The sequence below is a fragment of the Meleagris gallopavo genome, chromosome 3 (genome assembly GCF_000146605.3).
Source record: "Meleagris gallopavo isolate NT-WF06-2002-E0010 breed Aviagen turkey brand Nicholas breeding stock chromosome 3, Turkey_5.1, whole genome shotgun sequence".
Classification (NCBI taxonomy): Eukaryota; Metazoa; Chordata; class Aves; order Galliformes; family Phasianidae; genus Meleagris; species Meleagris gallopavo.
The window spans coordinates 76,874,858-76,939,028 of NC_015013.2; the positions used below are offsets into that span (position 1 = coordinate 76,874,858).

Below are 64,171 nucleotides of genomic sequence, written 5' to 3' on the forward strand. Positions count from 1 at the left end.
GTACAATCGCAAAGGAGTGTTCCATTACCCTCGGCCTATTAATAGGAAGCTCACTACACAGATTACTATTTATTGCCTATATCTGTTATTGTGTAAAAAAAAAATTGCACATTATTCTTCCTTATAGTATTTTTATGTACTGGCTCTGTTCTGTGTAGAAGGCAAATAACGTTTTATCCAAGTTGAAGATGATTAACAAAGTTTTGTGTGACTTTGTGTGAAAGGGTCTTGCACTAGTAAAAGTCTTTGAGAGCGTAATAAAGGAAGGTTCAGTTGCATTGCCTGACTTGTGAGTGCCTTACAGAGGATGATGATTCTTCCTGTGAAGCTGCACTGTTTTTAATAAACCTCAGAAAGTGGATAGGGTTTGTGTTTCAGGCATCCAAACCTATGGAATCACAGAATACCCTCGGTTGGAAGGGACCCAAGGATCATCAAATCCAACCACATGGTAGAATGTCACAGCCCTGTATTCTCTGATGAGCTACTGGTTTCAATAACAATACCAGATTTACCTGTTCCTCTTGTTCTGAAGTAGAAAGTAGAACTTTTATAAAATAAAAATACTTCTCCTAAGGTACTTTTTTCCATTCCCCTTGTTTAACTCCCACTTTATGTCATAGACATTCTGTGGTGATTTGTTTCCATGAAACACAGCTTTTTACATGGAGAAAATCTATAGATACTTTTCAGAAAAGTCTCTGGATGATTTAGTTACAAAGTATATGTTCCATACCTGTCTCTATAATTCCTAATTGTTTTACATTGTTTTTCACAGATCTCTGTGCAATTCTCTGTATGCATCTGAAGCCTTTAAGTAATTTAGAGGAGGTGTAGATTCACATGGCTTTACAATCCTTCCTTAAACTTCCTTAGGATTTAAGAAACACAGCTTGTAGTATGTCATAAGCCAACCACAAACACTGCTTTGCTGCAGGAGCTATTAAGAAGACCCAATGCTTATTTTTATGGACCGCTTATAGCCAGTATTGAAACTTTTACATGAGTCTGTCTCATTGGTGGCAAATAAGCTGTTGTGTTTTGTGATCCATTGCTTATGTTTCCTCAAATACAGATAAATACATCACTAAGCCCTGGGACTACATCCAGTGCAGAAATACAGTTCATCAGAACTGATCTTGATATCAAACAATGATAACAGTCGCTCTAGACAAACAATAATCCCATGTATATGTTGGGCAGGCTTTAATATAACATATTCTAATGTGTCTTTTTCTTGAGTTTTATAACATGAGAAATTTTGAGAAATTTCTCAGTTACCAGCAGTGTTGCTTTGTTTCCCATGGACTCAGTATTTAGAAATATTTTCCCAAGCACCCCTTGTAGGAAGCTAAATAATAATTTAGTGACTGTGATGAGTAGAATAAATATCTGTTCTGGTTGCTTAACTTAGCATTTAGAAAAAATTATACTGATTAGAAATGTGTGTGTAACATCAAAGTCAGGATTTACTTCCACAAAATCCTATTACATTCTAGTAGAGCATCCGTTGTCCTCCATGATTTTTTTTTTCTTCATGCGATCCATATACAAGTAGTGGAGGCATTAGGAAAGCAGGCATATATATGCAGATAATCTCGCAGATGCACAGACCCTAGCAGCTGTTAGCTCCAGATTGTTAATTTTAGTTAAGGTGTTCTTTTCATTCTTGTTTTCCTTCTTCCTGCCTATTTCCCTCTGCTCTCCTTCCCTCTCCCAAATAGCTAACTTTTAACTTCATGTTTCTTTATAGAGGAGGAAAATCCATGGAATATTCTACATTGAAAATCAAGTAAGAGAATTACAAAAATTATCTTCCTAGAAAGGTGTCTGATCTTCTTGCTTCTCCCAGTGTTAAATTTCTCCAGATTACCAGACCAAAAAAAACCAAAAAACAAACAAACAAAAAAACCTGCTTAGCACACAGAGCTGCAGTCACTCGCATCACACCTTTTTGGGATGTAACTGCTGACAAACTTCCCCATCAACAAAGAAAGTAAATCATCCTCCGTCAGGAGCAGTCAAATCAATCAGCAGATAGGTGCCATGGCTCTGTGTTCCTCTCTTTCCCAGTGATAAACAAACACAGAGACTAAGATATATATTGATGTCCTTTGTAGGATATAAATATATACATTCATGACTTGATAACAAAATGCAGTTATCTCAGGGTGGATGTGAATTCCTAATGTACAGCCTTTGTGTTTGGGCACTGGACACGAATATGCTTTTGAAGGGAGTAAAGAGCTCTCTCTCATAAACCTACTGCAGGAATGTATTAACTTGTACCCTCCTAAGATATTGAGCTGAAGAAGGAAAGAAAATTAATAGCTGCCTGACCCAATTTTTTTCCATTATTCCCATGCAAAAGGAATTATTTACTTGTACCTATTTCTAAACAGAAATTAAATCACTTTTCCTAAATGACTTAAATGTGTTTCTATACTCCTAACAACTTTAATAAAAATTTTTAACGTGTTGTTTAAAATCTATTTAAAGATTATTATTTTGATTATTTGCCACTAATGGTACAATTCTTAGTGAAATCAGTGTAAAGTGACTTTGTTCACCAGTCGTCGCAGAAGAGCATGTAAACAATGTAAAATTACATTGCAGGGAATACCATCTGTTTGTTATGCTGTTGCATATATTTGATCTTTCTTTTCTGGCAACTCTTTCATACCTTCTGAAGAGCCTGTGCTGCAGCAGCGAGTGCCCTTGGGAGGATGCCCAACCAAGTTACTCACTTGGGCTCCCTTTGCATACCCTGACCTGAGCATCAGGGAGCTCTGTGTGTCCCAGGCCTTGCTGTCATGAGCAGCAGCCAGTGAGCATTTTACCCTTCTGTGGTATCCCTTGACAGTCTGCAGCCTGTGCTGAGGGCTGGAAAGGATGTGAGAAAGCTTAAGCTGTTTTGGGGCATACAGATGACCTGTAGCGCTGTCATACCATCAGCCCTAACCCCAGGCAGGAGTACAGCTGCTGTCTGAGAGGGCTTACTGTCCTTGGCACCCTGCAAGGAGCCTGAATCTGTCTGCCTGGAAGTTCTGCATGACCACACCATACTTGGTGGTGCAGCTGTAAGAGAGCTCCCACCTGGTCAGAAGTGGTTCACATCTCTGCAGTCAATTCCTTCTTGTTCTGAGGGTGTTCCTAAGAGGCAGAAGAGCACCAATGAAGCTTTTCATTCCAAAATAGCCCTTCCCAGTTAGTACAAGCTGTTGTCACACCTGGTCCAGCCTGCTGTTGTGTTACGAGAGTTGTGTGCCTTGCTGGTGCTGCTGATTTCTTTTATGGCATGTAATGTATGAACACCAGTGAATGCAGTGTGATGATGCAAGCTAGGTTGGCTGGACATATTTTGAGGGACTTGGAGTGATTTATACAGAGATATTAAGGATTCTTGGTGGCAGCAGTCAGGAAGGCCCTCTTTTCTCTGTTCTGAGGAGATCCCAGAGGCTGTTACAGAACTTAGACATTGTGCAGCGGAAGGATGAAGACTCAGTGACACTTGGGAAGGCACAACAACAGGTTGATAAAGATGCAAAACTGAAAGATTTTGTGCTTGTACAGTCTTCCTGACATATCTGGAATACGATTCATGCAAACTGCTGTCTACAGAGCCCTGATAGCTTCTGTGCACTCCAAAGAACTCTTCCAAACACAGTAAGTAATGGATTGCTCTTTCAATTTACTGCTGTCTCACTGCTTTCCTCAGCTATTTCTCTGTTATTCTGAGTTTGGTTGGTTGTGCTGTTTGCATAGAAGTACCTGCTTCAAAAGGATGAGCATGAAAGTACAATTAAGATCTATGCTTCTTGTTCGTTTATGCCTGCCCAAAAGATCAAAACCACCACAAGATCAAAAGGAGAATGAATCTGAAGTTACTGAGCCCCTTAATATTAGCAGAATTAAGTTCTCTGTGTGAGTTCGTTGAGACTAAAAATTCAGAAAAATATTTGTAGGAAAAAAATTGTCACTAAAGTGCTCATTCAAGTTTCACTTCTGTAGGTTGCATTTGTGCTGTTAAAATGAGAGTTCTAACCTTATACCCTATTTATTCCAGATCTTTTACTTGGGGACCTAGCGGTTCCCTTACTAGGTTTATCCAGGCATTTTTCACCTAACAGGCACTCTGTTAGCAGGGGTGCCCTAGGCACTGGCAGCTTCTCGCTCATTCCTGTTGGCTGTTTATCTTCCAATTTTTCTTTTAATGTCTTAGACTGGGATATTTGAATTGAATAATATCAAGCCTATAAGTGGAGAACTGTGATGAAAAATACAAGAACTTGGTCTATATGGTCTAATATTCTTTTGCTTAGTAGCTAAAGTCTGGGGCTCCTTCCCTTGAAGACAGATGATAGGAAGAAGAAGAGGGCCCTCTTTGTTGCACGCAAGTTTTTTCAGTGCAGCTTGCTTTTCTTTTAAATCTGTAGATGTTCTTTCAGAGGCTAATTCTATCACTTTATATTCCATTGCATCTCGTTTCAAGATTTATTCTTCAAATGGCCAAGGATGTAGACTGACTCCAGAGGAGCCTGGATGAAGCACTGTCCATGCTGCAAAATGCCACATATTCTAGCAATCAAGCTCTTTTTTCATGTCATATGGGCATATGGGGATGTGTGTCTTTTCTACGTGTGAACAGAGCTATTTAGTTCACAGTTGTCTGAAAGTACTCAATTTGTTTGAAATGAAGTTTGTTAACTCTCATCTGGACCATATATTCCTTTTGGGTAGAGTAGTAAGAAGTGCTGGAAGAGAAGCTGTAGGGTTTGTTGGGCCCTGCATTACAGCTTTTAGCCATTACTGGCAAATTTGATGCTGAATATGATGACTGCTTCTGGACTAAGTGGTTACTGTGCGTCGCTTCTGAGTTTGTTGTTGTCCCTGTTGAGGACCTGAGTCCTACCACTGTCCCTTCTCACCTACTTGGCCTTGTGTCCTTCTCAAAGAAATAACCACGGTCTGGGTGAAGGCATTGCTGTATGGCTTGGCTTCCAACCAGAGGGCACCGTGGAGCTTTGAAATCCTCCTCGACCCACTTGTTTAGACAGAGCGACAGGGTTTGTGTTAATTTAGACTTCAAAACAAATTGGGTGGATGTTTCTTAGAGGTCATGGAAGGAAAGGGTGGTGGTGGAAGAGCTTCTTAAAGTCCAGAAGCTCTCTGAAGATTTTGTTTGGTTTTCAGTTTGTTGGTGGCATGTCATACATTTTTTTGGTGGTTTTTATTTTCCTTTGCTATATCCAGAAACACTGAGAAATAGCAGCAATAAGTAAGATGGTGGTCTGTCATTCTCCTCATAGTTGGAAAATGAGCAATCTGGATGTCCATTTGCTAACCAGCTGAAGGGAAAGCTCTATACTGTATCCTAGAAAAGGCAAATCATTTTTTTCCGTGGTGACAGAAATGGCTCTTTCAAGCAGAAAATGTAAGCCTTCAGGCACTCTTATACTGTGTAAATTCAGCTGTAGTGGTTTGTCACCAGCAGACAGATTCACCCTGTGGTTCTGCTTAAATGCTGTAGAAGGCTCCAGAATGTATAATTGTTAATAATGCTGCAACTCAAAGTCTTAATAATATTTACCATGTCACTCAAATGTAATACCTTTATTTTAAATGATGCTTTCCAAGGGTAGCTTGATGTTCAAAGTATTGAATTAATTTGTACTGTTGTAATTTATCATGCTTTCATTAAAGGAGTATTCTAATGCTGTGCTTCCGCAGATAGACAACATGTAGAAATTTTAAAGCAAGTAAAGTGAAATTACTTTGACTTGCTTTCCTGATAATTTCAGATATACCTGCAACTCAGCAAAGATAAAAACCTGACAAGTTACTGCAGTGCCAGTTTCATCTGTCTGTGCTTGTGGGGAAAATTTCTGAGCACTTCTTTCATGTTTGCTTTGACAAGCGATTACCAATGGAGATGGATGATGCTGAATGTTGCACAATTTTGACATTAGATGAGTTTTGTTTGTTTATTTTTTATTTCCCAGAGACAGTCAGAGAAGGGAAGCAAAGATGCTCAGTGATGTGGCACAGTCTCCTTACAAGGAGAGGGTAAGGAGGGGCCCAGCAGTTTGAGAGACAGCTGAACGGGTAAAGTGCAGAAGTGAACAAAACCCTGAATGACATGGAAAATGGAAACTGGTAATAGCTCTCAAGATTTAATGTCTGTAGAGCACCCATTAAATTTAGCTGTTTAACTTCGAAACAGAGAAAAATATTTTTCACCCAAGCTGAATTAATTTGTGGAATTCATTGTTGCAGGTTCCCATACAACCAAAAGCACAACTGGCTTGAAAAAGGGATTAAAAACAGTAGACCAGATATAATCCCTTTGATCTATTCAGCAAGTCCTTAAACTACGAGTTTTCAGAAAGGTAAATGCAGGGAGATAATGTGTTTGCCCTTTTTCTTATGCTCTTTGAAGTTGAAGTTTTTGGCTACCCCTGGGGGTACAAAGAGGAGAGTTGTAGAGTTGTTCTGGCCAGTGTGGCAGCTCTGGTACTGTTACAGTTAGGCTGGGTATATAACCTGCAGGGGAAATAATACTGAGAGGGGAAAAAAAAAAAGAAAAGAAAATGCACCTGTTCTGATATTACATATAGACACATCTGCTTAGCTGCGCTGTGTCTGCCTACACTTTTCTAAGGCTCTGCTTGAAATTAGAAAGGTCCGTGTCATACTGATGAAATTGTGCACTGTTTGTGATGAGAAGCCCAGGACTGCTGTTGGTACTCCTTTACATCCTGATTTACAGAGGCTTCCCAGAGAGTGAGATTGGCATTTTTGTAGCCATTACAAATGCTGTTGGTGTTTTGACTGTTCAGTTGCAAATGCTTGATCAAAAATATGAATGTAATAGCAAATGCCTATTGATATGCTGTTGGACGTATAGAGTAGCAAACTGACAATTAATGTTCCATTTTAATATCTGGAGATGCCAATCTGGTGAAGAAGCCACTGTGTTTAAACATTCTGCAAGTGGACAGTAAATTAGACACATGCTCCTCTCTCACAGCAATGTGCATGTGATGTGTGCAGTTGGCATAATTCCTGGCAGCAAGGTGATAACTGGGCTGATAAAAACCCGTGTAAAAAGCAGGGATTTGGGAATTCAGGAAGCTGTGAGTATATGTGGAGTATCCAAAAGGTTTCATGTGTACTAGCTTCATGTTTAGTTTGAAATCAAGACAGACGCAGAACTTCTAGAATGATTTAAGATAATTTTAAAGAGATTCATGGTAGCTGCCTGTTAATGTCTTTCACATCAAGATTCGTAATTATTCATGTGGTTTCATAATGCTGGAAATTCCTTTTGTTCTGAATCTTGTTTCCTACGCATTTTAGTATTTTCTTAGAAAATTACATCCCACGGAGATAGTAGCAGTAAATCAGGTGCAATGTGCTCTTGTACATGTTTGGAATTAACAGTGCTTTGCATCCCCAAAATGTCAGCAGTCGAGGGAGCTGAAGTCATTGCTCCTTCTGAAGTTACTAATGCCAGTTAGCCTCTGATTTAGTGTGGAGAGAACTACCCACACTGAAAACTGTATGAAAACGTCTCATGCTTCTGAATGACTGAAAGTATTGCTGTCCTAAACTGGTGACCCAGATGTGTTAGGTTTTTTTTTTAAAGTTCAGTTTTTTCAGAACTACAACAACAACAACAAGAACACTATGAGTGAAGAAATATTTTGAAAATCGTTTTATTTCTAAAACAGACTGTCCAAGACTTCCATTGCACAACTGAAGAGAAGGGCCAAGAGAAAAGCATGACTCTGAGCCTTTTGTGTACTATTTTACCATTGGATGGGCTATTTAAATCAGCTGTGGTCAAGGGAGCTGAGTGCCAGCAGGTTTTGGAACAGACCCCTGTTGGAGATGAAGGCTGTTTGTTTTTTTGTTTTTTCTTTTTGCTGCTCGTAGGATAGTATGTGCATTGTAATCTCTGTAATGATCTGTTTGTAAAATTGCACAGAAATGCATGGCCAGGCAGCAGGTTGCCCAGAGGCTGTGGGATCTCCTCCTTGGGGATGTTCAGAAGCTGCCTGGCCATGGGCCTGGGCCCCCTGCTCTGGGTGTCCCTGCTGGAGCAGAGGTGGGCCGGAGGGGTGTAGAAGGCCCTGCCAGCCTCAGCTGTCCTTAGGGTTCTGGGGTATCAGTGTAACATATGAAGGACACAGTTTCCTGCTAGTGAACAGTTACTTTGTTTTCATCCCACCACTTTTATAAAGTGCTTACATAAGGTGTTACAAGTCATAGAAAATGTTAGCAAGCCCGTGCCCTGTTTAGTAATGTGAAATATATTGTGCAGATCCAACCAGTAACTGAGCAAAGGGTGAAACGGAGCAGATAAAGCAGTAGGAGCTGAACACCTATTTTATTGCTCTGGATTCAGCTATTTAAACAAGGCTGATTTTATCAAATGCATGACTGTGTGAAAATCAGCACAGAGCATTAATGAGAAGGGATCCTATAGCTTGGAGACAGGGATAAATTCCCAGATATAATAGGAGAGAGAGCTCAATATATTTTGCCACTTAAAAATTTTAATAAGAAATTAATGATTCCTTTTTCCCCACAGCTCCCCAGAGCTCAGGAGGTGACACATTTTCTAAAGCCAGATTTTCTGATGGTGACCAGAATGTACTGCAGCACTGCTGCTTGCTTTTGCTGCTGTACAGAGCTTTTTATAGGCAGCCATAGACTTGTGATTTTGAGTAACATGTTGGTGTGAGACAGTCTGCTGACTGCAGACAGAGAAGTATTCAAGCTGATCTGAGTGTCTGTGCTTTGCATAGATTGAAGAAGTGTCTCAGCGTACAACATAAAGTATGGACTTTCAGTTCTGTGCAGGAGAGGCTGTGTTTAACTCCTTTTCTGTAGGAACGAGGAAGAGTTGCCTGTGCCCGCAAGGAGGACGCAAAGGAAGTGTCTTGTGATCAGCGAGATGCAAAGATTGGATTAAAGCAGAATGGGAGAAATGCTTGACCTTGCTTCCCAGCCAACTCCCCACCCTTTTCTACTTTTTTTTGTTGTTGTTGTTGTTTTGGTCATGATGTCACATGGCATAGATATCCCTTTGGCCAGTGTAGGTCAGCTGTTCTGGTTCTGTTCTCTCCCAGCTCCTGGAGCCGCTTCAGCCCCCTTCACTGGCAGAGCTGTATGAGAAGCTAAAATTGCCTTGGCTCTGTACAGCACTGCTCAGCAACAGCTAGGACATTGGTTTATTATCAATGTTGTTTTCTCCTAAAGCCAAAACATAGCATCATACCACACACTGTGAAGATAATCAACTCTGTCCCAGCTAAAACCAGAACATCACAACAGAGCAGCTTTGCCTGCATATTACAAACGTCGCTGAGCAGACATGATCCTGGCCAGGCTCTTTGCATCCATGTCTAGATGAGCAGCAGCCAATCTCTCACATCTTCTCACTTTTCTCTTCTGAAGCTTACACAGAGCCTGTGGTTGTGTGAACTTGTGTCAGTGGAGTTCAGATGTCAGACAGGAGAGGGCTCAAGCAAAGACTGTATTGCATTTCAAGCTCAGATTGCTCAGATCTCAGCTTTGAGTTCTGAGGTGGGGAGAAAAATAGAAGCCTTTACTTCTGATAAGGCTGTCTAGAAGGCAGTTTATTGCTAATTTTTCTAAGATTTGATGTGTACATTATTGAAAACGATGTTAAGGACCAGGTATGTGTGTGTTAATTATACCACAGCTGTGATAGGACATTAACCCCATGGAACAAAAAAAAGACACCTCACTGGATTTCTTTGTGTGGAAGTAAATTACCTATAATAATTTGTAAGAATGGAGGAACTCTCAGCTGACATGATTTAGAGGAGGGCTGACTGTAATGAGACATGCTGCAGTGAATTAACTAGTGTGTCCAAGCTAAATGAGTTCATAGCTGAGTGTTAGGGAGAGATTCTTTGCTATGATATTACTTGGAGAGTAGTTCTGGAAAATACAGATGTTAGCAGTGAATTTTTTAATAGAATGGATGTTACATTCACACATCTGCTACAGATAAAGTGCAAGTAGTTAACATATAAATGCAAAGACTGGGGTATTTATATGTAAAATGTTGCTAGATCTGGTTTACTTTTAAACACTGGATTAGATTTTGTCAGATATCCAGATTCAGCCCCATTTCTGTTGGTAGCAGCAGGTTGTAGTTAGTTGTCCTATTACAGGCACAAAAAGCCTTCTCCATTTTTTCTATCTTTAAATAGCATTACTTTTCAAAGGCATCGTCTGACTTAGGCTCATCTTAGTGTACACTGTTCCTTTACTTTGACATTTGCCAATAGCACTGTCAGATTTGTGCCCATTAAAATGGACCCTTCTTTGAAATGTCTTGGTCTCAGATGTCAGTAGATTTATGGAGTAAACAGTTCCCACGTGGAAGAATTTTTGGATTGAGAAGTTTTGATGTGGTAAGACTCGCTGTGAGCTTCTTGGCTTGTTTTTTTAATGTGTGGTTTTGACCGTACTTTAAAGGTGAAACTTTAGAAATACCAAGTCAAGAAATGCATTAATACAGTGTTACAGTAGAGCATTTTTTCACAGCAGAACAAGAAGCATACTGAGCAGTCAGCAAAATATCCTGATCCACAGCCGTGTGATAACTGAGATTTCAGGTCAGTCTTCCTGAAGGAAAAGATTTGCCAAATTTGCAGTAATACAGGTATCTCGTGCTCCAAATGCAGGGTATGAGCACCACTTATATTGCTGTAGTACTGAAATACTCCGGAAAGAATAAAATAATAATCTAAGACCCCTCAGGCAATCCTGGCTCCTCCTGACTGTGGTATGTGACAAGCAAGCACTGCCACTGCAGGTATTTCTTTTTTAAGAAGTGTATTGGTTGTCATGCAGCGCTTCGGTGTGTGCTGTTTGGAATTCAGAGCAAAGCAAAACGATTTTTGTGTGTAATTCTCCATGATGGAGAATCAGAGAATATTTTTAACCCTGTCTCTTGATCCTAAGTAAAATTGGTGTTGGGAGAGTGTGTGCCTCTGCCACCTCAGCCTCAGGCACAGTGTTTAGGAATGCTAATCAGTCTTGCAATTTTTTGTTTTGATGGACGGTTCAAATGGTGAGCTCACTGTATGATGCAGCAGGAATTGGCTACTGGCTGGATTGGCATGGAGCCTGGTGGTTTCTGTCTTAGAACAATGTTTCCTTATGAGGCAGTTACTATGACTTAAGATATTGCTGTTCCCTCTGCTGAAGGAAATGAATGTTCATGGTCTTTTTTTTGAGGGAAGGAAGACAAATTAGTTTATCACATTAAGAAATCTCTGTGCTGAATTACTGCATCTCCGCAGCGGAGGAACAACTCCTTTAAATCACTGCTGCTGCTTGCTAGGTGAGCTTTGGAATGCATCCTTGAGCATGACGAAGATTGCTTGCTGAGTACGTGCTCTTTAGACCTCTAGATTGAAGTAAGCACATACATTCTTAGCTGCTTTTGTGGAGGAGACTGGAATCAGTTCTGCAATTACTCATCCTCCAAGGACGTGTAGTCCCATTTAAATCAGTGGGTGTTGAGTTCAGTGCCCCAAATTACAGCTCAAATGTTACGTGTTCCTGTAGAAGGTTTGATGAAATTAAAGTAGCTTAAATATTCATGTGACTCAGCTTTTTAGACAAATTATAGGAAAAATGAATTAAAATACATAATCAGATCCTTGCATGAAGCACTGAAAGAAAGCCTTGCAAAAATTCTCCCAAGAAGAAGAATTCAAGAAAGGTTCGGCATAGTGCTTTCCAGTCCCTTTAATCTTGAGGAAAAATTATTTAATTTATAGTGACAAAATTGTGCAAATTGTAACTAGTTGTCATCTAATTAGTTCGCCTTTACTCAACTTTTATGGAGCAGTGCGGGGAGGAGCTTTAGGTCAATGTGTGTTGTGCATTTGCTTTGCTTTTCCTCCTTTGGTTGGGGACAGAAAGGGAAAATTTGCAGTCAGCCTCAGGGAGACAACTCAGAATATGCAGAAAACAAGCCAAGAGCCAGGGTGCAAAAGCTGTGGCATGTGGACACTGCCACTTGGCATAAAAGATCTGTCTTCTATATTTTCTTCTGTTGGTTGCTTGGACCATGCTGAGCTCAGACCACCACAGAGCAGCAGAGACCAAGAGCAGCTGTTACTGGTGGTGTGATGCAGCCTTCTTTGCTGCCTTTGGTACCCAACTATGTTAAGCAGTGGAACCAGAGACATTAATGAATGTATCGCTCTGTGTGGTAGATAAATGTGCTCCTTTAATTATTCTGTCAGGACTAAGAAACAACCTTCCTACAAGTGTTGTTGGCCTGATTACGGTAATTGTGTAGTCCTCTCAACCACAGCTCTATGTTGGCTATAAAATAGCAGTGTGGAGGGGCCTTTTTGGAGGAATGTAATGTCAAGACAATCCTTACTGTGTTGTTTATTTGTTTAAACAATGCAAGTTTCTTTATAAAACTCCCTGCCTTAGATTTAAAAGATCCTTGTTAGCAAGTGGTGTACACTGATAAAATGATGAAGGGCAAAGCCAAGTCACTTTGATTTGAATGCTCAACTAGCTGCTCTCAGAAATTAAAACATTAGCTCTCACTTCACTGCACCTTCAAAGAACAGGATTTAAACCTTCTTGACATTTTTTCTAACGTCATCCATAACTGCAGATAATTTATAAACCTCTAAACAAGTGTGAGTCATCCTGCTTCTAAACCCAGTGACTTCTCTACTGAATAAATTGTGCTAGCTGAGAAAGGAAATTTCTCTTCAAAGAGAGGCTGAAACATTTTTAGATTTATTCTGTCATCCACTACCTCAGCAAAGCTCAGCTTACGTATGTTGTACTTGTCCCAGTGTTTGAGACATACGTATGTAGTGTTAAGCAGCTGCCATAACAAAGATGCACGTACCTCTGATAAGTAGTGCTGGATCAAGGTTACAGCTTGGTGCAGCCATCCAGAAGGAGCAGATAGCCCTAAGCTTTGTGCCCCCAGCTGGGACTTGTGGCAGAGCTGACCTCCTGACAGAGGAAAGGTAAGGAGGAAGAGAGAAGTCTTGGATGGATCCCTTAGCCCTCAGCCCTTACCTGAGGTGGTTGAGTTACAATCTCTGGATGTGTTTAAAAACCATTTGGATGTAGTGCTCAGGGACATGATTTAGTGTTAGGTTGTTAGGGTAGTATGGTTAGGTTGTGGTTGGACTTGATGATTTTAAAGGTCTTTTCCAACCTGAGCAATTCTATGATTCTATGATTTATATCAGCTTCTCTTCAGCTTTGAAGTCACTGACATTAGGTGATGCAACAGACTCCAAAAGCCTACCACTGAGCACAATGGAAAATTGTATCATAGTTCTTAAACAGACTCCTCTGTCCAACTGTGCTGCTGGGTTTTCAGATACTACATTTAGGTATCCTGTATTTAGCCAAGCCAGCCAGAGAAGGAGTTAATGATGCTGAGCAACAAGAAAACAAAAAAATGGCAGCCAGTCTGCCTCTGCCTTCTCTCCCACAGCTGCCCTGGGGCAGTTTGGCTTTGAAACACCCTGCAGGGAGCAACACAGGAGCAGACTCCAGTGGAGGGATTCACTGGGTCTAAGAGCATCCTGGTTTATATCCAAGACGTGTTTTGCAGTAGTGCATTCTCAGCATCTCCTTCAGGATTGAGATGAATTGTTTGATTTAGACATGTGTAGGAAAGCTAAGCAGCAGGTATTGATTAAGGTTTTGTCTTTATGGAAGTCACTACTTGCAAGGTTGTAAGAACGTAAATCACCTGACCACTGACATTCTCTAGTCTTTGCTTTATTGCTCATTCAATACCTGAACTCTTCTCTTGCCATTTTTGAACAATGCTTTGTAGTTTTAACACAATTGCTTTCATGCCATTACTGTTAAACACAATGTAACTTGAACATATGAGACTAATTGAATGGTCCAGTTAGTACAGGAATAGTTTCTCACAACTGTTCCTTGCTTTACTTGTAGCAAATATCAAGAAGAGTTTCAAAGTCAGTGCATTTTGCTGTACTTTGATCATCTGGAAAACAACACCATGTGTTGTATGCAAATACTGTAAGCAACACATATGGCCTTTGAAATCAGCAAGAAGGCATTAAAATAAGCTGAAAAAGTACCCTGATGAGCCTAAAGGTTTGTGGCCAATCCAGCTCATGTGGGTATGCAGGCAAAAGAATAACAAAATCTTTGTGGGGCTTTTCCCTTCCTTCTAGGTGAGTTTAGGAAGCTGCAAGAATAAAATAGGAACAGTGAAGGGCAAATAAGAATCCCTGATGGGCAAGGCTATGAGAAGCTGTTTCTCAGAACTTCCAGTTTTCTAAACAGATATTGGGAAACACATGGCCATCAACTTTATTTGTCCATTTCAGTGTTCTTTTTCTGCTATCAATTATGTGTATTCAACAAAAGAGGTATAAAGCTAAAGTTAAGACATAGCAGTGTATTAGAAAGGCTTTAATGGTGGAATAACAAATAAAATCTTATTCTCTTTTTAACAAGTTTTATCAATAGAAATCTTCTTTTCAGTGAAAAATTGTGTGATCCTTCTCTCTAAATATCAGTACAATAAGATTTTAGATTCGTGATATCTCCTAAGAAATTGTAATATCGTAGGAGTATACTGCTCCGATTAATTAACAATTAATAAACAATTAATTACAAGTTAATAACTTCCTATTTGGAAGTGTTCCAGAGTCTATGAGATGCTGTATTTTTTTGAGTGCTTTTTCTGAAAAAACTTTGGTGCTGCTAGTGCAAGTTTCCCACCTTTGCTTTTCTCTAAATACCGAAGACACAGTTTTACTGTTTAAGAAAGGGAAAAAGTATATAGAGAAGGACCAGAGAGGAGCCAAACGGAAGAACAAGGCCAGAGCAGGAGATGCTCTATGGCGCAGGCACTACTTCCCATGCATGAGCCCATGCTGGGGCAGATACACTGCTCTTAAAAAAAGAAAGTGTGACACTGACCGCCAAGGGAAATGCCTAACTTAAACATCACTGAATTAGGTTTGTGTTGAAATTTGTATGATTTTTTTTTTTGTTTTTAAGGATAGAGTCTGTCTTGACGAGGTATATACAGAGATACTTATCTCTCTTGAAAAGCTGAACTGTGGTGATTATTCTTATGATGATGAGATTCTGGCCTTAGGCCACTTGTTTGTGCAGAGATAATTTGTCACCTTCAGTTGGCAGTGAGATCCACGCAGGCAGACTTTCTTACATATGCAGAATTTATTTAAACTTGGGTCTGAATTTAACCCTTGCTCACACTTAGGCCTGTCAATGATATGTGACAAGAAGACTAACAGGATTTTGAAGGGGGGCTGTTATTTCAGCAACTGACTTTGCCTTGTGAAATGCATCAAGCAAGCTGCCATCAGCTCTTCTGCTCATCCCTTGTACGCCATGGGGATCCAGGACCAAAGCAGCAGAAAAAGGACTTAGGAATTACACAAAACAGGAAAGAATTTTTCAGAGGAAATAGGGCTCTAGTGCAGCATATTGCTGCTGTGTGATTACACAGCTGAGTGCTGGATTTCCAGTAGCAAGAAAAGCAAAGTATTACACTTTCCTCTCTCACAGTAGCCATATGTTTCAAGTTTGAAAGTTGTATGAGAACTTCTGGAAGAGTCTTGAGATATTATACAGAGTGGGAAATGCTATACGTGCTGAAGCTACTGAAACAGGATGTTTTTTTTTCCCAGATAATCATTTTATTGCAGCATATTTTGTGTTTTTCATTAGAATTGAGGAAAATAATATATATAGAAAAAATAAATCTCACACAGTGGTAATTGTAAAAAGAAAATGGGTAGTGTTTATTATCAACTTCTAAAACCAAGAAATTCAGACTTTTTCAACAATTGCTGACTGTCAGTGGATGCTTAATGCTTCTGTTAGCTGCCTTGAAGACCATGGTAGGGAGTGCCACATTCTACACACCTGGTCACCTGCAGGTCAGCAGGGTAAAGTGGCCCTTCAGCAGTGTAATTAAACCAATTAGACTGCAGACAAAGATCTTTCTCACTCTTGTGGTTTCCTTGTTCCAACAGAGCTGTTTCTGTGACAAACCACTGTTCCCTCTGCTGCTGAATGCAGTTGTCATCTTAAGCTTCTGCTTTGGGGCTGCACTAATAGGCTGCCAGGTCCAGTTCTAGTTAGCATTACTGCTTCATTTGGAATGGAGCAAATTGGGAAGCAAGCAATCAGTGCAGGACATGGAGAGGAAGGCAATGTGCTCTGAGAAGAAAACCTCTTTGTCTGTATGTGTTATAAATTGTTGCCTTTCCTTTTATTTGACCTTCTCCAATTTTTTATCAAGGAATGTTCCAGTTATGACATCAACTATAACCTGTTTCTGTGGGAAAGTATATTTCCACATGATACTTCCAGACAGTCCTGCAGGGAGGATGCACAATGAGTGCTGTAACAGCCTGAGCCCTCCGTGCAGCCCACGGCCGCAGGCAGTATTCCTCTTCATCCGTGTTCTCTTCCCTAACTGCTGCTTATGCAATGTTATGATGACAGGACATAAAAATGTTCCACTGTGAGAACTGAGGTTCACAAAACATTTCATCAGTTCAGTGTTTTTTTCTAAAACATCCCTAAAATAGCACTAGTACTCTGTAAAACAGAAGTTCTTGCAAGCTTTGTTTCAGTTTACCGCAAAGAGAAATGGAAAGAGAAATAATGTGATAACGTAAAAGAGACACAAGAAAGGGAAAAACAAAGACAACAGTTGTGAAAAAGTAGTCTAAACTATGTTGGAAACAAAGGAGGTGATAACATATTCTTCTGTAGAGGACCAGTATGATAATTGTCATCACTTAAGATGCAAAAAATAGGGAATAACTTAAAAAGGAAAAAGGAAGGAAAAAATAGTAGCAAAAACCATAGATATTTATAACTGGAAGTATAAATTTCATATAACCTTACATTTGACTATAACTGTGACTTTTTCTCACACTTGCAATGGAGTACAGAAGTCTTGTGTTCTTATGAAACAAAGATGTTTTGATAATTTACAGTCCACGCCAGATAGTATTCTTAACCAAAAGTAAATATTCTGTTAAATAACTGACCTGGCAGATTATATAGGAGAGCAGAAGGGACCAGTGAGCCTGAAGAAAATCCAAAGTTTGTTTGTTGTAGACTGATTTGTCCTTACTATGCAAATCTTAGATTTAAATCTAGATTTCAAATTTTAGAGTTCTTCAAAATAATGTGACTCGTTATCAGGGGACACAATATATCTACCAGTGTTGAAGCATAATGGCTCTGTCAACCTTCACATATCAAAAGGTGATGAATAACTAAACTACAAGACGTCAGAGTATTTCATTTTATTTCTCATTTTGAACAGGTAGATATTGCAGTGCACATTTCTGTGTTCCCATAGAGCAGTCAGAACAGTCATGGCAGCAGGGGAAGCATGTCACAGTCACTGCTAGCACCACTGGCATGCAGCTCTGAGCTTCTCTAGCTGAAGCTAGAGTCTCACAGTCTTCATGTGCTTATAGAAATGCAAGTCTCAGTTCTAGTCTGTGCTGGATCAGGAAAATGGCCTTGCCTCTTTTTACGCTTGTACAACAGTTTAGCATTAATGTATCTTAAATTGTGATTGACTGTATCCTAAAGTGAATCAAAGTGGTCTTCATGTCATCATCCCTTAGCTTTTTTTATTGCTGCTGGTCATTATTTCTTATTAAGCTTTTTTGAAATGGGAGATGGCTGCTGTTATTTGGGACCAATTCTTTTACAGTCACCTTGAGAATAAGAAAGAACTTTTTATCATTTGCCCTGAGGATTTGGAAAATACATTAGTGGTGGTACGTGACTTTGGGAGCATTTAGCAAGGCTCACAAGGATGTATAGAGACAGAACATGGAAAGTGAGCAAAAAATTAGATGTACGTCAGCCATCATTGGTAGAAGGATGGGGTACTTCTGTGGTATTCCCGTGCACTCAGTGGAATGAAAGAATCATGGAATCACCGAATCACAGAATTGTAGGGGTTGGAAGGGACCTCCAGAGATCATCGAGTCCAACTCCCTGCCAAAACAGGTTTCCTACACCAGGTCGCACAGGTAGGTGTCCAGGCCGGTCTTGAATATCTCCAGAGAAGGAGACTCCACAACCTCCCTGGGCAGCCTGTTCCAGTGCTCCGTCACCCTCACCGTGAAGAAGTTCTTGTGCACATTTGTGAGATGTACTGACAGGAGGGGCGTGCTCTTTTCTTGAAGGCTTTTAGGATGCAGCATTAGTAGTGTATCACTGCTGCCTTTATTCAGCAGCAGTTGTGGAAGCTCCAGAGGCTTCAAAGTCCTGAGTCCTCCTCCATGGCATGGTGCTGGTTCTCATTATCACTGCCAGTGACCTGTCCTTTTTTGAGTTGGATTTTCTGGAGAGTTGTTGGTGAGATATGGATTACAGTTCCTCTGGAGTATGCAGATACTGCTTCTAGGTAACAAAAAAGAGAGCAGTGAGGACTGACAGGAAGATATAGCCCTGAAGAAGAGGGAATCAGTTAGTGTCACACTAACTTTCTGGATCCACAGAGTGGACAGGCTTGAGATACCTTCTGACTGGGATTGGTTTCTCTCTAATGAGCTGCTGCTGTTTCGACAAGTTGTGGGTTGTGTTAGATTGAGAACGTGGGAAGAGAGAAGGCTGAAGAACAGTAACAGGAAACACAGCTTTGTGGAAATGGCTGTGCAGAGGCGGTGGCAGATCCTGAGTAGCAGCAGCTGTCTGATAAATAGAGCCATTTCAGCTCAGCTCTGCTACAGGCGTGGTTTGGGAGCAACGAGGAGGGGCCCAGTTTCCCAAAAGAAGCTTGGGGACCGCATGCCCATGTACCACAAGCCAGCTTCTGTGTGAGATCAGCCCGTGTCCTGGACTCCCAGCTCAATCTGTGTTAATTAGAGATACTGAACACTGTGTGACTGGAGGTCCTTATTTAATTTCACAGATTTATAGTGGTAAAAATGAATTTGTCCCATTAGCCATTAAGCTTCAGTGAGAGAGAGACAGTGTTTTTGCCGATTGTTCCAGTGTCACAGTCCCGAGCAGCTTGGTGTCCTGCTTTGCTGCCTTCATGTTGTGTGCCTGGCAACTCCTCTTTCATACTGGCTTGCTTTGGTTTTCTCCCTTTGTATTTGATGGCGATTGTGACTGTGGAAGATGAATGGCACTGGCAGATGCCGTAGGTCTGTAGTGCGGGTAGATTTTGCACAGGAACCCTCCTGAGCTCTGCTGGACTTATTTCTGATTTCCAGGAACCCTGCTACGTTAGCCCTGAAGCCTGCCCAGCAGGCTGTCATTTGGAGATGTCAGCAGCTGCTTCATAAAAATGGGGATAATGTCATTTGCTTTGTTTATGAAGAAATTTGAATCCCAAAGTTTGGAGGTTAATACTGGATTAAATAACCTGAATGCTGAAATTAGACTCCTCATTCAACGCAGAAATTTGAAAGTAAATACTGTTTAGCTTTGGTTCTGAGCAGTAAGTAGCTTTAGTTTCAGTAGGTGCTACTGAGTGTTCGGTAGCTTTGAACATCAGGAGGTTCCTCTAAACAGGAATACGGTTGTTTAACTGTGAGCTCCTGTGGAAGACCACATGGCCCCAAATAATAATTACTTTTTACCACTCAGCATCTAAATGCAGAGAAATCTGCTGACAACAAACGTTGATGCTGCAGAGAACAGAGGATAACTTGTACTTTCTCGGCAGTCTGATTCTCAGTGTTCCTCCTGAACAACAGAAAACACGTCAATGTAAATAAGAACAAAGAAGTATTGTGCTTTTCTATGTAACTACTTTTTATATACAGAAGTAAAAAAATAGTCACCATGCTGATACACTTGACAAAGCTTTCTCTCTTGCTTACTTGTAAAGTACTACCTAATGTCCTAGCACACTTGTATCTGGAGCTGGAAGGTCTGAGATTGAGCATGGTGGGTTCACTGTTTCAGACTTGTGGAACTTGGTGGGTATAGAACAATTATTAGTTATAAGCATAAAGAAATGAACTCACAGCTGTTCAGATACATGTTAATACTATGGGCTGCATAATGTGTTTTAGTTTGTTTTGAAGGTGAGCGTATTAATGAACAATGATGATTTAGAAAAGGAAAACAGTGAAGCGTAAGATCATCAGTGGTACAAGTTCTTCAACTTACAGTCCACCTTTTAAAAGCCAGTTGAAAGACAATATATGTCCCTCACATGCCATTTCTAGATGGAAATTTAGACCTCCAGTCAGTCTGTTCTCAACTGAAAATTTTATTGCAGTGTGCAGATAAAAGGCCAAAATGATTAAACCCATCACTGAATATCACTGTTATGGTCTTTGTAACATTCATTTTATTACAGGAGCTGGGAATAAAACAGAAAAATAAATGCTGCCTTTTGTGTGAGTGTGTGTGTGTTGTGAAGCTTTCTTTTATGACTGCTGTCACAAGGATGGATTACTCTTACAAGATTTAACCATAACAAGTTTAGGTGCTGTCAATGATACGTCATTTTTGTGGGGTAAATAACCACAATTAGTTTGTACTTTTATTTTCTCTCTTCCTGTAAATGGCAGTTAAATGAGACTAAATTGCCTATCTGTTTCCAAACGTCACTTATAGGCAGCTGCTTTCTGAACTTCAGAGATGCTCACTAACAGCCCAGGTATTGCTTTACCTCCCAGTTCTATTTATAGTTAATGTCAATGCAAGAAGTTCTTTATTTCTCTGTCTGGTTTTCTTCTGGGAAATTAGAGATATATGTCTCATTTCAGAATGGACCTTCAATTTTTCTAAGATGAGAAAAGGAGGCATATTGCAGTTCCCCAATTTCCAAACAGTTTTTAAACATACTGTTCTCTAAAACTGCTGAGTATCTACCCATTCCTAAAGCACAGTTTCATAGCAAGCAGGCAGTGCTAGATATTTGAGATTGAACCAAACGCTCTCCTGATTGGGCAGCTGTGAAGGCACCAGTAATTCCTGAGTGACAAGAGAGAAGCTGTCGTGGTGAAAAGCAGGCACTGACCTGAGCAGCAGCTGATGTTGGTTGCTGAGAGAGTCGTTTGGAAAAACAGATTGCTTTTGCAGAGAGTTACTTGGATAACAGTGATCTTGCAGATAAATTATTTTTGAAAGCTGCAGTAATTTCTTACTTAATGCAGGCCTTTGTTGTGCTGAGTACAGGAATATGGTAAAAACAGCTTTTCCTTTTGGTATCTGAAAGTACTCCCAGCTTCTGAATGAAGTGAGCTTTTTGCTGTAAGATTGATGACAGCATCCTGACTGACAAAGACACTTCTAGCTTTATACTTTGTCTGTAGAGCTCTCTCCCCTTCTCAGAGGGTAAAAAAAGGTCCAATTGGCTTACAGAATTGCTTGCACATTATTGCACAAGCAGAGGGGATACAGAGGGGCAATGACCCTGTAAGATGTTGCACACAGCCTGGTGTGTTGACTTGTTTGGAGATCTGCAGAGGCCAGGGATATTACTGTAGTGAGGGGGCTGAAGGACTGGTACTCAGTAATGTCTGGCATGAACTTTCTGATTTTCAGTAAAGTGCAGCATCTTTCAGGCTGAAGTCATGGGGATACTTCTTAGGAACCACCCTTAGGAAAACTGGGACAGGAAGAAGTGTGCTTTTTGCCTTATTAACTGTGTCTCTTGTATTCCGCTGCTGTCCAACAGCTGTTCACTTTTAAGAATACCCTGTATAATTGTCAGTCTTTCAAAGTTGCAATGGATAGTCTTCCCCATACAGAATTATTTTTTTCTATCCTGATTTTTCAAGAAGCCTGAATAGGGCAATCGTACTGTAGAAACTAAGGCGTACAGACACATAAAGAGTCCGTTGCTATTTTGTGTGTGTAAATAATGCCTTGGTCTCCATAGAGATTGAATCTATCCATTGGTCCTGTTCCACTGTGTGCACAGATAACACCTTGTCTCTTTTTACTTCCTGTTGCTCTATCAGAATGAAGCAGATGTAGGTGAGGGTGCTTCAATTAGAGCTACCAGAGATGTAACCAGCAAAACGCTCCTAAATTTCAAGAGGGACGGACAGGGTATCCATGTCCTACAGGTTATTATTGCCTTACAAGAGAAGGAGTAATAAGGGGAGGGGGAAAACAAAGAGGAGAGAAGGGAAACTGAGTATACACAAATCGTAGGATCCACAGAATGTAGCTGTGGAGCAGGAAACAAATTTGGGTGTGCTCTTGTTCAACACCTCCATCAGTGACCTGGATGAAGGGATAGAATGCATCCTCAGCAAGTTTGCTGATGATACAAAGTTGGGAGGAGCCTCTGACACACCAGAAGGCTGTGCTGCCAGTGAGACCTGGACAGACTGAAGAGGTGGGCGGGAGAGGAATCTTAAGAGGTTTAACAATGGCAAATGTAGAGTCCTGCACCTGGGGAGGAATGGCCACACGTATCAATCAGTGCAGGTTAAGAGCTGACCTGCTGGAAAAGAGCTCTGTGGTGAGGGATCTGGGGGTCCTGGTGGACAACAGCTTGGTCACAAGCCAGCAGTGTGCCCTGTTGGCTCAAAAGGCCAGTGGTATCCTGGGATTCATTAAGAAGAGTGTGGCAGCAGGTCAAGGGTGGTTATCCTCTTCCTCTACTCTTTCTTCATGAGGCCACTTCTGGAATACTAGTTCTAGTTCTGGGCTCCTCACTTCAGGAGGACAGGGAGCTTCTAGAGACAGTCCAGTGGAGGGCCGCAAAGATGATGAGGGGCCTGGAGCATCTCCCTTATGAGGAAAGGCCAAGAACCTGAGAAGGGAGCTAGAGAAGAGAAAACTGAGAGAACTCATCAATGTCTATAAATATCTTAAAGATGAGAGTCAAGTGGATGGGGCCAGGCTCTTTTCAGTGGCAGCCAGCAACAAGATAAGGAGCAATGGGTACAAAACAGGACACAGGAAGTTCCATACAGATAAGAGAAAAAACTACTGTGAGGGTGATGGAGCACTAGAACAGGCTGCACACAGAGGTTGTGAAGTCTCCTTTGGAGATATTCAAAATCTGCCTTTCCTGTGAGACCTGCTGCAGGAAACTGCTGTAGCAGGGGGTTGGACTTGATGGTGTCCAGAGGTCCCCTCCAACCCCTACAATTTTGTAGTTCTTTGAATGTTAAGGTAGGAATGTTCCAGCTCTCTAGGGTACATCTGTGGCTCTGACCTCCTTAGGAAAACCCTCTATCTGAGGGGCAAAATTTCAAGCTGCTGCCAGGGTAGAAGTCTAAGGAATACAAAAGAAGTGATGTGTTATCCAAAAGAGTTGTGGGCAACCGATTTAAATGGATTTTGTATCCACTGTTTGTTTTCCTGATTGAAATGCACAGGCTGCTACATCTGCAGTAGTTCTCCTGACATTTCTGCTCTTGGAAGCTTTCCAAATTCTGATTGTTTATGCTATTTGTCCATCCATCTAAAAAAAAAATATATATATACAAAAACAACAACACAACAAAAAGCCTCTTTCAGAGAAGAGTCCACATAAAAATAGCTCTAACCCATGAATTTGCTTATCTAAATTTTACTTGTGTGCTCCTTCTGTCCTGTATTCATGGTGGGAGTGGAGCAATATTAATGGAGAAATATGAGACAGAAACAAGGAGATTAAGACAGGCAAATCTCTGGGGTGCTGCTGTCTGCTTGGCAGCAGGTGGAAGAGCAGTTAGGCACGGGGAGCTGGAGACTTGCTGTGCTTTTACTGAATGGCTGCATGTGGGAACAAAATTCAAGAGAGATGGCAAGATTTGGTCGGAAGAAAGGCACAGTTTATTGTCTGCTGAGCTTAATTTCAGATCCCTAATTGTGCATTGTTTGTATGGATGTGGGGATAGAGGAATGAAAAGGTCTGTATCGGTTCAATGGTGTCTTTGTTTTGAAACCTGTTAGGTATTCAGTGGTGCAGAGATGTGATAAAAGGAAGAATTGTGGTTGTTCTTTTTTTTAATTTTTGGTTTGGTTTTCTGCAATTCTGAAGTGCTCTGTCTAAACCTTGGAGCTGCACCTTGACTTCTTAGCTTAGTTCTAGTGGGGCATGGTTTTATCAGTGACTGCTTGTGGAGCAATAGTGAGTGGCTAAATAGTCCTGTCTGTGTGAGTGATGAACTGAAACACTGATGAATTAGCTAGAATGTCAACTATAGAAAGGGAAGGATGAATGAAGTCATCCTTCAGTCTACTGCAAGAAGCCTTAGGGTGCAGATGGGAGAATTAGTCTTAAAGAATGCTAAATCCCACTGTATTTATGAACGGAGAACAAAATGAGGGGAGAAAGGAAATAATTGGACCAGTGTGACTTCAGTGTGCCTACAAATCTAGCATCCAATATACAGGTATAAGTTTAAAATCTTACAATTTGACTGATGATCTCATCCGCAGTATATTATGTACTGCATCTTAAAGCCTTGAAATCCCTTCTTTGACAACCTTGGAAGCTTTATTTGTGCAAGAAGCCACTCAGAAGTATGAGGGGTCCTGCAATGCATATTGAGTGCATCTGTGCAAACGTGTTTTGGTGTAAAATTGATTTGTGTTATCTTACTCCCTGCAGCAACTTAAAAAGACATGAAACTTCCCTTCTAACGTCTTGAAGATCTGAATTATCCATTTAATTGCTACCCACAAGGCGTCTTTGAGAGGAGGATACAGTGAACACATGGCTATTTTAAAATGCAAAAACATGTTAGTTAAAAGGAGGGAAATAAGGAAAGAAGTATCATCAGATAGCAGGGGGAGCTATTTGGGAATTCTGCTTTGGTTAGTTCTTTCGCAGGTATTACAGCTGTAGAACTTGCCTGAAAATCTCAAGCTTTTTTTTTTTTTAAATAGTTATATCTCTGCTAGAAGCTGTATTTTAAAGAAATATGTACTCACATTGTAGATGTAAAATGTTATAATTACAGTGCAGGAAACCAACAGAAGTAGCAATTTGCTGCTTTACAATTTTCTCTTATGGTACTGCTGCAATTTCCCAGACATTGAAATTCTGCTGCTGATGTTTGATTAGTGGGAAATCCTGAAATGGCTGACCAAAATGCAACAAAATGATTTCTTTATGCTTCTAAAATGTATTAAACATAATACTTAGTGTTAAAAATACTCCATGCAGTACAACAGCTCTCTGGTTTGTTTATAGGATTAGATCCAGTAACTGAATTTCAGTGTATGAGTACACGAAGACCTTGGTCTGGTGGTGTCTTCAGTAGTTTTCTTAATGTCTCACAAAAGCACAGTGCATGAGTCTCTCTATAAAAGCTGGTAAGAGAGATATGGTTTCCCCAGCTGTAGCGGTTGGAGGATTCGTTGGAGTCACAGACCGGTTTCTGATGCAGACAGTACGTATAACTGTGGCTGTGTTACAGTAGAGTTAGATCTCCTGGATTAGAACCCAGGCTAGTTTCTGATATCTAAATCCCAAACTGCCCCCTTGAGAATCCCTGTAATACAGTTCTGAATGTATTCAACTCCATAACATGGTTCTTTGTAAGCTCCCTCAAGATCTTAGATTTTTCTCTCTTTGGTACTTCCCTGACCTGGTGAAAAAATGATACTCTGTTGGGAAGAATTTAAGCTTGATCAGACCATGGAAGAGTTGTAGCTGATGCACCTATGTGGTCAATGCCCTGCTCACTTCTGAATTTCTTCTCTCAGCAATTTCCTGTATTATATATCTCCAGTTATTTTCTTCTTACAAAATATGTCAACCATTTGGAATTTCTGATTGTGTAACATTGTTGTTTTCATTTGGCTTAGGTTCAGTGAATTCTTTTTTCGTGTGCTTTGGGCATATTTTACATTTGCTCTTTTCTCTGCCATTGTACCCATTTTACAAAAAGTGTCTTTTTTTGCTTTCTTCATCTAAAATTTCACTTCCTCTATCTGAATAAAATGAGAATTACTAGATCTTTTTTTCTAGGTGGCCTATGCTTGAGTGGAAAAGAAATTAGGTTGGTCAATGCAGGAATTAAAAACCATCTAATTTTGTGGATTGTATATGTTTGGCTCCTGAGACAGCAGGATTGTTCCATTTTGCTTGCTGAGAAAACCTGATATTAAAATAGATCTGTTGACTTTGCCCAACCTACCTCCAATCAAAGACAGCTTTAATTTAATATATATATATTTTTAAAAGGACTGTTTTCCCTTAGAAAAATGGAGACTAGCCAGAGTAGGGCTGTGTTTCTAACTTAAATGGTATATACTTTTGAAAGAAAATGTTTAGCTTTCTTATTGTTTAGCTTTCCAATTAAAGTTATAAGTCACTATTACTTTACCATTTACTATTTAGCATGAAAAGAATGAAAACGACAAATCATCGAAAGGATTTGTCTTTTTACTTCATCATTAAAGTACCTTGAAATGATCTGAAATTATTCTGTTCCTTCTCTGCTCTGCCTGTCCCTCTGCTTCCCTCCCACACGTTCTTTTACTTTAAAGTTTTATTGCTCGTTCTTACTTAAAAATATACATATATGTATGCTATATTATGGGATGGAGATTTTGGATCCTGAAAAGGCTTTTTTTCTTCTTTTTTTTTCTTTCACATCCTGTAATTGATTTTCACACAAGGGAATATAAAATGACACTGACCTTATCAGCTTTTTACCGAGTTATATAACATCTTGGTTTCTGGAAGATTTCATCTCTAAAAAGGTGAAGTCACTGCAGCACAGATGAAGAAGTCAGTTCTGGCACATAAAATACTGTCTAGTCTTTTTCTACCTGCCCCATGGGTTTATTTACAGGAACAGATGGTTAATTCCTACCTCTTTAAATTTAAAGGCTTAGTATTATATGAATATGTATACCTTTATAAATTATTGAATTCCAATTTTTTTTTTTTTTTTCAGTATACACTGTAGAATAAATTGAATGGAAGCTGAAGGAACTCGGTATTTTGTTTACATAAATTGAGTACTATGATGTTATAAATGTATGTCATTTGTCACCAAGTGATCTTGGAAAAGCTGTGGGGCTGGATCTGTGGGGGGGTCATTGTAATGATCAGAACTGAGACAGACACTGCAGATTGCTTCATGTAATGCAGATTTCTGATGCAGAGTAGGAACGGGCTTTTTCTCTGATTTCAGATATCTCCAAACAAAACTTTTGTTGCTCTAAAATATTTCTATAAAAATATAAACCCAGCATTAATCTTACAGCCAAACTAAGCCAGTTCCATCTGTTTTTATTTACCAAAACCTGAAGTATTATCTTGTAGAAAATTATGAAAATAGAAAAATTGCATAATCCAAAAGTATTCTTCTAGGTTTTGACTTCAGGTGAAAGCTTAATTTTTAAGCCTAAATCATCTGAAAGTGGAAAGCAGCCAACTGCAGTCAACTATGAAGGACCAGAGCTTTCAGACTAAATGGGGAAGGACCTACTGGTCGCTATAGCTAGATCCTTTGCCTGCACCTTGCTACGGTACCGACAGGTATTCATGGAAATGCAGGTATTCATGCAGCTGGCATTTCAAGGAGAGGACCCTGCTTGGCACATGGAGCTGGAGCAGAGCCACTCGTATACCCCTGCAATAGGCAGGAGGGTTCGGTGCCAGCTGGCCCTCTCCCATCTGCATTCAGGGAGAGCCGGCTCCGAGCAGTGCCTACTTCCAGTTTGGATGGACAAAGGGGTGAGGTGCTCTGCAGTCTTTTGCCTTTTCTATTTTTCTGTTTGCTATAAAAACTTAGCAGGGTTTAGTAATGTTGTTTGTGAGCTCCTAATGTGGCAAGAACTTAGTCCCAAATTTACTGGGATCTGAACAGAAACATGCGCATGGCAGTTGAAATACATGAAGAGAATAGGATATAGTCTTTTCCTTTTTATCATCTTGATTTATGTTCCTAAATTCCTCCTCTTCCTCTTACTTTTCACAGGTGAGAGATTTTACCTTTTTGTTCAAAAGAGCAGCTAGCAAGGTTTAGCCATAATTTTGACTTCTTAATGGTTACTTTTCATAGAAGATTAGCCAAGAAAAAGAATCCCATGTTGTGAGATTACTTAAAATACATCTTGAAATCCTGTCAATACTTCATGGACAGAAAACGCAATTTACTGATTCTTATTTTGTGTTTAGACTAAAAGTCACTGATTTATATGTAGGATTTCTAAAATCCTGACAGTTTTACGGCATACATCTAAATTGAGCTGCTGTGTTTCAGCTTACACTCTGTTTCCTTACAAATGCTGATCAGGTGGTTGTTTAACAGCTCTGCCTTGGAGCTGAGCTCTAGTTAGGAACTAAATGCATAAATGCCTCTAAACTCACTTGCCTCATTTAACATGCTGCAGCCTCATTTGTCATCTGAGCTCTGGTTTTGATGTCTTCCAGATGTGTTTAAATCTCTCCTTGGCTTCTCTTTCGCTTTTTGTCGGACACAAGCTCCTTTTCTCCTCATACCAGCCTTGTGAGGCTGGTATCAGGTCCTGGGGATCTTTCACCTGACGCTGCCAGCCTGGCCTTGAGGTGCCTTCTTCTGAAATGGGGGAGAAAAGCCTCGCTGTGCTTTGGAAAGCCAAAGTACAGTGCTTTTTTATTGGATTCTTCTTTAAATAATTCCATTTGCTATGATGCTTATAGATTGCAAGTGTCTGCAGTGGGTGTAGTTGCAGGGCTTATAACAATTCTGCTCTCTGGGTTTATTGATTTAAGAATAATAATATAAAATCCTGCAGGGTACCTGTGTTCTGCAATCTTTTCTTTCTATGTTTCTCCAGCTCTATTTTGTATCATTTTGAGTGAAAAACTCAGGAAAAGATTGCTGCTCGTCACAAGTATTTATCTAACCAGTGGCTCAAGAGAAAGGTCACCTATTTTCTCTGGTGGGGGCATGTTGTCTTCACTTCAACATGAAACTAAGTTATGGTTTTAGGCTCCCTACTTGAATTTTAGTATCACCACCTGCTGCCTGTACAGCCCCCCTGAACAAGGGAAAGAAGAAACAAGCAGTGTGGTGCCCTTACTACCATATCGGGTGTGCACTGCGGCCTGCACAGCAGAGGCTGGTCACTATTCTGCAGTTGTAGAAGTGCGGTGTGGGGTGCCTGCCAGCAGTGCTGCTCCTCTCCACATGCCTTCCTGTACTTCCTCTCTCTCCCCTGATGTCTACCCCCCATGTGCAGCTAAAAGGTTAAGAGGATACTCAGAGTGTGGCTGAAGTGCAATGAACCCTTTCATACTGTTGCACTGTCAACACGGCATATGTGGGGACCCCCCTTGGCATTTTCTTCTTTCTCCTTTTGCTGTCAGTATGTTCTTCCCTGCTTGATCCATCAGCGTTGTACTAGTGAGTATCCCTAAAGCTTTGGGCAGCCTGTCCATAAATCTCTGTGTGTACTGCAGAGTGCAGGGCCAGGATTGGTGGTCTCAGGAGGCCTCCTCAGGCCCATGACAAACTGTGCCGTCACTGGAGGCATCCCCAGCCAGGAGTTCAGGAACAGGAGCACAAATGCAAGAGATGTCTTGAGAGGAAGTGAGGAAAAAGCCAATAGGCGTTGTTTAGCTTTGGAGTAAGGCAGGAATGCGTTGCTTACTGGGAGCTGAGCCCTAGGCAAGGACCTTCCCAAGCCTGCACCAGCAGAAGCACTCACCCACCTCTGAGGCGTTAGCTGTTCTCATTAAGGCAGTGGCTGTTCTGCTGGATGTTCTGCAATACAAAGAAGCAGATTACTAGTGAAGTGTTTTTATGGTGTAGTGTACTGGTTTGGTAAATAACCACAGATGCTAGCTGCCTCCTCTCCAATCTCAACATGTGCATGTGCCTGCTGAGGCTCTTCGACCAGTCATAATCTTTCTGTTTTCTAATTTCTTTTGGTGTCACTTACACATGGCTCTGCTTCTCTGTCTACCATGTGGCCGCAGCGTCCACATGAATATGGCACAGCCTGGGATCCTCAGTCCCCAAATGTGCAGACTGATTTGGGGGCTGTAGAGGAAATGCTGATAACAACTTTGCCATGTTCCTAATGTGAAGTGAAAGCAGAAAGCTGTTTGGGGTTGGTCAGAGCTGAATACTTACAGCAGGAGGACCTCCTTCTATGAGGGTAGGAGGGTACATTTGTTCAAATATAAAATAATCCTGGATTTTCAGTGACTTTTTTCTCCCACCTGCTATAACCTTGGCTAACCTAATTTATGAATCAGAAGTAAAAAACAAGACAGGTACTTTTTCAAACCTTCGCAGCTAGTGTCCAGTGAAATTCTCAAAAAAAAGTAGCCTGGATATAATAAGAAAGCAGTTTGTTTTCATGGAAGAGTGTGTTATATGGAATAGAATGGAATAGTTCTGTTGGAAGGGAACCTTGAGAGACCATCTGTCCCAACTGCCTGACCACTTCAGGGCTAACCAAAAGTTAAAGCATGTTATTAAGAGCATGATCCAAGTGCGTCATGAACACTGACGGGCATGAGAGATGAACTACCTCTCTAGGAAGCCTATTCCAATGTCTGACGACCCCCATAGTAAATAATTTTTTCCTAACGTCCAATCTGAACTTATCCTGGTTCAGGTTTGTGTTGTTCTCTTGTCTCCTATCAATCAAATAATAGTCAATGAAGCCAATCAATGTAAAACTAATTTAATACGATCTATACATTTGCTGCACATTTCATTAAAGTGTTAAAATTATACTTACTCTTCAAAATGCCTAAGTTATGAGTTGAAAGACAAAAGCTAAATTCTCCTTTGGCTATGATGATGAAGGATTTCTCATTTTGCCTAGTTTTTAACTTTTCTTTGACAAGTTAGTTGCTTCCAGAGAGATTTATCTGATTTTATTATATCCCACAGAACACTTTGAGAACCAATTTATGGTACTAGCAAGGTGAAATGTTACAAATTTCAGTCTCCTTGAGGAACAGCTTTTGCCTCTCTTCACTGTAAGAAGAGCCTGCCCTTTCTGAATTGGTGCTATTTGCTTCATTTTATGACAGTAGCTTGTTGTCCTGTGAGAACTTTTGGAAGAATATATTACAAATACATTGCAAATCTATGTTATCAATACTGCAACAGTATGAAAACATAGTGTCTGTACAATTTGGGTTCCACAGGTGCCTCAGAAGGGTACTGTTTACTTGCAGTTCCAGCTGCTACTCTTTGCCCAGTCTTGCCATTGCCTTTTATTTAGTGAAGACAGCGTGATGCTTCCAAAGACCTCTAGGTATTAAATATCTTTTTCAGTTCTGCATCTGTGTAATGTTCTATGCCTGGTACTTAGAAAAGTGAAGCAGCAGTAATACCTTCCACGTGGCAGCCTTGTAGACCAGAGTCAGGGCATGAAGCTGACGCCTTTGGGAAGGGGCACTCTGAACCTCAGTGTGAGAGAGAGTCTGATGGCTTAAAAAGAGGAAGGGAAACTCCATTTGGGAGGGATTATGAGAGTTTGGATGAATGTCTGTGATGGTGGAGTCTTCTGTCCTGGACTAACCCCTACAGTCTAATGGCAGGTCACTCAGTGTCAGCCTCTGTACTGTGTCCAGCTACTTATACTAAAGATGGTGGCTCTAGCTTGCAGCAGTAGGTCTCAGTTGTCTGCAGGCTGTGCAGAATCCCTGTGCAGTATGAGGGTGGCGTATTACACTGTGACAGCACAGGGTGCCTGGCTACAGGAGTGGAGTCTGTATGTTAAGGGAAGTGCTTAAGTTGTTTCCCTGTGTACACCTCAGGTTGTGTGAATTGCTGAACAAGGCAGAAGCATGAGCAGATTTGCATTTTCATGTCTTAGGGCAAGTGTATCCACAGCATTTTCTTCTAACTTAAGCAGCGGCTGCCTACTGTGTTGATGCTTATTTGCAGAGACGGTAGAAGTGGAGTACACAAATCTGTGTTGCTGTAAGAATGTTGTAGCTTCCAACCTCCTCTGCTGTCTCTTTGAGAAGTTAAAAGACTCTTTTGCTCCCAAATTTGACTACATAAATATATGCATGTTATGATTGCGTATATTGTGGCAATCTCAGGAACATTAAGCGCCCTGGGGTATTGCTGCTGACTTGTAAACAACTCGGAAAACAGTCAAGCCTAAGGTTGTACTCAAAAAGAAATGTGAATGCAGTTGCCTAAGTAAAAGGCTATGGATAAAACAGTTTTGTTGATGTATAAATTACATGCAGTTAGCACTGAAAATAATAAATGTTATGATAAAGTTAAATACATTACACAGAAAAATGCTACAAGTTTATATGGCTTCAGTGCAGATGAGGAATTCCATGTGTCTCAAGATATGTAATGCAGCCCTGAGACCACTAGCTGTGCCTGTTTTTGAGAAATGTGAATCCTGTTTGGGAAAAAGAAGATGGTAGTACAATATGTGATCCTGCCTGTGAAATTCCCATGGTGAGGTTCAGTGAATGGGATCTTGGTGCTGTTTGCATATAATAAGAGATTTCAGAAACAATGCCTTCTAATCAGGTGATGTAAAGATTTTCCTTAGTGATACAACCTTGCAATAATTTGGACAGTTTGAATCCCGTCCTTATAAGTAAGGCAGCATCGGATATAATGAAAGAGCATTAATGAGACAAATATGAATTAAATGGAAATTATAATCACTTTAAAATGATTATGCAATTTTTATCTGTGCAGAATGTGACAGAGCTGGAAATTTCAAGACCCATGCAAATTGTACTAAAATAGATCTGCATAAAGCACTGGAAGAGCTTTTGTGAAAATGGAACTAGTGGGAGTTATTTAAATAACAGTATAGCAGCTATTAACAAAATAGCGAGATCCAAAATAGTAATTTACTTTACACATCACTTCTAAAACATGTCCAGAATTAAGATAACTGTCAGCAAATAGCAACCCACTTTTCTCAAAACCCTAAAAGAAAAGATCAAGAAATTTTCATACCTGACAAAACACACGCTCTAGCTGCTGAGAGTTATTATTTCCACCATGTGAAGCAACTGTAACATATTATGCAGTCATGGTGAAGCCATATGATCTTGAGCTCGTAATCATTACAAAACCTAACTCAAGAGAAAAATAATGAACTGTATGCACTATGACTATCTGAGATATTATGTGTGTAGCATGATTGCTGCCGTCTTCCTCCCCATCATCATCACCATCACTGCCCTCCACACTGCTGCCATACCTCATCCTCCTGTGAATGCATGTCACCAGGCCCATTTGTGGTGTGTAGAACGCATTGAATCCTTTGCCAGCGGACTCACTAATCTTCTCTCCCAGGCAGTGAGAATGCCTTGTCCCACTTGAACCACAAGCGGATTCTGGATTCTCCCGCTTGGAGTTAATGGATGTAACCTGGCAGCAACCAATCTATATGTCTTCTGTAAATGATCCTCCAAGGGTTTACCTGTAGCAGTGCTGTCATGCTCCCAGGAATAATCACAAGGTTTGTGTCCATTTCTCTAAGTCTTTACTCTCTGGTGTTCCGCTGAACACATTAGGTGCGAGCTTTGTTAAGGAGGGTTGGGCTGCCTATTCCAGACACAACAAACCCAGTTTTTCGATAGTTTAGGTGTTTTTCACCATTTCCCTTGCCACCCACAGAATGATGTGTGATGGCTGTTTTCCTGCATGTGCTGCAACTGTGTCCCTCACAATGACTGGGCAGTGGAGCATGGGTGGGTTTGCTTTGCTTTCTGGTGTTCTGACCATTGACAGCTCTTGTGTCTTTAATTTGCACGGTAATATTTGATAGTGTGTGTAAAGGAATGAAAAAGAGTGTTGTAGTGCTTGCTGTACAAGCTCATTCTTGGCATAAAACTGTGGTTCCCCCACTGTTTGCTTTCCTGAGGCTCAGCTTGATGTCGCGTTGCTGATAAATGCTTACCACGTGGAATTGCTCTTTGCTCTATATAAATGTGAATTAATTCCTAATCCTTTCCTAACACCACCTGTGTGAAGGTCTTTTTATATTCTGCCATTGAATGATCTCATAAACTACTTGCGTTATCAGAAAACTGCATGGTTGATTCCCAAAGTAACATTCTGAAAGTCTGTTTTTTTCCTTGTTTACTGGCGGGCGTTTTTCTACCTGTTCTTTGTTGTTTGGTTTTGTTTCCCTCTTCATAATGACCAATTCAGATTTGGATTGCAAGTGTATGGTGCTCTGGTGTAGCACGTATAGAAGTGTGGCACGTGGGTGATGTCAGAGGCAGAGCATGCACTGAACGGCTGTGAAACCCCTCTGCCTTCCTCGGTTCAAGGAATTGCCCAGCAGAAGGGTTGTTTTTGTGTATATGCATGCAATTTTGATAACCCCTGATGGATGTTTCTCCCTTATATGTGGAATTCCTTTTAGTACTGAGTGATACTCCGGCCTGCACAATAATTTCAGTTGTGCAGTTCTATGCAGCTCAAGGAAGTACAACCTTTTGTTGATTTCAAACCTGCTGCTTGCTTTCCTTTGGTGCTTCCTCTGTCTCCTGCTTGAAAATGGTGAAAAATTGTTTCCTGCTGTTGTACCCCATTGCTGATGGCTGTGGAGGTCCCATCCTGCTCCTTGCATCCTGCAGCTGCCTGTTTGTCACCACCACTGTTGGGTTTCTCTGTTTTGATCTGTGTCATTCTAATTCTGCTATCTTCTCTTTGTGAGTACATGGCCAGAGCTGCAGGTGCTATTAGAGAGCATTAAACAAAAAAATGTCCAGTAGACCTACATGGCATTGCCTTTGCTGCAAGTGTGCAGAAGGAGCCTCACGCAGAACATGGATCCAGGCTGGAGGAGCTGGAACAGCCACAAGTCCTTCACTTGATGCATTGCAATTGCAATGGCTTTCCCAAAGTGCTGGCCAAGTGCAAGGGCAGGTTTCTGTGGAGGCTTGAGAGGATAAGAGGGAAATGAAGTAACTGGTCTCCCCTACATGAGTGAACAAGTCTTTGCAGTGCTTTATTGAAAACAGAAAGAAGTTTGTTTTCCAGAATCAGATACATCCTGGCTTTGACATTGGATTAAATCACATTTCTTTCTAGAAGGAAATCAAATCCCTAACGAAGATTTTTGGATGTTCAGTAATACCACAAGAAGAATAAGCATTAATCTTCAAATGAATGATTTTGTTTCTCCTAGTAACTGTGTGGTAAAATCTCTGGAATTGTCACAAGTGGCTCAGGGACTGTTTTATATTCAATAGATAAGGATGAGTTCAGCTTTCCTCCAAATCTTTGTCACAGTAAGGGATTTTTACTTAGAAATTCACGAAGATCAAATTGTACATTTTCCCAGCCCCTGGGATGCTTTGTATTCTGGTTTGTTTCCACCATACGTGGTTTAAATGGTTTTTAATTTTTTCTTTTTCCATCTGGAGAAGACTGCCAGCCATGTTTGCTTTAGCAGCTTTCAAGTTCTATTTAGGTAATAATGCCTTAGTTTTTCCATGGTGCTTCACAAAATAAAAAAATAAAAAAATAAAAAAAATAAAAATCCTGATGGGATTCAAAATCCTAATGCTATTCAAGCCCATAACAGACTTCCCAGTAAACTGGCTCACCTCAGATTTCATGACTTTCCATATGCACTGACCACCCAGAGTCCATGGTGAGTGCTCGACCACCCAACTTTTGAGGGAAATGTAACAAACCCCCTCCCAGTGACCCGCTGCTAGAGCTGAAGCCATCTGTTAGGCTCTCTGTAGGATGTGCTAGAGAACTTTGCAGTTGTATGGAGAGGAGTTAAAAGAGAAATGCGGTCGAAGTTCTAGAACTTGTCATTATGTAAGTACAGACATGTATCACACAGCTCAGAGATGCACATTCCTTCTGGACTGCCTAATGGGCAGATCACTGCAGGAGCAGCAGGGTGCTGAGGGGCAGATGCGGATTTGTGCTGCTGCCTGGTAGGTGGGGCACTGGGGTGGCTGCACAGCAGGGCTCTGATGGCTGCATTACTGCAGTACTTGGCAGCTGTTCTAGGGAAGAGGCAACATAAATGGAGCAAATGGGTTTTTAATGGGCTATTAGCAATAGTGCAATTGAATTACACAAATAGATGTGTGAAATATGTGTTTTTGACAGGGCTATATAAAAATGAGGTGCTGCTAAGCTGTGTTCCAGATAAACACTGCATCTCCAGACCCAGTCAGTAGCAGCTGAGGAATTCCTCCTATAACCCTGCTTGAACTTCAGCCAGGATGAGCTGTCTTCATTAATTGTCAGTAATTTGGCCTTCATACCCATTTGGTGTGTGAAAGTGCCTGTCTGTTTTAACATTCATGTTAAATACCACTGCCACTGCCGTATCTCATAGAAGCCAACAATGGCCAGGTGGCAGTGGCAGTGACCACCTCAGGATTTCATCCCTCTGAAAGGCCATGGATTTTCTTTCATTTTTTGCACATTTTTTTTTAATCCCCTAGAATTCATATAGTTTAAAGATCACTACAGAAAAATAAAGTTTTGGCCCTTCTAGTTCAGCTCTCATACAAGTTAGATCTTTGCCCTCACCGTCGTCCAAGTCCTGTTCATGCAGTGTTGACTTTGAAACACTTTTTGCTGTTCCCTCTGCTGTCTGGCTGCAGCAGGGTCATTTTGAACCACACCAAGCGAAACTGAGAGACTTCAGCTGCCCGCTGTTAAAAACTTAGTTGGAGGCTACTTATGGAATACGTGCAGTAGAAGAAAAAAACCCAAAACCTAAACCTTGTTACAGCCAGTGCAGCTTTAATATATGAAAGAAAAACAAGCACAACATGAGGCCAGTAATAAAGCAGGGTGCTGGAAAAGGGTCAGGATTACAAAGAATTAGTTTTTCTGGCTTCAAAACATAACCAGTACTTAGGCTCTCATTGCAAGACATTGCAGTCCAGTGAAGATGCATTTCAAAGGCTGCAGTGTTCTTCTGAATTATTTGACACCCATGATAGCTGTTTCAATATATAGTACTGGTAAGCTGAAAGAAGATGCATTTTAGTTTGACTTGTTTTTGTTAAGACATTGCTATAAAGTCATGTCCTTTCTTGAACCTGTCTTCAAAGTCGATAACTTTCTTTTTGCACGTTAATTTTCTATAAGCATTTCTACCCAGTCCTTTATTAATCTTGTCACCTGAAAAAGGCCACGTGGCATTTTTACTGCTTAGATGACAGGTGTTATCCCTTTCTTTATGATTCCAGAAGAACAGGCACAGTATGTTTGTACCAATCTGGTATTCCCCACAGTGCATCAGTTACTTTGTTAAGTAGCTCTATTCTGTAATACACAGCTATATTAATTTGTCTGCCCTTCAGACAGCAGGACATAGGTACACACACTAATCTTTAGGTCTTGCTTGTCTTGGTTTGAAGTTATGGAGATAATAAAGACTTCATAGATTCTCTGTACACGACGTTTTTGCACAACACGAAAGTAAGATTGTAATATATGGAAATCACAGTGGAAGTGTGGGTCAGAGGCAGAGCATTATTTCTCAAAATCTAGTGATTTTCTTCCGCAAAGTCATCTTTTAAACCTTCACAATTTTCAAGCGGTAATGAATTTCAGATACTTTTTAATTGCCTCAGCACCATGATGGAATGCCAAATTGACCAATGAGTCAGTGAAATAAGTATATAGCCTTCATATAATAAGTATATAGTCAGTTCCTTTTTCTTGAGGTGTTCAGCAACTTTGTGCAAATAATTTAATTTCTTTATATTCCCCTTGTTTGTGAAATTAAAGCCAGGTAAATTTAATGATAGGTTAACTGTAGCAGCTCCTCTTCTCTGAAACGGATTATGGTCTGATCCTTCAGGCAGCTTGGTGGGCTGATCTGAGGACAGTTTGTCGTTTGTAGCTACATGTGAGCCGCAGTAGGATGAGATTCAAGTGCTGCAGCTGATTTAGCAGGAGCTAAAAGGGGAAATTACTACAAGGCCTAATTTACCACTGCTGATTTTCTGTGTTCTGCTGGGGCATGCATGAATTCTATGTAATGAATACATTGGCGTTATTCTATCTAAAATATAAAAAAGGATTACTTGATCTAGCTATAGAGCAAGGATTAATAATACCTCACTGCCATGAATTATCTTTAGATTAAAGAAAAAGTCCCAGTCGGTGGATATTAGTGGGCCAGGATGCAACCCAGTGGCAGCTGAAGCTCCTGCTCTTCAGCCCAGTAAACCTTTGCTCGCCACCAAAACGACTTCTGAGGAGGAACAGAAAAACACCGCCAATACCCAGAAGCGCAATCCACGGAGGAGTGAATTGAAGAGATATTACACCATTGGTGAGTTTTCATTCAAGTATACTCATTAAAATTGCAAGATTTTCCTGTTGACTTGTGTTTTATTTCTTTCAGTTAGTTGCGTTTGTCTGTTAAGATTACAGCTGCCCACCATGAGCAATAAGATGTCCTGTCTTCATGCTGGTGTCGAATTACCCTTAAGAATTAACCTGCTTTATTTATCTTGTGCTGTTTATAAGAATTCTTTCTTCAGTGTTCTTTTCCTGAAGAACAATTATTGAAGGAAGCATAGAAGCGATTTGGGGAGGAAGGATACAGGAAGGCTGTTACTGCTTTTGACAACTGTTTGTGTTAGAATTTAGGCAGAAATGATTTAGAAGACTCCTGGTTGGAAAGAATTTCCAGTTTGCAAAAGACGTGGTGAGCTTGAACTGTTTCTAGGCCATGCAGCCAGGATTAATCAGGCAGGTTATGGATATCTTTTTCCGAATAATTTTGATTTCTGGATATTCTTCTGAGATTTCAGTATCTGAAACATCACCTTAGGTTTAACATCATCTTAGGTATTCCTGCAGGTGCTTTCACAAAAATCCTTTCAGGACTGGGCTTGACTGATTCCTTTGGTAATATTTAGCTTCTCACTTGATTTAAACTGCATGGAGAGTGGCCTTGCAGTGCTTGTGCCTGGCTCATTAATGCTTCTGAGAGGCAGATGTGCTAAGAGAATTGTACGGACAAGAGGAGTGGATGTTAATGGTGTGCTTTAAAGAGCTACAACTCAGCAGATTTAAAAAAAGAAGTTAGGTTTCCTGACTGTTGAATTATTGCAGTATAAAATGAGGCTCTTTGCACACCTTTGAATTGTCTAAAAAAGTAAAGAAGAATGTATTGTCTTAAACATTTTTTCATTTGTTTTACATCTGAATGCTTGAAATTGTTTTTAAAGAACAAAACTGCATTTAAAATGTGCTGCACAACTGCCTTCCAAAAACTCATAGAAGTTTCAACTATTTGCTCCTAAAATAAATTAAGAAGAGGCAAAATGAAGGCATTGGTGGGTTCATAGGATTGTGACCATGAGATTCCAAAATTATACTTCAAAAATCTCTATTTGTATAATCCTTCTTTAAAGGAGACTTTGTCCCATCATGTGTGAGAAAAGCACCCTAAAATTTAATCCTTTGTCCTTTAGCATAGGATGTGTTTTCTGAGAAAGCTTAATTCAATCAATACACTTGACTGAATTTTTACTTGAGATGTGTGAAGAAGCACAGCTCCATGATTGTTTATTTCTCATTCCTCCAAATAATCTGAAAGGAATATAAAAAATATACCAAGACTGTTTCATGCCTAAATCAGGGAATGGGATGAGGGAGATTTTTGCTTGAGTAATAATGATAACTGTGTTATGAGAATGAGTTCTTAACCTAACCTAATAACATTATTGGAAAGTTGATCATAATTAAATGTCCTTCTGTCATCAACTAAATCAGAGCATATGAATGAAAGCACTGATTTGAACATTGTGCAACACTTCATTTGACAGACTTACGGAAATGTTTGTTAGAACAGACCTCTGAGGGTTAGATACTCTGATTTCCTGTTGGAAGTAGAACTTCAGCCAATGCTGGATCAGGACAACCCATGCTCTGTTTTGTCCTGAAAATCTCCTGAAAATCTCCAGGGATGAATACTCCATGGCCTTTATGCATACCCTGTTACAATGCTGGAACATGGAGCATGTCCACAAGCAGCATTCAACAGGCAACTTGTCCGTAAAGAGGTGCTAACATTTATGAGCAACAGTTGTAGACCATTGGGAAATATAAAATGTACTTTTCAGGAAAGACAGACCAGCAAGGCAAGGTGGTGGAGTTGCTCTTTATGTGAGAGAACCACTGGGATGTGTCAAGCCCTGCCTAGGGATGAATGGTGAATCAGTGGAGAGCTTGTGGGTGAGAATTAAGAAGCAGGCCAATATGGGTGATGCCACTGCGGGTGTTTACTACGGGCTGTCTGATCAGGAGGAGGAAGTTGGTGAGTTCCTGTGCCTACAGACAGCTGAACGTAGCCACAATATTGTGTGCACTGGTTCTCATGGAGGATGTCAACCACCATCTCCTGGAAAAACAACACTACCTGGCACACTGCCAGTTCAGGAGGTTCCTGCAGTGCATGTAAGATAACTTTTTGATGCAGGTGGTGATAGATAGCCAACAAGGAGAGCCGTGCTGCTGGACCTTGTTATTACAAACAAGGAAGGACTGGTTTAGAGAATGAAGGGTAGGGACAGCCTTGGATAATGATGATTCTTTTCAATCCTTGCGATTCCGTGATTCTATGAAAAGGAAAAGACCATAGAAAGGGGCTAAGCTTATATGTTTTTCTTAAATAGCATCATTTGAGTAGCAGGCAAGTGTTCTAACTGGACTGACCCATTATGAGACATGTATTGGTTTTATCTAGTTATTGTCTTCTATATGAGATTTGGGGTCACAGTGAGTCAGTAGAGCCACTGTTACTTCACACTGCGTAATGTTTGGATTTTCCTGGCAGGCTGATTGAAGAAAGATGGTTTCCTCTGTACCTTCATAAACATATAATTACACGTGTTCCTGAATGTTGTGAAAATGAAAGGTTTCCTCTTGGAAAGCACAATACCGTTATCAGATGAATATGTTTACTGTACTGGATGAGTTTTTCTGATACTAACTTTACAGATTTTATAATGCAATAGAAATGAAACTTATCTTCCTGAAGCTTCCATCAACTTCAGTGTACTTTAAGTTAAGCTCTAAACCCAATTGGCAAACGACTGTTTATGATGGTGACTAACGGAGCTTGAGTAAAGTAATGCTTGTTGTATGTTGCGTTACACTCTTCGTTTTTCATTAAGTTTGTTTTCAGTAATTATGATGATCTTCAGAGTGCTTTACAGATATACGATAATTTGGATAATTAAAGTTTAGCATCCTTATTTAAACATGTATGTGTATACAGGTTTTATGTTTTAAAGTTTAAATTAGCAGCATCACATTGCTTGTTATAACAGGGCTAGTCCGATTTATTAATGGCTGCCCATTGTATGTAATACCAAATTTATATATAAAGAAATGTGTAGCCAGTCTTACTTTACCAAGTTATGGAATGAGTAAAATCAGCATTATTTAAGAAAATAATTTTTTGGATCTGCATATGCAGAAAGCACTTCTGAGGTCTTTATGTAAATCTTACACTACCCAAAGACCCAAAGACATGTGGACATTTACCTTGCACGCTCATGCTTTGCAGAAGGTATTGTAGCAGCTTGTGTATGCTCTCAGCTCTATGAGCTGTCAGGTCATGTTCCTAAATTCTCTGTACCATCAGAGTTGGATTTCATTTTCTTTGTATTTCTTTTTGTGTGTATTTATGTCACTTTATGCAAACACGTATTTCCTTTGCATCTCTCAAAGTAGAATGTGTATTGAGGAAGGAATATCCTGGCAATTCAGAGAGATTTTTAAAATTTTATCAGCACCGTTCCTACTTTAGAGAGCTAATCACAAAGTACTGATTCTGCGTTTCATCTTTCCCACAGGCTGCATTTCAAGTGCTTCCCAAACTTAGTGAGTGCAGTTGCACTTCTAAGAAATGGGGAGAAAATAGGTAAGAGAGGGAGGGACTGAGAGGAAAAGGCAACAGGGAACAAGTTGTGTGTTCAGATGAAGTGAAACAGAGAATGGAGAGTCAGTGAGGGGGAGAAATAACTCTTCCATATGGCAGGCTCAGCAGGCAGAAGGGGTCCTGCAGCTTTGCTGCTGAACTGGTGTGAAGAAATTGAGTGGGAACTCCTAGATTAATAGAGTAAGTGTGGGAAGAACAGTCTGCATGGTGGGCTGGATAAAGTTTCTCAGAACTCTAGAAACATCACCCAAGACACTTAAAAATAAAAACCTAAAATTAGACTTTTTAGATGCCTCAGGCACTTAAAAATTCAGGCCACTTATTTCTGAAGTGCTTATTGATGAGCACCTCCCCCGAAAGAGGAAGAGAAGATATCTGGGTCTTGAGGACTCCAAGAACTGGGCTGGAATATTATACAATGGAGTGTTTTGTGGGTAGCTCATATTGAAGCAGTAAGACTGTACCAGCCTAGTGCTCCATCCAGGCTACAGCTAACTCTTCTGTGCTGGTTTGCAGTTAGTATGGGTGCAGCATCACATCTGTGTTGATTATAGGACTCTACTGGAGGTCTCTTCATGATGTGTTGCCTCAGGATTTCTGTTTAACAGCTTATTAAAGTTATTTTTATATCTAATGTTATTATACTGTAAAAATATACACTTCTTGTGCATTCTCTGGTTCCCATTTAGCCATGGAAGTTGTGGTGCATAGTGTTGTCTGTCTATTTAGTAACTCTGGTCTTGGAGGTGTAAAAAGGCCTGCTTTTATTTCTTTTGGCTATTAAAATAAAATGGCAAGGCTGGTAGAGAGTAAATATTTAAAAATATAATGGTTGCATAAAAATATTTTCCTAGTACCAGGAACAGGTCAAAAGAAACAGTAGAGCAAAACAGTAGTTGGGTTTGGGGGGAGCTTTTTTTTTTTTCCAGAATATTCTAATATCTTCTAAAAGCTTTAATGCAAATATTGATAAATAAACTTCTGCTAGCACACTTTATTTCATGTAGTAAACAACTACCAACTATATCAGGAGGCATCTTTTGCTGGCATAGTCTTTATTTCCAATAGAAGGTATTGCTGCTACAGTTACAGACAATAGTTCAGACAGAATGAATACATATGTATTTATGCATATAATATACTTCATGCAGGTACTTGCAAAATACTCATTGCCAAGGTTCTCTTTTGCTCCAGTTGCTCATTTTTAAAAATTTATTTCATGTTCTACTTGAAAAAAACAGCCTCATTTTGCAAATGAGATCACCAGAAATATTAATGAAAAAAATATATTCTGCTAGTTTGCTGTAACAATACTACTGCTCTGCACTGCCATACATACATGTATTTATTTCTTGAATGTCTACACGCTATCTTTTGAGAGCAGCAGAACTATGTTGACATAAGATTGGCGTGGAAGAGAAATTAAGCTTTTATGATAACCAAATCTTAATAAAGAGATGTTAATTGACTGAATTTCCCAAACAGATCAATACTAGCTAATGCCAAATGCTAAATAAGAAAAGGTAAGAATTTCTTCTGGGCTCTTGTTCTCGTGTTTCAGAAGGTGGTCTCTTCAATTTTAGTAGGGATTAGTTTAATCACTGCTAGTAATTTGATAGTTCAGAATGTGTTATTTTTAAAAGAAGATGGATCTTCAAAAGAATTTCATTGCCTATAAGTTATGAATTATCACGTTTGTTATTAATGCTAAAATAACAATATAATTGGGAGTTTATAGTGTGGTAGAGTCCATAATAGGGAAAATTTTATGGGGGAACCTAAACCAAAATCTTTTTCAACTAATAAGTAAGTAATAGTCAGTTCTTCCTGTTGTGAAAGGGGGAAGCTAGACGAGAACTGATCAGCTACTTGTATTTAATGAGTACAGTTAGTAAGTCATGCTCTTCTGCTATATACTTTGGATTGAGTCCATTTAAGTCATGGCACCTATGATGATTTGGAAGCATAAATAAATATCATTTTGATTACATGTGAAGTACTTTCACTTTCTTTGTGTTTACATGCATTCCAAGCTGCTTCAATAACATTTTTATTTGCCTTAAAATATGTCAGAGCAAACAGATCGTGTGAATTTATCCATATTTATAGCATTAACCACTAAGTTTACACTGTGTCACACTATCTGCTGATACAAGATTGTTTGTTACACATGATGTGCCTGAAGTAACTTCAGTTAGAGTGGTGATTTCATATGTCATTTATTTTCTATGGTGGAGCTCCATCATCACTCATGAAGCCTAGTCGTGTTGGAGAGCCTTAGACCATTGATGAGACATCACAATAAATATGCTATTGAATTCAGGACTGAAGGAGAAAATTGCTGCACTTGAAAATACACATTTCCTTTCAACCCAGCTGAGAATCTCATTGAGGTTTATCTCACGGTATTCTGTGCTATTGCAGTCACTGCATAAAAACTAAATTTGGAGGCTTCCTCTTGCCTTTTTCTCAAAAATAAACATAAGCCTTCTTTGAAGGGTACAGTTTGTGAATGTTTCTTTTTTGCTAAAATTCATTTCAACTCTTAGAGATCTTATTTAAGAGTTTCTAGAAATACCTTTTCCTTTTATTTGGTGTGATAATAGTAATTCATGTATTTACCGTAGGTAGGTTTAGCTGCTAAGAATACTTCCATTTCCAAACATATCTTTGAAGGATTCTTCTTATGGTTTAGAAGTTGAATGTATTCTCTTCTGCAGAATTAAATATGATTTCTTCCTGAATCAGCCTCCAAATGTGATTTTTCCTCCTATTCACACAGTTTCCTTTCTTCTTTGTTGCTAATACTGGCAAAGCATTACACATAGGTAGATATGTTAGGATTTATGAGATAAGTGGTGGAGTTTGGTGCAGTAGATGCTGCAAATTTGGGCTGTGTCCTCTTCCTTATAGAGGACAGATGGGAGGTGAAGCTTCCAGCTTTCTCTCAAAGGATCCAGACACAGTTCACACACATTTGCATAGTCTGACACTGTCCCGTTCAGTGTGCTTGCAAATTCTTTACTGAACACTTTCTGCTTTTTGAGGAGCATCATTCTGACTGCTTTCTTTTAAATACAGTCTCAGAAAGTTTTAGGAGAAGAGGCCATTTTTCTAACACTTCATTACTTGTTTGTGAGTGATAAGGAAAGGGAAATACTTGTGCAACATGTGGCTAATAAGGAAAGTGACTTTCATAGCAACAGTAACTACGCAAAGCTTTTACTCATTCACCTTTCATGAAAAAATGTATTAGCGATTCAGATCACTAGCTGCTCTGGATGAGCAAGGAAGCATTTGTTCACATCTTTGTGTTTTCTCTCTTTTTTGTTTTAATTTAAAATTTGGAGCCATTAAAAGACAGTTTTTAATACTGTATCCTTCTTTTGTCCTTTAATCTGTGTATCTTTGAATATGAATGAGTTCTGAGCTATGGAGACAGCATCCACCAGAAGAGTGATGCTCATTAATGTCCTTTCATCTTAGCATGTCTTCTTTCTTAGCATCCTGTTTTTGTTTTTAATCATATAGATTGCTATCATATCATCTGCTAAGTCATTTTGAACAAGACGTATTTCAAGATTCCATAATTTCCCTGCTTAACATCAGGGAGATGTGCTATCTTTTATTGTTTTATAGAAGAATCTACACAACTTGCAAGATCAACCAGTACTACATCCTCTTTGTATATTGAAATTTGAATCTCTGGGGGAGAAGAAGACTGAAAGACTGATCAGACTTGTAAGCTCTGGCCTCATACAGAGTGAATCATCTTCAGTCTCTCTCTCATTTGAGGTCTTTTGTATAAAGGAAAAATGAAGAAAGACCTTGATTTCTGATACCACAAATATGCTTTGAGGACCAGTCTTTTGGGTATTGTGAAATAGTGGAGTCATTCTTCTAGCAGTAAAAGAATGAACAAGAAAAATGTGGACTGACTGCTGAAATAACTGGGTAATTTAGGGATAGTAGATGCAGATAAGACTTAGGCTTTTGAGCCCATAGACAAAGTTCAGGGAAGACAGTAATTACTGCTAGTGGGAGAGGTCTGAGTCAGAGATCTCTTGAGGAAAATCTTGATCCATAGAAGTTAATGGGATTCGTGCAAAGGATGCTGAAGGAGCTGGCTGAGGTCACTGGCAGGCTGCTCTCTATCATCTTCGATAGGTCATGGGTTTCATGGGAGGTCCATGATGATGGGAGAAAGCCAGATATTGCACATTGCACCCCTTTTTGAAAATGGCAGTAAGAATTTTCAAGAGAACTATAGGCTGTTCAGACTCACTTTTAATTCCTAGGAATGTCATGGGTCAGGTCCAGTTGCACAGAATGGCCGGGATTGGAAGGGACCTCAAGGGTCATTAATCTCCAACCCCCTGCCACATGCAGGGCCACCATCCTCCCCGTTTAATACTAGACCAGGCTGCCCAGAGCTCCATCCAACCTGACCTTGAACACTTCCAGGGATGGGGCATCCACACCCTTCTGGGCAGCCTGTTCCAGCACTTCACCACTCTCATAGTAAAGAACCCCTGACATCCAACCTAAATCTTCCCTTCCTCAACTTAAAACCATTTCCCAGTTTGAAGCTACTTCTGAACAGATAAAAGAGAAGATTGGACAAGCTTAAAAAGTGGTCCGCTGTAAACCTAATGGGGTTCAGTAGGCTCCAATGCAGGTGTTGCACTTGGGTTGAATCAATTCCAAATATGTGTATAGATAGGAACTCATTGAGAGTAGCCCTGCAAAGAAGGACTTGGGGATTCTGATGGATAAAAACTGGACATAGGCCAGCAGTGTATGCTTGCAGCCCAGAAAGCCAACTGTATCCTGGGCTATATCAAAATAAGTGTGACCAGCGGAGTGAGGGAGGTGACTGTCCTCTTCTACTCTGCCCTTGTGAGGCCCTATCTGTAGTACTGCATGCAGACCGGGGGTCCTCCAGCACAAGAAGGATGTGGAGCTGTTGGAGTGGGTCCAGAGGAGGACTAAGAAGATACTCATAGGGATGGAGCACCACTCCTATGAAGAAAGACTGAAGGAGGTGGGCTTGTTTGCATGGGCTGATAGTGATAGGACAAGGGGGAATTGTTTAAACTAAGACAGGGGAGGTTTAGGTTAGATATTAGGAGGAAGTTTTTCTCTCAGAGGGTGGTGACACTGGAGCAGGTTGCCCAGAGAGGTTGTTGGATGCCCCATCCCTGGGGCATTCAAGGTCAGGCTGGATGTGGCTCTGGGCAGCCTGGTCTGGTGGTTGGTGACCCTGCACATAGAAGGGGGGTTGAAACTAGATGATCTTTGAGGTGCTTTTCAACCCAGGCCATTCTATGGTTGTTCAGTTTGGAGAAGAGAAGGCTCCAGGGGGATCTCATTGCAGCTTTCCAGTACTTGAAGGGAACATATAAACAAGGACAAGACTGTCTTTTTCAAAGAGCAGGTAGTGATAGGACAAGGAGGAATTGTTTTAAACTAAAAGAGGGGAAATTTAGATTGGAATTAAGGAGGAAATTCTTTACTTAGAGGGTGGTGAGGCGCTAGAATGGTTTGCACAGAGAAGCTGTGAATGCTCCATTCCTAGAGGTGTTCAAGGCCAGATTGTATGGGGCCCTGGCCAACCTAGTGTGTAGAAACTTTGCCCACAGCAGGGGGTATGGAACTACATAGTCCCTTCCAACCCACGCCATTCTATAAGTCTGTGATTCTGTGAAGGTGATTTGGACTATCCAGTATGCATTTACTATAGGGAAATCATGCTTGTCAAACCTCATTGCCCTCTGGGATGAAATGATGGGATTTGCAGGTGATGGGAGACACAGTAGATGGTACCTACTGTTACTTTGGCAAATACCTTGTTTTGTCATAGTCGTCATCCATGTGGTACTATTCCTTGGGTGGTTAGACTATCTGATGGGCTGAAAAAACTCAAAAGACGGTAACTATAGAGATGGTCGAGACCTGGAGCAATTGCCCTGTGAAGAAGGGAGCTGGAGAACAGACTGATTCAGGAGGACCTTACAGCAGCCTGCCACTGCCTGCCACAAGGCTACCAAGAAGATGACTGGTAGTCTGCTCTTTGTGATGTGTGGCTGGAAGATGGAAGACAGTGGTCCTGAGCTGAAATACAAGAAATTCAGAGTTGATAGAAAAAATATCTTTCTCATAGAGCGAGTCAAACAGTGGATCAAATTACTCGTTTTTCAGATTCCCAATTGCAAATAATAATACTAGTAATAATAAAGAAAATAGGAGTGCTTCAAATTCCTTGTCCTAAAATATCATAGAAGATCAGCTAGTGCAAGAGTATTTCTGTTTTAGGGATCATTTCTGTTTTTCTTGTCAATATTATGATCACTATAATAGTGATATAATAGTGATCACTGGTAGTGATCAGGCAAGTTTATTGATAATGTCACGTGTCTTGGCAACTTTGTTATTTGTTTCCTCAAGTATTTTTTTATCCATAAAAAGAACTGGAGGATTGGAGGGAAAAAAAAAAGACATTGGGGGTGGACCAAGTCACAGATGCTCCAGTAAATCACAGTTTGGAGATGACTTCCCTCTGACGCTAACATTGAGAGGGAAGAGCCAGTGAGTTGCCTTCCTCACAATGTCCATGTGAGTATGAAGATGAATCTTCCTGGGATCTGAACATAAAGATGTCCCAATGCATACAACGTTTCAGAAAAGCTGTTTGAAAAGCTCCTTCCTCAGCTGGGATTTTTCTTTTTTTTCTTTTTCCAACTGATTTTTGCCCTTTTCTTGCTTCAAGCTCTTTCTTCAGATTACTAGATAAATCAGAATGAGATGCTGTTTACAGCAGACAGAGCTATTCAGGTTCATCTCCAGGGCAGATTGTTCTGAAGTTCCTTCTGGTTTTTAAGAAACTGGCTTGTTTTTATGCTTTTCCCACCCCCAGTATTCCATGGGAACTGAATGTTGTTGCCAAAGCTTGATTTTTATCTAGGACTATAAAGAACAGTTGGATTTTATTATGGAATTATTGTACTGCTGAGTGTTCCTCAATTTCAGTGCATTAGTATGCATATAGGAGTGTGCGAAGACCTTACAAGCATAAAGTATTCAACAATGAAAGGAATCTTTTATAAATTTAGATACTAATTAGCCAGATATGTTCATGAAAACTAAATTGTAGCAGCAGCCTACTATATTTCTGATGAATCTCAGTAATTATTACACTTGAGAGATTTTCGTATTAATTTGCAGAAGATCGAATGACTGTGTCTTTCCTATGCCAAGGGAAATGTGACAAGGATGATTTGTTGAAAGCGTTGCTGATGTGCAGTTTCTCAGCCGCCTTAACTGAATATTTGCTTAACAACACATGTGACCACTTGGGTATGTAATTAGATGCTTTTGCAATCTACCTGCAGTTTAAATTATATTCACTTTTCATTTGTATGTAAGACAGTGCTGAGGCTGGTTGTTCAGTGGTTTCCCAAGATACGATTGTTTCTTCTCTGAGTAGGCCTGAGAGAAAATACATCCTATTTTTGAAAACATACCATTTAAGGGTACTAAACGAATAGAATCATAGAATATCCTGAATTGGAAGGGACCCACATGGGCCATAGAAGGAATCTAGGCCATATACTACCTATCCAAGAGTCCAAGAGTCCATCTTCTGGCTCCACAAAAGATCACACAAGTTTCAAAGTACGTTTCTGAAAACATTGCCCAAATGCTTCTTGAACTCAGGTTTACTTGGTGCCATGACTACTTTCCTGGGGAGCGCTTATTTTTTTTGTACTAAGACAATTATATAGTGTTTGAGGGATTGTCTTAAGTTCATTCTATAAATTGATTTTTTCTTATTTGAGAAAAGGGAGTTTTGTTCTAGTAAAACATGAGGCACTGATTGGTCTCAAGTCAAGCCATTCATATCTTGCTGCTGAAGTTAACTGTTATCTGTAGCTAATCTCAGAGAGAAACTGGCACCAGGGTGAATCCTGAGAAAAAAACTGATTGCCACCACTGTCAGCTCTGGGTTTGCAAACAACAATCTAGTGATGTGACCCAGACTCTGCTCTAGTAGACGGAGGTGAATCCCAGTTGGATTGCCACTGCACAATCTACAGCTGTTTGATTTGATTGTTTTTATATAAAGTAGAACAACTTTCTCAGTCTGGCTGATGTTGACCTATACCTCTACTGATTCATTGTGTTCTAGTTTTTTGTTTGTTTGTTTGTTTGTTTTCTTAAGACTAAATACATACATTCTGAACATATCATGTAGAAAAAGGTATGGTAACAGTTGTAAAAACAAAGCTTATTTCTTATTAGGAAAGGTTTCAATAAAGCAGACCAAGCCAGGTAAAACAAGAAGTTTGACCTTTTTACACATACTTCATTTCTCTTTAAGGATTAAAGATGGTATTGCAGCTCCTCACAAGGAGAGTTAAGATAGAAAATATGAGAAGGGCTCACTTCATACCCCACTGCTGTCTCTTGAAATAGATGATGATTACGTTTTCCCATGACATGTTGTCCTGAAAAAATAGTCTTTCTAGTGCATTTTTACGAATAGTGTGTCCTTATTACATTTGATTGTAGCTAATCTGCCAGAAAACAATTTCTCCAGAAAAACTCCACTAATCAAGGTGGTTTGGATTCAGTTCAACGTCTCAGTATTCACTGGACAGAATTCCCGCATTTGGTGGTCTTTTAGATGTCCAGTCTCGTTCTCTATTTCACTGCTATAAATACAATCAGATTGAGACAGAAAATTCATTTTCTTGTTGATAGTTTCCAATTTCTTCTTCAGTGCACAAAAACATTTTTTTCTACACTGGTAAGAAAAACATGCTGCAAATCATAGAATCATGTACTGCCTTGGGTTGGAGGGGAACCATCTAGCTCTAACTAATGATGAAATTTATAAAGAAAAGCCCTATCTCATTTGATGATCCACTGTCCTGCTAATAAAATCACCCAGTGTTTTTCTCATTCTGCAGAGGCTGTTCCTGTCAGTTGTATTTTTATATTAAGCCAATATTAAGCAAACTGTAAATTAATATACTGCCTCTGTGTGCTGGAAAATAAGAGGTGTTCATTGTGTTGTTTTGGTGTGTTTGTATGTTGGCTTTAAGTGAAACATACAAATTAATAGTGGGGAAGTATTATTTCAATTTACAGGACAGATTGTGAGATTTGCAGTGATTCTTGTACTCTGAGATTATATTCCAGATTATATCCATCTGCTCAATGATCGTCAGTCTTCACCTGAAAACAATTCCCTTAAAATTGTCTGTGATGATACTGCAGCTTTCTGCTGATACTTATCCACTGAAACCTCCTAAGTCTTTAATTACCTTTCTAGCTTGTTGCTTAACGCAGAAGAATCAGAAACATGAAATGCCTGTGCAAGTTGCTATTATTTATACCAATGCCTGCCCTGAGATGTGATGTAGATGTGTGTTCTTCTCCAGATGTCAAGTTAGCAACATGACTATCCTGGAGGGGGTGGAGGGATTAGAGAGTGAGGGGTAGGGGGGGGGCTGCGTTTTAAAGTCCAAAGTGAAAACAAATGTTGGAGGCAATTGGCCTTCTCCATCCTCAGTCTTCCTGCAGAGGCCCTGGGTGACCTTCAGGGTAACACCAGCACTCTTCCACTTCCCAGTAGCCAAACACCAAAAACAGAAGTTTAGAAGATTGTGTAACAGTGCCACCAGGTGATAGCACACATGTAGGATTTGCTGTCGGAGTAATTCTACTTGAGCAGCTGTTGGCAGGCTGACTGCAGTAAAATATGAAACATGATTTCCCTCCCTAGGCTGATATTAGATCTTTGGGCAAAACAAACTTACGTTTGCTATAACATCCATAGTAGACATAGTGCTTATGAAGAGGGTTTTGTTGGTTTTTTGGAGGATAAGAGGAGGTTGCTTTGGGAATTCTTTGCAATTTTTTTGGATTTGGGGAGGCACGTTCAGGCTATGGCAGAAGGATCTGTCTCTCTGAGCTTCTTTTCTACTGGTGTAGAAAAGATGAGAGAATACTCCAGACAGTATTCCAATGAATATCAGTCTAATGTTATTTGTGTGAAACCCCAGTGTATGAATTGTTATTTATATCAGTTTGAATCTAGCAAAATTTGCATCAAGTAGTATTGTTTAGAAGCACTTTTAATTTGCATGTGACATCAGCAATGATCCTGCTGGAGAGATTTATGAAGAACAGCTACTTAGACTGTGATCCCATCCTGGTGGGAAAAGCTCACATTTGGAAAAGTGTTGGCAACTAAGGAGTTCTGCTAACACTGGAGACATTGGTGTAATGGGAAAGCTGCTGTTTTGCATGCATGAAGAGAAAATTAAATAAACTGAAGTCCCTTACAACGCAGCACATTCTTGGAGCACCGATAAAGGTAATAGACAATGATTAAGGATTTAAATAATTTCCTCTTTCATTACATTCACATTTGTTAATAAAAACTGAGTCTTCAGTTAAAATGTGATTGGAATTCATTGCTTGAAACAAGCTGCTCCAAATGCAGGTGCCACTCAGGGAAGTGCCTTGAGATTCTGAATTAGTGGCAAGAAGGGAGTTAACATATTTCCTGTTAATTCCTTGTATTCCCTGTCAGAGCTTGTGCTTTGGTAGGATGTAAGGATGTAGAGAATCGGAGAGTAGAAAAACTGCTCCCACTCATTTTAAGTTACTTTTCAGTTTTCAGGAGAGAGAAGGAATTGTAGTGGTGTTTTCTTTTTCTTTTCTTTTTCTTCTTCTTTTTATTTATTTATTTATTTATGTGTTTATTTATTTATTTATTTATTTATTTAGACCAGCTTTAAATACACTGCAGAGAACGGATCGAGAATTGCACTTTCTTTATGTAAACTTCTATAGTGTATAATGACTGCTACATATCTTCAGGCTTGTGAGAGTACTTACCTGTCTCTTTTTTCCTGTGAATTTTGGGGCAGAACCTTCTTCACTTGACAACCCAGTTGTTAAGGGAGCCTTCTTGGTCTGATTATACCATAACACAGTTTTAATCCCACTGCTTTCAACAGCGCAGTAACACTTTCAGACTGGATCAATTCCATAGAGAATATTTCTCTTCTTTTCAGTATGGGTTAAAATTTTCTTTCAGAAGACTTTGTTTAATTGGTGCAAGCGGAGTGAAACAATTTGCCACCATGTTTCTTATCAGAACCCGACCAAAATATCTGTTCAAATCAAAAACTTCAGTTCACTTCTTTGAAAACCAAGTGTCTGTCCTCCACCTCAGCTGTGCTCTCAGTTTTTGATTGAAATACAAATTCTGTTCAAGTAACCAGAACTACTCGACTGAAATTCAAATTCAGTCACTGTGACCATGTGTTGAAGTAAATAGTTGGCTTTCTTCTGATGTTTGAATGCTGACCCCCTTTGTTTTCATACTACCAACAGTGACAGGAGATAAATCAGTTGCTTTGCAAGGCTCAAGTATCTTACAGTGTTCCTTATTCCCAATTCCAACTTGTATTTCTAATTTTACTGTCTGAGAATGATTATACATATATGTTAGGACAGACTGTCTTAATCAGAGATGTAAAATTTCATGGTAAATGCTATTGCTGGCAATCTGTCAGTTGTACTGACTGGAAATCCTCACAGAGGTTACCAAAGTTTGGAAACAACCATACCGGTTTCAGAGATTGCACACATGTTATCACACACAGTCCAGTTATCAGTGTTTCTTAATGCCGATTCATTTCAGAGTTTTTCAAGTGCAGAAGATATTTACGTACTACTCTTGTTCTGGGAAAGAGAGGGCAGTTAGTGCTGTTCCACATCCTGCAGGGAAATTAGCTTTTACTCTCTTCAAATTAGCAATGCCTATAAATCTGGTTATCAAATTAGATTAAATGTCTTTCACTTAGCCATGCAGAATTTGGAAACACAGACAATTTTAAAAAGTGAGCTTCACAAAAATTAGGGACAGATACAATAATGTATATATTCGTATTTTTTAATGTACAGCACAAATATAATCACAGAATCATAGAATCATGGAATGGCCTCTGTTACAAAGGACCACAATGATCATCTAGTTTCAACCCCCCTGCCAAAGGCAGGGTCACCGACAACTAGACCAGGCTGCCCAGAGCCACATCCAGCCTGGCCTTGAATGCCTCCAGGGATGGGATAATGTACATTGCTACACTGCTATGTAGCACTGCTACATTCAGTTTTGATCCCATGGTAAAGGTGTGAATCTGCACTAGCTCTTAGTGTTTGTAAAGTTTACTCTGAGTTTGCTTCATCAAAACTTTGAGTAGAACCTGACCCATCACTTCTGCAAGATGCTATTTGGGAGACTATATGGAGTAAGGGAGAAATTGGCTTTCACTTACATAAAGCTGTTGTGTCAGAGATTTATGTGATTCAGATATGGGTATGGAGTTATACTTGCAACAGGAACAACCTAATGGCTCCCTGCCTTCCTGGCAGGACATGCATGTGTGTATTGCGGTCCTTATGCAAGGAGATTGGGATGCAACTTGCCTGTTTCTCCCACCTGCTTCTTGTCCCAGTAGATCTGCACTTACAGTGAGAAAGTACATTAGCCTCACTGAATTCACATTTCAATCCAAGAATTCTATTTCCTTGTACAACTCACATCATTTTATAATCGAGTTAGAACATTAGTTCTGCAGTTTATCACTGCGGTGCCCAAATAGTGTCTCCATCTGCTGTAGAACCTTGCAAATGACGATAGTTTATAATAAACGGGTGCTTTTTAATAACTTTCTTTTCCTTGTTTTATTTTTTTTTAAATGGAACTTGAGCTCAGGAAAGAATTCAGCCAAACTATTTGGCACTAGCTGACCTCTTAAGTAGTAGTTGGTACTCTTTGCAGAGCTAAAATGTGCTGCTTTGGAAGACTGGTAACCTCTTTACAAATGAAAACATGAAGCAAGAACACCAGCTGTGAGTTTCTTTTTGAGTCAGGATGTGATCACCCAAGTAAAACTTCTTGAGGCACAAACTGGAGAGGAAATTTGGCTCTGGTTTCTGTGCAGAGTAAGCAGAGGAAGCAGTAGTGCAAAGGCAATATCTGTCTTTGTTCTGGGTCTTTTTTGCACACTGTTCCACAGTTGTGGTTTCAAAGCCATCCACCCAGAACAGTCTGTAGACATCTGTCTTGTGTCTACATGTAATCAAATCAAAGAGATTTTAACTTCTACAGTGAAATAACAGTAGCAGAAAATAAACTTTCTTGAGATTTAAGTGTAGATCTGTTACAATTCTTGTTCTAGATTGACAATGTGAAAGCATAATTTGAAAGACAGTCTCTGTTTATCACATAAATAAAAGCTGTGGTTTTCACAGCATTGATAAATACGAACATAAGATTCTGCTATTTGGAAAAGGGATATAAATATGGAGAAGTGGCTCATTACATAAGCTAAAAGTCCTTCTGTATGTTCTGTTCTCAGACCTTCACCAACTTTGATTAAGAATGCCTTTCTCTCTAAATATTGCACCAATGAGCATATAATAAAGTAACCATCCTCCTTATCATACAAAGTTTCTCAAATATTGGACACTTTCTGAAATTGATAATGAGAACACCTTGACATTGTTAACGTACATGATTTACTTCCACTCAAGTTAAAAATTCTGACTGACTTGAACTAATTACATAATAACTTTATCAAGGAATGAAAGTGTCTTCCCAGTTGCTACCTCATGTAGTAATCTAGCAAGAGCTCAAGCTGCTGCTTACAGGGAGCACACCAGTGAACCTCTTGTGCTGTGTGCGTGATGAGCAGAACAAACACTGTGTCCCTATGTCAAAGCATTTCCAGGCAGAGGCTCCTGAGAGGAGTGTAGAGCTAATAGTAAAGAGGAGAAGATGATGAACTCAGTCAAGAGCATTTCAGGGGAGGTTTAGACTGACTTAGGAAAAAATTCTTCTCAGAAGTAGTGTTTGAGCACTGGAGCAGACTTCCCAGGGAAGCGATAGAGTCACCATCTCTGGTGGTACTGTGTGACATGGTCTAGTGGGAAAAGTGATGATGGGTTGATGGTTGGACCTGATGATCTCAGAGTTCATTTCCAGCCTGTGCAGCCCTGCCTCTCTTCTGCTTCCCCATTGTCCCTTGTTTGCCAGCACAGTACCTTGCTGTAGCACATGAATGTATGGAAACCAAGGAGCAGGAACGAGGAGAGCTGTGTGTGGAGCAACCTTATCCACCAGGCAGCAATCTCCATGGGTCTTAGTGCTCAGTGCAGTACGGGGACTAGCGGTGGCCTGCCAAGGCTGAAAGCATGCTTCAGAAAGTACTTCCAGGCATCAGGGCTGGAAGAAGAACAAATGTATGGGGGAAATAATTAAAGCTGGCTGAGCTGGCAGGAAGTCTAGGAGCTCTAGGTGGAACCGAGATACCTCTAGCAGAGGCTTATGAGAGTCAGGAGCAGTAACATTTAGGTGTCACACAGTATTCAAGACCAAGAGGAACAGATTGCAAAAGAGGATGTTTTATGGATGTAGTTTTACTCATTTTTATTGATTGATATTTTGTATACAGAACAAATGTTGCCTTTATACACGCTTAAAATATGGACTTACTGCAGGGAGTTGATTTGCCACATCTGAATGTATTGGGAAGCCTTTTTCTTTTCTTTTTTTTTTTGACAACATGAATTGACAATTTTGATGCCTTGAAGTTATAGATATTTGTGCTTTCTTAGGGTTTCTTTATTATTTGTCTAATGTTTTTATATTGCTCAGAAGTATATTTAAAGATCTCTGTAAGTTTTATGTGATATATATCTATTTTAATATCATATTTAATACAACTTCTTTTGAGATCTTCATATTGAAGAAGCTGAGAGAATATGTAAGGAAAATGTTCTGTATCCATCCTGCATTGTGAAGTGATAAAAAGCAATCCAGTGTATAATTTCATATAGCATAGCTGCACAAGTCCTCTAACAAAAATCTTTTCTTCTGAAATATTAAACTGCAAGATTTGTGTTGTGTTTTTGTTGTTTATTGAGAATTTGATTTTATAATATGTTGAATTTACATAAATATTTATTATTGAGAGGTCAAATACTTTTCTGTGATACTGTAGAGAATATAATTAGCTTCACAACTCAGCACTGAAGATTACTAAAATTAAAAAATATGAAATAGATTTAAGCTATTGGGGAAAAAAACAAAACCGTATTTGAGCTAATGTATTGAAATTGTGCTACTAAGAGCTCATTGAATTAGCAGCATGGTATAGATCTTTTCCGCTCTGTTCACTACCCTTGCACTAATTCAGACTGAATGAGTTCTGTGAAATGAACTGGTAATATGAGAATGCTTTCTCACATTGGCCAAATGTGTCATAAAAGACTATCTCAATTAATACTAATTAGCTACTGTAGTAGCAGCCATAGCACAGAGACTGAAAGGTGAAGAATCATAAAGTAAACAGTAGTCTCTCACCCATGAAATGCTCTCTCCAGAGCTGTGTTTAACCTAATTGGTAAGGTGCTGGGAATATGTGTACGCTGTGATAGGGTGGTCTATCTGTCATGCTAATAAAGCAAGCTTCAGGTCTCAGAGCTCCATTTTCATTCATCATTTCCACTGCATTCAATTGTGAGCTGTGGAGAATAAGCTGTAAAACTAGTTCTATGTGGCACATTGTAGGCAACAAAATTTGAAGCAGATTTCCTGACCTGTGCTGCTACCAAAGAGGGTCATCAGGGAGAGCTGATATTGGCCCAAATTTTAAATATGTAAGCATCTTAGACTGGAAGAGTCAGATTCAACATGCCTTTATTGTTTCGTTTTTCTAAATATTCAACTTCTGAATAGAAGCATCCATGCTTTTATGGCTATATGGTACATTAATTCAGAAGTGATGCATCATTTATGCAGAGCTGAATAATGGAAAGATGAATTCTTTTTAAAAAACAGTTTGTTTATCATGTTTGTTATTTATATCTTTGCAGAAACTAAAAGTACTCTGGCTGAAAAAAATGTGCAGAGCAGCTCTGCATAAAAACACTTTTTAGCCTTTGAAACTAACATATAGATATTCTAGGCCTACCTTCTGGGTGATTTCTTGCTGGATATTCCAGTCCTACTTTCTCTTTTAGTTCTGTCATTGCTGTTAGCCTATGGAGTTCATGCAGGATAGGCAGTTGCAGTAGTGAATAATGAGTAAAAACTTGTATTGTGACTGATTCTTCCTGGAATAGCATTTTGAAGGGCATACTGCATTCAGCAGTCTTCCTCCTTGACATATTAATATGGATGACTTTTACAAACTTAGGTCAAGCGTGAATCATGTTCTTTTGACATGGCACAGCTCCTAAATAGCATTAATGTCATGTCTGCAGATTCAATAGGGCCAATTTGCTAATAAAAATCACTAGTGACATCTGTCAACTGGATGAAATTAATCAGATCATTGCCGCTGCAATAGAGAATATAATTGCTTCTTGGTGTGAGCTCTGGGCCTCTGGTTACACAACCAGAATGGCACTTGCCCACAGACATTTCTTCAGATTGCGTTTGCACGCCTACATTCCCAGTTCTGCCTGATTTCACTCCCTTCTGAGCAGTGCTGTATGAATTGTGTGTCAAGCATAGATTTGGCACTTCCAGTATGTTAGGGGAGAGTTTATAAATATAGTGTTGAGCCTAAAATGCAGTGTTGTGACAGAACTTTCCATTCACTAAGTTTGTTTTATCATGTTAATAATTCAATTTGGTATTGATGTTAGCAGTATAATAATTCTTATACAAGAAGGAGCAATCATATTACAGTGTATTTTAAATAAATCCGTGCTTTAGATTTCTAGAAACATTGTAAACAATCTGCTGTTGTCTTCTTCCTTCCAAAATCTGTATGTACTGGTAGTACTTTATAATGTAACATGAATTAATGGTGAAGTTTATGTCACTTGAGAATCTCATACTTCCACTGCCTAGAAGTAAGAGGCTTTGTTTTGTTTTGCCAGAAAAAAACCTGGAAGAAATGTAAGTCCACTTGATTTTGCTCAGTAGTTTTGTTTTGTAAATTGCTGTATGTTCTCTTGCATCAATAGACTGAGATGATTTTGAGCTTTCCGAGGACCATTGAGTGTTTTACTACTAAGTACTAGAGTAATTCTAACGTTTTCTTTGTCAGATAATATTGACAAGATCAGCAGGCCCTGAAAGAATGATAAGAAAAGGAATTGAACTTGACTCCAGAAAGCTAAGGAACTCATTCTGTCTCTCCAGCAACTAACCTGGTTGAGGACTTGTTTTTATCTGCCAGGGAGGAGGAGGAAAGGAACTTGAGGTGTGTGGATGGTGAAGGACCTTGTTATGAAGGGTGACACAAAGGCATGTGAGCAGCACTGATGATGCTGAGGATGAAGCAGATCTGCCTCCATTGTTTGCCAAGCACAGAGCCATTTGCAATCTCTTCACTTCTCAGTGCTCCAGTTTCTGGAAGATGTCATTGGCTTGAATGAAGATGCACTCAGCTGGCTCAGATCCAGCCGAGAAAAGGCTGACAAAGCCATACACGCTGAGAAAATGTGAGGATAAAGAAAGTGATTCTGCTAGGCCTCACAGTGCTAAGACTTAGCTGACTGTGCAGAGCCGTTTGTATTTCCAAGTTATCCCGTTGTCTGGCGTGCCTGTGAGGTGCCTCAGTTCTGCAGGATGTTACCCTGGGTAATAAGAAGGGGTCTAGCTGGAATCTGTTGCATCTGCAGAACATTGCGTGGAGTTAATCAGCTGCACTCTTAAGTGAATTTATTTTTAGGCAATTTCAGATACAGTTTAAGCTAATGGGTCTGCTGATTTCTCCCTGGATACATGGAAGAACAAATTTAAACATTTTTTCAAATAAGATACTAAAAGTATCACCTTACTTAGGTTTTATCATGTGCATGATTGCCTTGGGCAGCAGTTTTTATTGTCTCGTTAACTCAGACCATTGAAGTATTCAGCTGCTGCTTTCATGTGGCCTGAATGAAGGCTCTTAGCATACCCATTAAATTTAGGAACTGTCATTGCTTAGAGACAAGATCTAATATTGTCTAGAGATCAAAGCCTTGATTGATGGCAGCCATTAACACCATCTCACCTAAAAGATATCTTCCATGTCCAGCTAGTCTGACCAACAGATTCAATATCTTTTCAGTTAACCTATGTGATCCTGTTTCTGTATTCACCACTGAATTGGGAAGATAGCTGTGCTATTTCATTAGCATCGTGGCTGATTTATACCAGGGCTGCCAGCTGGGGCTTCACAAGGAGCACCAGTGTCACTCACTCAGGCCCTGTCCCGTCACTTGCAGCAGGCAGGTGCTGAAGTCTGACTGTGATGTTCTGCTGTGGAGGAAGGACTGTCTGTAGTAAAAAACAAAACAAAACAAAACAAAAACCTGACTCAAGGATTCTGCATGGTTTCTTTCTAGCTTTGCGTAAATGAGATAAAAAACCTACGCCATCATGGTGGCAGCCTTTCCCACTAGGGCCAAGCCCTCAGCATCAACAGAACGTTGATGCACCAGGAACACATCTGGTCTGGAACTGGGACACGGAGCACATTGTTGTGCCTGCTCAAGTGATGGCAAATAAGTGTAGGGATTTTGATACATTGGCTAAACACAGTCCTGTGAACAGCAAATAATATGCAGCTGTGCCATCTGTTTTGATAAAGGAATTTGAGAATAGGTTTCAAGACAGCAAAAATGCAGGCTCATAGAATCATGGAATCATAGAATAGCTCAGGTTGGAAAAGACCTTAAAGATCAAGTCCAACTGCAACCTAACCATTCTACTGTAATTCTAACAACCCTCCGCTAAGTCATGTCCCCAAGCACCACATCCAAATGCTTTTTAAACACAACCAGGGATGGTGATTCAGCCACCTCCCTGAGGAGCTTATTTCAGTGCTTAACCACTCTTTATGTAAAGAAGCTTTTCCTGACATCCAACCTAAACTTCCCCTGCTGCATCTTGAGGCCATTTCCACTCATCCTGTCAAGGATGTTGTGGTCTGGGGACTGAGGATCCCAACACCCCTTTTTTTGTCATAGTGGCTGTGCTCAGGGAGATATATCCAGTGCAGCCTGAAGTCCTGCTGACCATAAATGAGGCTGAAACAATATGTAAACTTAGTGTCTGCAAGAAAGCATGACCAAGAGGCAAGAAACTTTCAGCAATAAATGCATCGGTGACTTCAGTGTCAGCACTTCCCCCATCAGAAAAGGAGAAATGGAAGAGCTTTGCAGGGCTAGTGATGGAAGGAGACCTGCCACTGAGTCTGTGAACAGTCAGATTTTGGGGAGAGGTGCATCACAATAAGCAGCTACCCAGCATTCACTCTGTATTTTTCTGATTCTCATCATTCTTCTTGAAATTACTGCAGATGGAAAATAGAAGAACATAGAGAAGATTAAACTAAGTAATATGGGTAAATAAAAGTTAATGCATGAAAGGCAATAGCACAAAAAAACCCAGCCACAATACAATCTCCTGAAGTAGGTAGCAAAAATGTTTCTGACTCTTCCCTTAATAAATAGATGACCTGGGTTTTGGAGCTGGATTTTTGCTCAACCATTTTCTTTTATCTCTTTTTTTTTCCCCTGATGTTTTCTGTTTTCGTATCTAAAGCCATCTAAAATTTCTTAGGAGGAATGAAACAGGAAAGTACAAATACCTAATGCTAGATATTTCAATTTAAGAATAAATACTTTTTCTCTTTAGAGATATGTAGTACATTGTGCTTTTTGTTTGGATTGAAATGCTAACCTAGCAAATAGAGAAAAGAAGGATGGACCAGCTCATTCAAGAGGGTTGGAATTGTGCAAATTATGTTTATGCAGTGTTTAAGTGTTGGCCACTATGTTCGCAGCTCTTTCTTCTCTGTTGACTTAGACTGATTCTGAACTGTGGAAGATATAATTTAAATATAGAGTCTTTACATTTATAAAACGTAAAGTCTATACTAAGTCTTTGGGATTCCCTTCTTCCTACTTCCTCAAGCACAAGAGAATTAAAAATAAATATAGAAAATAATAGTTTGGTCTATATATAATGCATACTGTCTAGACAACTGACTTTATGAAAGGAATGTTTTCTTGCTTTTTTCTTTTTTTTTTTTCCCCCAACAGGGGCTAGTTGCTAAATAGGGGAACCAAGACAGCACATGCATTATCCATGAAGTTGATATCATGATGTCTGTAACTGATACTGGAGTGTAAATAGGAAACAGATTTTGTTATCCACTGCAGGGCTAAATATTAATGTTGACAACTAATTATACACACATACAGGGGATGTAGTTGTGCAGTGCAAAAATAAAAAAGAACACTTGTGTCTTTTTCTGTAGACTCTTCTCTTTTAAAATATGCCAAAAATGTATGTGATCCCATTAGTCAGTGGGGTAGAAGTCTGCTATTATTCAGGTGAGGGATGCAAGAGTACTACTGGAGCAAATTTAAGAGGAATTTAAGGCACACAGACACTGTATTAAGTCTCTGTGCAAGGGTGAATAACGTCTCTTCAAAACTGTAGGTTGAAATCTTGATCCCAATAAAATAGAAAAAATCTGTTGATTTCATGAAATTAGAATTTCAACTTCCAAGTTCTCTCATGCGTCCATCAAAGTGAATGAGTAGTGCCGTTGATTAAGGTGAGATCAAGAATGAGTCACTAAGCTTCTGTAGTCACTAATGGTAAGATGTAGATTGTCTTTTTGGACCTTTTAAGATCTTTTTCACATCAACTTCAAAGACATGATGATAAATGTCTTATAAATAATCACGGTAATGTTGAATGAGAATGGTTTTCTGTCTTCAGAGAGGGAAGTCTAGAGAAGATAGAGGAGTTCAATTTCTAAGCAGAATGTGTATTTTAGGGGTTTGGTGGTGGTGGTGTTTTGGTTTTTTTTTCCTTTTTAAGTGAAGAATCAACTGTTTACTAAAGACTAATTGGAAGAAAATTGCCAGCATTTGTGAGTTTGTTCATGATTCAAGAGATAAACATGTTTTGTTCTTTCTTTCTCTAATGAAGTGCTTCTTAATAAACTACTGATTAAAATCTTCTGCACCCATATTTGATGTCAGTCTCTGTCACAAGTCCATCTTGTGAACATATTGGCCAAAAGAATCCGAAGTGTGTCTTCCCAGAACTGATGCACATGCATGTGTGGCATGTTAGATGGGCTCCCTCCTCCATGTTACTGCGGTAACTTCCTGGCTGGGGATTGCAGCGTGCACGGGGGATAGGGAGGGGGAATTCATTTCATTTTCACTATGAATTTCTATTTTCTTCATGTGTTATTGCTATCAGAGAACTGATTTAATGCAACTTTCAGTATTTTCATTGGCTGCAGCAAAGAAACAAAATTATATATTTCTTTCTTTCTGCGTGATGCAAGACAAATTTGGGCTTTGATTTTCAGGGTAGATAAAATTGTTTTAAACTAAGTTGGAATGTTTATTAATACCAAATGATTAATTACTGTGCAAAACTCAATCTTCCCTTTTCCTGCTCAATTCCAGCCTTTTTGACTCAGTGAACTAGCACAAATATTTTCAACATTTCACAAAATAGAGAGTGATTTGATAACAGCATAATGTCCTCGTGCAATTGAAAGCCTACTAAAGCCATTTCTGCCTTATTTACCTAGTTTTGTATTTTCTTTTAGAGAGGTAGGAGGGGGATGGAGTATGTGAGGAATTTTACATTGCAAAGTGGGAGAAACAGTCCTCATACAAATAACCAAATTACCAACCTAGACTACAGTCAAAAAAATATGCACAAATAAAATAAAAACAGAATCACAGAATCACAGAATCACAGAATTGTAGGGGTTGGAAGGGAGCTCTAGAGATCATCGAGACCAACCCCCCTGCCAAAGCAGGTTCCCTACACCAGGTCGCACAGGTAGGCGTCCAGGTAAGACTTGAATATCTCCAGAGAAGGAGACTCCACAACCCCCCTGGGCAGCCTGTTCCAGTGCTCCGTCACCCTCACCGTGAAGAAGTTCTTACGCACATTCGTGCGAAACTTCCTGTGCTGCAGCTTATGTCCGTTTCCCCTCGTCCTGTCTCCACGTACCACTGAAAAGAGACTGGCCTCACCACTATGGCCGCCACACCTCAGATATTTATAAACCTGGATCAGGTCCCCTCTCAGTCTTCTTTTCTCAAGGCTAAACAGACCCAGTTCACTTAGCCTTTCTTCATAGGGGAGATGCTCCAGGCCCTTCACCATCTTTGTGGCCCTCCGCTGGACTCTTTCCAAGAGATCCCTGTCTTTTTTGTACTGGGCAGCCCA

At 39.8% G+C, this 64,171-nt stretch overlaps 1 protein-coding gene across 2 annotated transcripts; it reads left to right on the forward strand.

Moving 5' to 3' along the window:
- Positions 1–33,242: 33,242 nt before the first annotated feature.
- LOC104910427 (oxidation resistance protein 1-like) lies at positions 33,243–60,540 on the forward strand. 2 transcript variants are annotated; one of them, XM_031552909.1, is made up of 3 exons: positions 33,243–33,429; positions 38,051–38,244; positions 59,016–60,540. In XM_031552909.1, the coding sequence occupies exons 1-3, from the start codon at positions 33,371–33,373 to the stop codon at positions 59,042–59,044; spliced, it is 282 nt and encodes a 93-aa protein (XP_031408769.1). In that variant the 5' UTR covers positions 33,243–33,370; the 3' UTR covers positions 59,045–60,540. The 2 variants fall into 2 exon arrangements, with proteins under 2 accessions (XP_031408769.1, XP_031408768.1); XM_031552908.1 differs by lacking the exon at positions 59,016–60,540 and adding an exon at positions 44,106–44,318.
- Positions 60,541–64,171: the final 3,631 nt, after the last annotated feature.

Excerpts from the sequence above, each read along its gene's own strand:
- LOC104910427 (XM_031552908.1), top strand. The coding sequence starts at position 33,371 with ATGATCCTCCAAGGGTTTACCTGTAGCAGTGCTGTCATGCTCCCAGGA. Across the intron at positions 33,430-38,050 it reads CTCCCAGGAATAATCACAAG|ATTAAAGAAAAAGTCCCAGT; the intron begins GTTTGTGTCCAT and ends AATTATCTTTAG. Across the intron at positions 38,245-44,105 it reads GAAGAGATATTACACCATTG|CTCCATCATCACTCATGAAG; the intron begins GTGAGTTTTCAT and ends TCTATGGTGGAG.